Source organism: Ranitomeya variabilis, chromosome 5, assembly GCF_051348905.1.
Source record: "Ranitomeya variabilis isolate aRanVar5 chromosome 5, aRanVar5.hap1, whole genome shotgun sequence".
Classification (NCBI taxonomy): domain Eukaryota; kingdom Metazoa; phylum Chordata; class Amphibia; order Anura; family Dendrobatidae; genus Ranitomeya; species Ranitomeya variabilis.
In genome coordinates, this window is record NC_135236.1 from 649,097,404 (window position 1) to 649,153,702 (window position 56,299).

Below are 56,299 nucleotides of genomic sequence, written 5' to 3' on the forward strand. Positions count from 1 at the left end.
CGGCTCTGCGTTGTAAACTTCTGTGAAGCTCTTGGGGGTTGAACGTGCTCACCACACATCTAGATAAGTTCCTTGGAGGGTCTAGTTTCCAAAATGGGGTCACTTGTGGGGGGTTTCTACTGTTTAGGCACATCAGGGGCTCTGCAAACGTAACATGATGCCCGCAGACCATTCCATCAAAGTCTGCATTCCAAAACGTCATTACTTCCCTTCCGAGCCCCGGCATGTGCCCAAACAGTGGTTTACCCCCACATATGGGGTATCAGCGTACTCAGGAGAAACTGGACAACAACTTTTGAGGTCAAATTTCTCCTGTTACCATTGGGAAAATTAAAAAATTCTGGGCTAAAAAAATATTTTTGAGGAAAGGAAATACATTTATTATTTTCACGGCTCTGCGTTATAAACTTCTGTGAAACACTTGGGGGTTCAAAGTGCTCACCACACATCTAGATTAGTTCCATGGGAGGTCTAGTTTCCAAAATGGGGTCACTTGTGGGGAGTGCCTACTGTTTAGGCACATCAGGGGCTCTGCAAACGCAACCTGACGCCCGCAGAGCATTCCATAAAAGTCTGCATTTCAAAACGTCACTACTTCCCTTCTGAACCACGACGTGTGCCAAAACATTGGTTTACCCCCACATATGGGGTATCAGCGTACTCAGGAGAAACTGGACAACAACTTTTGGCATCCAATTTCTCCTGTTACCCTTGGGAAAATAAAAAATTGTGGGCTAAAAAATAATTTTTGAGAAAAGAAAAATTATTTTTTATTTTCATGGCTCTGCGTTATAAACTTCTGTGAAGCACTTGGGAGTTCAAAGTGCTCACCACACATCTAGATTAGTTCCTTGGGAGGTCTAGTTTCCAAAATGGGGTCACTTGTGGGGAAGCTCCAATGTTTATGCACACAAGGGCTCTCCAAACGCGACATGGTGTCCGCTAATGATTGGAGCTAATTTTCCATTCAAAAAGCCAAATGGCGTGCCTTCCCTTCCGAGCCCTGCCGTGCGCCCAAACAGTGGTTTACCCCCACATATGAGGTATCATCGTACTCAGGACAAACTGGACAACAACATTTGGGGTCCAATTTCTCCTATTACCCTTGGGAAAATAAAAAATTCTGGGCTAAAAATCATTTTTGAGGAAAGAAAAATTATTTTTTATTTTCACGGCTCTGCGTTATAAACTTCTGTGAAGCACCTGGGGGTTTTAAGTGCTCACTATGCATCTAGATAAGTTCCTTGGGGGTCTAGTTTCCAAAATGGGGTCACTTGTGGGGGAGCTCTAATGTTTAGGCACACAGGGGCTCTCCAAACGCGACATGGTGTCCGCTAACGATTGCAGCTAATTTTCCATTCAAAAAGTCAAATGGCGCGCCTTCGCTTCCGAGCCTTGCTGTGCACCCAAACAGTGGTTTACCCCCACATATGAGGTATCGGCGTACTCAGGAGAAATTGCCCAACAAATTTTAGGATCCATTTTATCCTGTTACCCATGTGAAAATGAAAAAATTGAGTCTAAAAGAAATTTTGTGTGACAAAAAAGTACTTTTTCATTTTTACGGATCAATTTGTGAAGCACCTGAGGGTTTAAAGTGCTCACTATGCTTCTAGATAAGTTCCTTGGGGGGTCTAGTTTCCAAAATGGGGTCACTTGTGGGGAAGCTCCAATGTTTAGGCACACAGGGGCTCTCCAAACGTGACATGGTGTCCGCTAAAGATTGGAGCCAATTTTTCATTCAAAAAGTCAAATGGCACTCCTTCCCTTCCGAGCCCTGCCGGGCGCCCAAACAGCGGTTTACCCCCACATATGAGGTATCAGCGTACTCAGGACAAATTGGACAACAACGTCCGTGGTCCAGTTTCTCCTTTTACCCTTGGGAAAATAAAAATATTGTTGCTAAAAGATAATTTTTGTGACTAAAAAGTTAAATGTTCATTTTTTCCTTCCATGTTGCTTCTGTTGCTGTGAAACACCTGAAGGGTTAATAAACTTCTTTAATGTGGTTTTGAGCACCTTGAGGGGTGCAGTTTTTAGAATGGTGTCACTTTTGGGTATTTTCAGCCATATAGAACCCTCAAACTGACTTCAAATGTGAGGTGATCCCTAAAAAAAATGGTTTTGTAAATTTTGTTGTAAAAATGAGAAATCACTGGTCAAATTTTAACCCTTAAAACTTCCTAGAAAAAAAAAAATTTGTTTCCAAAATTGTGCTGATGTAAAGTAAACATGTGGGTAACGCTATTTATTAACTATTTTGTGTCACATAACTCTCTGGTTTAACAGAATAAAAATTCAAAATGTGAAAATTGCGAAATTTTCAAAATTTTCGCCAAATTTCCGTTTTTTTTCACAAATAAACTCAGAAATTATCGACCTAAATTTACCACTAACATGAAGCCCAATATGTCACGAAAAAACAATCTCAGAATCGCTAGGATCCGTTGAAGCGTTCCTGAGTTATTACCTCATAAAGGGACACTGGTCAGAATTGCAAAAAACGGCAAGGTCATGAAGGCCAAAATAGGCTGGGTCATGAAGGGGTTAAACAGTGTACATTTATTTTTGCAGTGCAGGGGTTAATCTGCTTAGGGGAGAGCTCCTGAAAGCTTTCCTGCACTAAGGTTCTCAGCTGTTCACTATTAGCCACTCCCATCTCCTATATAATCTGGGTCCTGGCTAGCACTCATTGCCAGAGTTAGCTTATGCTGCATGGCTGGAGGTTGTTATTATTGGGGAAGGTGGATGGTGGATTTTTCTGTGACTGTTGCTAGGTTTTGAGTGTGTGATAATTCCCTTTTTTTCTCCCACTTTAGTTTTACCCCATCCTCCACTCCCCGGTGTTTACCTCTGTTGTTTGTGTATGTTTGGTATTTTCCTTTATCCCTGTTCGTATTACCTTGTTAGTTTGGTTGGTGTATTACGGTACACTGCTACTCCCCTCTTCCCTGAGAGGGGGAAGGGTACAGACTGAGGGCGAAGTCAGGAGCTAAGGCAAGGTTCGTGGCACTGGCGTCTTCACCATCAGATGTAAACTGGGGAAGAGAGTGAGCTAGGGCGCCCCTAGTGTTATGGACAGGGAAGGAGCCCCTGGTCTCGGGACACCAAACAACAGAGTCATGATACCGCTGATCGGCTACAGGGCATAACGATGTCACGAGATCCGGCGCTGTGCAGGTGAACATCCTTCATTGTTATCTTACAAGCAGGACTATGTCATTTAAAAAAGCGGTTGTCCAGGTAGTGAATAACCCCTATTATTTGTGTTGAAACCATCCCTTTAATAAGTAATGTGGAGGCTCGTGCCATTTTCATTCCTTCTGATATATTTCCCCTTATACAGACTATATTTCGCAAGGTCCCTATAGTATGGAAGCATATACATATCTATCTTTATATATCACAGCGCCACCATGTGGTCAGCAAACTCCATGACACTATAGCTTTATATAACGCTCTATCGCCACCTAGCGTAAGCAACTATTTATTGCAAGTCACCCGTCACCCGTCAGTAAAGTGACTTCGCACATAAAACCCCCTAGGACAGCCTTTTAATAAATAATACTCACAGAAAAGACATAAAGGTATAAATAAATGACTACATAAAGGCCTAAACGGGGGCACGGCTCTTCCTTGCAAACAAAAACAATAAAGTTTTCAAGGTACAAAAGGAAGAAAAAAAAAAAGAAATTATAATTCAGTTGTCACGGCAACGGTCAGCTGATCAGCGCCCTCACGTGACTGTAGTGTTGGCTGCTGGAGGTAATGATGAGGAGCTGACAGAGCGGAGGAGCAGGAAGTGTGTGAGGAGGACGCGGCTGGTGTCACTGCCGAGACCGCGGGGCCCTGAGCATGTGAGTGCTGGGGAGCGTGGGGTTAGCAGGCGGGTACGGCGGCCGGAGAGGGTCAGTGTGGTGTTACTAGGGCAGTATGGTCAGTACGGAGGCCGGAGAGGGTCAGTGTGGTGTTACTAGGGCAGTATTGTCAGGACGGCGGCCGGAGAGGGTCAGTGTGGTGTTACTAGGGCAGTATGGTCAGTACGGCGGCCGGAGAGGGTCAGTGTGGTGTTACTAGGGCTATATGGTCAGTACGGCGGCCGAAGAGGGTCAGTGCGGTGTTACTAGGGCAGTATGGTCAGTACGGCGGCCGGAGAGGGTCAGTGTGGTGTTACTAGGGCAGTATGGTCAGTACAGCGGCCGGAGAGGGTCAGTGCGGTGTTACTAGGGCAGTATGGTCAGTACAGCGGCCGGAGAGGGTCAGTGCGGTGTTACTAGGGCAGTATGGTCAGTGTGGTGTTACTAGGGCAGTATGGTCAGTATGGCGGCCGGAGAGGGTCAGTGTGGTGTTACTAGGGTAGTATGGTCAGTACAGCGGCCGGAGAGGGTCAGTGCGGTGTTACTAGGGTAGTATGGTCAGTACAGCGGCCGGAGAGGGTCAGTGCGGTGTTACTAGGGCAGTATGGTCAGTACGGTGGCCGGAGAGGGTCAGTGTGGTGTTACTAGGGCTATATGGTCAGTACGGCGGCCGAAGAGGGTCAGTGCGGTGTTACTAGGGTAGTATGGTCAGTACAGCGGCCGGAGAGGGTCAGTGCGGTGTTACTAGGGCAGTATGGTCAGTACGGTGGCCGGAGAGGGTCAGTGCGGTGTTACTAGGGCTATATGGTCAGTACGGCGGCCGGAGAGGGTCAGTGCGGTGTTACTAGGGCAGTATGGTCAGTACGGCGGCCGGAGAGGGTCAGTGTGGTGTTACTAGGGCTATATGGTCAGTACGGCGGCCGGAGAGGGTCAGTGCGGTGTTACTAGGGCAGTATGGTCAGTACGGCGGCCGAAGAGGGTCAGTGCGGTGTTACTAGGGCAGTATGGTCAGTACAGCGGCCGGAGAGGGTCAGTGCGGTGTTACTAGGGCAGTATGGTCAGTGTGGTGTTACTAGGGCAGTATGGTCAGTATGGCGGCCGGAGAGGGTCAGTGCAGTGTTACTAGGGCAGTATGGTCAGTACAGCGGCCGGAGAGGGTCAGTGCGGTGTTACTAGGGTAGTATGGTCAGTACAGCGGCCGGAGAGGGTCAGTGCGGTGTTACTAGGGCAGTATGGTCAGTACGGAGGCCGGAGAGGGTCAGTGTGGTGTTACTAGGGCAGTATTGTCAGGACGGCGGCCGGAGAGGGTCAGTGTGGTGTTACTAGGGCTATATGGTCAGTACGGCGGCCGGAGAGGGTCAGTGTGGTGTTACTAGGGCTATATGGTCAGTACGGCGGCCGGAGAGGGTCAGTGTGGTGTTACTAGGGCTATATGGTCAGTACGGCGGCCGGAGAGGGTCAGTGCGGTGTTACTAGGGCAGTATGGTCAGTACGGCAGCCGGAGAGGGTCAGTGCGGTGTTACTAGGGCAGTATGGTCAGTACGGCGGCCGGAGAGGGTCAGTGTGGTGTTACTAGGGCAGTATGGTCAGTACGGCGGCCGGAGAGGGTCAGTGTGGTGTTACTAGGGCTATATGGTCAGTACGGCGGCCGGAGAGGGTCAGTGCGGTGTTACTAGGGCAGTATGGTCAGTACAGCAGCCGGAGAGGGTCAGTGCAGTGTTACTAGGGCAGTATGGTCAGTACGGCGGCCGGAGAGGGTCAGTGTGGTGTTACTAGGGCAGTATGGTCAGTACGGCGGCCGGAGAGGGTCAGTGTGGTGTTACTAGGGCTATATGGTCAGTACGGAGGCCGGAGAGGGTCAGTGTGGTATTACTAGGGCTATATGGTCAGTACGGCGGCCGGAGAGGGTCAGTGTTTTTTTTTTTTTTTTTTTTTTTATTTATTTTTTTTTTATTTTAAATGGGGAAAAGGAGTAGAATATCATTAAAATATTTTTGGGAAAATCTAATATATGATCTAATGATTTGAATATTATGTATGATTGAAAAGATATACATTTTTATTACGCTACAAAAATATTTGTATATATGTATTTTAATGTAATATATATTAAACAATATAAATATATTAAAATATTATTTTTTATTATACTAAAGTATATAATAAATTATTCTGAAAATAAGTAAAGTATATAAAATGTGAGTCACCCCCTCTGTGCTGGCGTATAGCTCGCTGAGCTCCCGACTCTGCACTTTTTCTGTATCTCCGGTTTGTTTGTTCCCCATATTAATTTAGTGCAAAAGTCTCAGATTGTGCAATCTCCAGACCAGATGTGAGCAGCCTCCCTGATGAATGGAGAATCGCTGCTCGGACGCCAGAATATCAGCGTTTTATATGGGGCTAATGGGGGATCTGTTTTCTGCAGCAATTGACATGTAGTCCTGCCTGTCAGGACTGAAAACAGACGACCTCCCTACCTGTGATAATTGGAGAGATTCCTAGTGATATCAGCATAGTAACATAATGTCCTGCCGATAACTGGTAGTGCATGCTGGGAGTTGTAGTCATTCTGTTTTCAGACGACTGCTGTATATTTGTAGAATTTGGGCATAAGATCGCTGAATGCGCCGTTGGGTCCAGTCTTGCTCCCATCCCTTGCTGTTTCCCATCTTAAAGGTGTCGTCCCGTGATAGCCAGGTACGCTGGCGGTGTAGGTTCTTGGCCATAGCCGGGTACACTGGCGGTGTAGGTTCTCGGCCATAGCCGGGTACGCTGGCGGTGTAGGTTCTCGGTCATAGCTGGACACGCTGGCGATATAGGTTCTCAGTCATAGCCGGGTACACTGGCGGTATAGGTTCTCAGTCATAGCCGGACACACTGGCGGTGTGGGTTCTCAGTCATAGCCGGACACACTGGCGGTGTAGGTTCTCGGCCATAGCCGGACACGCTGGCGGTGTAGGTTCTCGGTCATAGCCGGGCATGCTGGCGGTATAGGTTCTCGGCCATAGCCGGACACGCTGGCGGTGTAGGTTCTCGGTCATAGCCGGGCATGCTGGCGGTATAGGTTCTCGGCCATAGCCGGACACGCTGGCGGTGTAGGTTCTCGGTCACAGCCGGGCATGCTGGCGGTATAGGTTCTCGGCCATAGCCGGACACGCTGGCGGTGTAGGTTCTCGGTCATAGCCGGGCATGCTGGCGGTATAGGTTCTTGGCCAATTGTCTGGTTTCCCATGAATATCGTTTTGGTCTGAGTTATTAGAATAGGACTTGTGCTTGATCCTCGCTTGGTTTTGGACGGCCTCTTTACCAGCCCATAGTGACGTGGCGTCTTATCGGCAACGATTTTTTTTTTAACAATTCATACAGAATCTGTTAAACTTTTACTTATATTCTTATTCTTGCTTCTTGTTATCTTAACGGCATAGAACTCCTTTTCAATGGATTTCAGAAAACCCCTTTTAACTGCGTTGTTCTTGATTTTGGAATACAGCAGTCATATGACTATTGTGCAATGTCCAATGCTGGACCAATCTACTTACTAAGACGAGCCAACCTCTTTAAAGGGAATCTGTCCGTACTCTCAACCCTTCTAAGCCGTCTATATTTTTTTCTTTGTTTCACTCTACATGCCTGAATTTATTTTGAAATCCACATTTAGACCTGCCGGCTTCACTGTTTTGCTCCTATAGATCCATTCAAGTGTTTCCCTTCTTTTCAGAAGACAGATTCTATCACCTCCCCTTCTTTGTACATGGACAGTATCTATGATTCTAAATTTGAGTTGCTTCTCCATATGCCTCATCTCTACGAAGGGTTTAGACACTGAAAGGTCCAACCTCTTCTTCCTTACGGTATATCGGTGATGATTTGTTCTAGTCTTATGGTCCCATTAGTCTCATCGACATACAATAAGGAACAATGACACTGCAAAATATAGAACACATATTCCAAATTACACGTAAGGTAATGCTCTATCTTATATCTTACAGTTGTTGTGGGGTGGATGAACATGGGACCCTTTTTTTTTTGTGTGTGTGTTTCCAGTAGGTTTTTCAGGTAATCTCATTTCAAATGTATTTATTACTTTGATCAGAACGTTCCTTTTCACTAACAATCCTTCGTACTCTCACAAATTGGCTGAATGATATTGATCTGATTGTTTTAATAGGATTCTAGCTATTATACATTAATATATCACTCCTATCTGTTGTTTTAGTGAACAACATTGTTCTTAATGTTCCAGCATTTTGCTTCACCATCGCATCTAAGAATTGTACTTGTTCCATTGATGAAACCAGTATGAATTTGCTGGTTGGATCCACTTCATTTAGATATTTATGGAAATTGTCCAACCACTCTTGTGTTCAAGTCCACAGAAGGAAGACGTCATCTATGTATCACCACCACTTCAGCACATGTCAAAAGTGGTGGGACACACAGTCAAAGTCCTCTTCCAGTGCACTCGTGATGATATTTGTGTGCGAGGGCGCCATGTTCGTACCCATGGCGGTCCCGCACAACTGCAAATAAAAATCATCCCCAAATAAATAAAAAAAATAATTCACTGTTAAAACGATGTATGGAAGGTCAATAATAAATTGTTTGCCTTCCCTAGATATGTCTTTTGTTGTTAGTTTCTCTTCCACCACTTTCATCCCTCTGTTATAATCAATTGACGTGTACAGTGAGGTAACATCGAAGGAGGCCAGAATAACTTTCTCCCAAATGTACATCCTTCAGCTTGTTCAAGAAATCTGTGGTGTCCTGTATATAGGAAATTGCTTGTCTTGTTTTGGCTATTGGATTTTAGATTTTATCTAAAACAAAATAAAAAAAAAAATGCTAATTTTACTAAAAGCTGAACCCATCCCTGACACTATGGGTCTTCCTGGAGGATTTTTTTTTAAAGATTTGTGTAACCAGAGTTCTTGGGTTCGCAACTAGTAAATAGTCCCATAGATCTTGTTTTCTTACCTTTGTTAGATACATTTCCTTGTCCATGATGACGACAGCCCCATCCTTATCAGCCAGTTTACTGTGTCACCATCATGAACAAGTTGAGATAATGCTTTGGTTTCAGCCGTGGAGAGATTAGGAGATCTGTGTTGTCTACTATTCTTGTTTCTCAGCTCTTCTATATCACGTGAGACTGCTGTTATGAAGTCCTCTATAGTTGTTATGAAGGGGGCATAAACTTGCTTTTAATTTTTAAGGGCATCCAATGATAAATTAAAGTCACCGGTCCTTTCTTTGGTGGTTGGAACCTGGTCACTAAACTATTCCGTCAATCTTAATGTTCCAAAGAGTTTTCTTAGGTCTATCTGCAACTGAAACCAATCCGTATGGTTGATCATGCTGACGGATTCCCTTTAAGTAGATGTGCTGACCTTTTCTTTACTCTTCTGTTGGTCTAGGAATCATGGCGACCACCAGACTGACAAGTGACGCGTACAATGACTACAGCTCCACAGAGGTCAGTCCCAGCGAGGAGTCTTCCCCTGGGATCATCAACCGCTTCGTACCCCGACCCAACCAGTACGAGAGGCTCGGAGAACATGACAGCAGCAGCACCACGTAAGTTCATAGCAGGACGGTTAACTACTTATTGTGATTTTTGTTCCATTCCCATAGAAATGAATGGAGAATGCACTGACAGCCAACACAATAATGACGTGGTTAGTGCGGCTGACGGTAGACCCGTCTGTCAAGTTCAACTGAGGGATTGGAAAAGGGCAATGGGGTTTAGGTACATCTATAATGCATTACCCAGGCTGCCCGAAAGAGCAAGATTCTCTCCTGGTTACATTTGCATATGCAAATTCTCTTCAAAGAGGAGGACTGTAAATCTAGTGCTGCCTCTAGGAAGTGGCAATTGTAATAGTCGACCCTTTAACAAGCCGTGCCATGTGACAAAAGTCAAACCATAATCTCTATTTGCAGACACGTGTTTCGGGGTGGTTACCTCTCCTCAGTGCAAAGTGTGCGATCTGGTTTGGCTGTATGAGAGGCTTCCGACTGGGGTCTCAGTGGTAATGTTTCTCCCTGTAAGGAGACTTATAGGCCATGCAATGCTCTTCTTGGCGTGTTACTCCACAAGGAGCGCCGATACTCCTTGTACATTTACATATGTATTTATCCTTTAAAAAACATCGAAGTCCTTCTTGAAATCATTATCATGACCTTTCTATGAAGCGGTGCCCAGAATGAACTTCCTAATCCAGATGAGGTCACGCCGGCGGTATTACATCCCTATAGATGCAGAAAACCAAAAGAGCCAGTACCTATGTTATACCGCCCTTAAAGGGGTTGTCCAGTTTTCAGGATAAACTGGCATCATCCTGATAACTCGTCCGTTGACGCTGCCTCCTCACATGTGACCTCCGCAGCCAATCACCGGCCTGCAATTATCTGTCCACAGCTGGAGCAGGGAATGGCTGCTCTGCAGCACAAACTGCTGCCTCAAGAAGTGCAAGACTGAGCATCAAATATTAACACTGTAAAGCCCAATATAATAAGTCTTCCCCGTACTCGTGTATATTAAATTGTGCCTACTGAATACGTTGTGATCCGCATCCTTCTCTTCGGTTTTCCTACAGATGGTTCCAGACTTTGATCCATTTACTAAAAGGGAACATTGGGACCGGACTCCTCGGACTGCCGTTGGCCGTGAAAAACGCCGGGATTGTGGTATGAGAAACATAAACTGCTCTTAAAGAACCCGGGGGGTGTACATAGAAATCGCAGAAAGTCTGAATTGCCTCCTTTCTACTCTCCCAAAAAGAAAAGTTCTTTTCTGTGGTCACCGGTTATAGTCAGTGACCTCCCAACTTTTAAAGACCAGGAGAGGGCCATGAATTGGTGACCCCCAATGAAGCCCTTAAGGGGGTTGGTAAGGGTCACTCCCTCCGATGCCCATTTCATGGTCTTTATACAGTGCTCAGTACAAACCCCACTCAGTAGAAAAGGCCGTATATATCGGAACACAATGCACGGACTGGCTGGCGGCTCTCCCTACCACTAAGTGTGACAGCTGCAGAGAAATGCATGGAGAGCCGCCAGCCAGTCCGCACACTGCCGATTTTATATGTCCTCGATCTATATTCTGCACAGCCCCTTTAATTTCCACTTCAGTTCCATCAGAGAACATTACGGCCAGCCTGTCCGCGCCCTAAAATGGGTGATAACAGAGAACAATAACTGACCATAAACAATCCCGCAGACAGAGCTGCTATGAGATCGTCTCCCTTCATCTCCCTTTGCTTTGTGTATGTTTCCTCTCCGCAGCGCACACATCACAGGACGCGGCGCTTAGTTATCAGCTTCTTATCCGGATGACTGGAGAGGCAGAAAGCTTTCTGGTTGTTTGTGCGTCACTCGGCTTTGATGACAGATGACTCTTTCATTATCAAAAAGATAAAAAAAAAGATGTTATTTCTGCAGCGGCGGCCGAGCCATCAGCTAATGGCACCGAGCTGGAGCCAGCGTTATGCATCAGGCCTGACCTAGCTGGAAGCTGCACTTAAAGGAATTGTCCACCTTTGGTCATCATTATTGACATGTATGGATTTGGAGCTGCACAGTTGTGTTTCACTGCAAATGTAGCATTTTTATGTTTTACTAACTTCGTTCCAGCTGTGGTCATAAATCTGCTGAAAGGAGCCTAGAAGAAGGCAGCCAGGCATTACAAGCTTTCAGTCTGCTGAGCTCACTGGTGGATATTCAGTTAACTCATTCTGCAGCAATAGATGGTGGAACCCAGAGGATATAGCATGCAAACGATGCAACATTTTAATTGCAGAAATGTATTTTTAGCCACAATTGCATGTATTTACATAAAAAAAAAAAAGTCCCCATAGGGGGACCTTGATGGTCACCTTTTTAAAGGGGTAGTCCACTATACAGCTAATGTGAAGTAATGGTGCAGATATATCAATTGATCATATATATCTTGTCTTTTTGACAAGTAAGGAGCTGCCCCTTCCCCTGTTTCGTCCAGTCTTCGGGTGTCGTCACTCTCATTTATAAGGTGGTCGCGACATCTAACCAAAGCCTCCTCCATAGTAAACTGCACACAGAAAACGATCATCATCATCCATCCGCTCATCCTCATCCTCAATGCATCCATCCTCATCAATCATCATCATCATCAATCCTTCCATCCATCATCATTCATCCATCATAATCATCATCATCATCCCCCATCACCCCACTGACCGTCTGGAGCGCTGGAGTCTCTTCTTGGGTCACGCGGCACAGCGCCTTACGTTTCATAGTGGCCGTCTCTGGTATTGCAGCTTCGTGTCATTGACAGATCTGAAGATCTTACTAAAAAAAAAAGACAACGATCAGATAGAGAAAGAAGGGCTTTATCATAAAACTTGTGGTTCAGCTCTGTTTCCTTCTCGCACAGGATGTGTTCACTAATCTACGGCTCATCGTATAAAGGAGCACGGAGCATCTTGTAATTTTTAGGGGGTTTTGCACCTAAAAAAAAATATATATATATATATATATATCTTCAGATGTTCTCAACATCAGTATAAACAATTTAATATGGTTTGGCTATTTATAATGGTGTGTTTCTCGTTAGCTACCATCAGTCCCCATCTATATCCGATATGTCACTATTGCTGTGTGTGAGGGGGGCTGGCTGACTAGCCAAGCCAGCCCCCTTCTCTGCCTAAGCTTTGGTCTAGTTTAGCTACTGAAATGAGAAGCCAGCCAATGTTTAAGAAATAACTTGGTTATCGCTGGTGTCTGACTGGTGGGACCGTCAGTGATCCCAAGAATCCATTCTAAAAGGAGCGAAGGTCGTGTCTGCACAGCGCTCTATGGGACGGCCGGAGATGGCCAGGGGCTGGATTCTGTCTCCAAGCCCCCCCAGACAATGTATGGATCTCTGAGATCTGTGGGGGGCCCAGGATTCAGTAAGGCGTTATATCTGTATAAGGTATTATTATATTTTCATTATTTTTTGTTTCCTCTTTTCTCTTGCAGTTGGGTCCCCTGAGTCTTGTTGTGATGGGAATCATTGCTGTTCACTGTATGGACCTCCTAGTAAAATGTGCCAATCACATCTGTCAGAGGTGAGGACTGAGCGCGCCACGGGGTGAGTGATCTAACCTGTGAGGAGCCGAAAATGTCTCCCCTGGAATTGCCCCATTCTTGCTGTGCCATAGATGTCCCTATTACGGCTCCCCCTGGTGGTAGCCTGCCGCTGTGTAATTTGGGGGAATTTCTGCTCTGATCCCATTTTTTTACCCCCCCAAGGAACCAGCGGCCGTTTGTGGATTACGGCGATGCGGTGATGTTGGGCATGGAGTCCTCTCCGAGTCCGTGGCTGAGAACACACGCCGTGTGGGGAAGGTATGGGATGAGCCGTTCTGATAGCAGGGAATCATGTGATGAGCCTCAATTACAAGCAACCAGACCCGCTCTTAGATTTACTGATCAAGTCATAATTCACAATTTGTCTACATTTTTTTTTTTTTTTTTTCATCCTAACATTCAAAGAGCTATTATTTATTTATTCTTATGTGTTTCCAATTTTTTTTTTATATCTGCGATGTCAGAAAGGGGTTAATGTGTCTGCCCTTAAAACCATTTTATTACACAAAAGGGTTAAGAAATATTATAATAAAGCCTACACAGTCCTCCATGCAGTATAATGGGCCACGCCTGGTCCTCCATGCAGTATAATGGGGGCCCCACCTGGTCCTCCATGCTGTATAATGGGCCCTACATGGTCCTCCGTGCAGTATAATGGGCCCCACCTGGTCCGTGCAGTATAATGGGCCCCACATGGTCCTCCGTGCAGTATAATGGGCCCCACCTGGTCCTCTGTGCAGTATAATGGGCCCCACCTGGTCCTGCGTGCAGTATAATGGGCCCCACCTGGTCCTGCGTGCAGTATAATGGGCCCCACCTGGTCCTGCGTGCAGTATAATGGGCCCCACCTGGTCCTGCGTGCAGTATAATGGGCCCCACCTGGTCCTCCGTGCAGTATAATGGGCCCCACCTGGTCCTCCGTGCAGTATAATGGGCCCCACATGGTCCTCCGTGCAGTATAATGGGCCCCACATGGTCCTCCGTGCAGTATAATGGGCCCCACATGGTCCTCCGTGCAGTATAATGGGCCCCACCTGGTCCTGCGTGCAGTATAATGGGCCCCACCTGGTCCTGCGTGCAGTATAATGGGCCCCACCTGGTCCTCCGTGCAGTATAATGGGCCCACCTGGTCCTCCGTGCAGTATAATGGGCCCCACCTGGTCCTCCGTGCAGTATAATGGGCCCCACATGGTCCTCCGTGCAGTATAATGGGCCCCACATGGTCCTCCGTGCAGTATAATGGGCCCCACCTGGTCCTGCGTGCAGTATAATGGGCCCCACCTGGTCCTGCGTGCAGTATAATGGGCCCCACCTGGTCCTGCGTGCAGTATAATGGGCCCCACCTGGTCCTGCGTGCAGTATAATGGGCCCCACCTGGTCCTGCGTGCAGTATAATGGGCCCCACCTGGTCCTGCGTGCAGTATAATGGGCCCCACCTGGTCCTGCGTGCAGTATAATGGGCCCCACCTGGTCCTGCGTGCAGTATAATGGGCCCCACCTGGTCCTGCGTGCAGTATAATGGGCCCCACATGGTCCTCCGTGCAGTATAATGGGCCCCACCTGGTCCTCCGTGCAGTATAATGGGCCCCACCTGGTCCTCCGTGCAGTATAATGGGCCCCACATGGTCCTCCGTGCAGTATAATGGGCCCCACATGGTCCTCCGTGCAGTATAATGGGCCCCACCTGGTCCTCCGTGCAGTATAATGGGCCCCACATGGTCCTCCGTGCAGTATAATGGGCCCCACATGGTCCTCCGTGCAGTATAATGGGCCCCACTTGGTCCTCCGTGCAGTATAATGGGCCCCACATGGTCCTCCGTGCAGTATAATGGGCCCCACATGGTCCTCCGTGCAGTATAATGGGCCCCACCTGGTCCTCCGTGCAGTATAATGGGCCCCACATGGTCCTCCGTGCAGTATAATGGGCCCCACATGGTCCTCCGTGCAGTATAATGGGCCCCACCTGGTCCTGCGTGCAGTATAATGGGCCCTACGTTAAATACTCACTTTCCTTGGTAGTCCTATCCCCTGAATGGAGCTGAGGTGCGAATGCTCAGCCCCGCTCCTTCCATTATAATGGATGATCCGTGGGATTGTCAGCAGTAACAGCGCTCTGCTCGGCTGTCTACAGCACTCCCACAGATAGGAGTAGAGCCGCGGTATGAACGTTCACTCTGTATAGTCTGCATCGATCCCAGAGCAGCGGACCCCCAGCGATCAGTAACGTATCTCACAGGTGACGGCGTTCAATCTTGGAAAATCGTTTTAAAATGATTAATGGGTTTCACCAAGGTCTCTAATTTAAGACAGCAGGATTCTATTTACTGATGTAAAGCCAAGGCAAGGACGATGTTGTGTAAAATGGTGAAAACGTATTTCTAATTTATTCCTGATGTCTTTCTTTGGTAGGAGGACTGTCGGTTTTTTCCTCATCCTCACTCAGCTGGGATTTTGCTGTGTGTACTTTGTGTTCCTGGCCGATAACATAAAGCAGGTATCAGTGCAATCCTTTATTATGACTTTATTATTCTTTTTTCAATCTTTCTCTATTGAAGCATGTAGTAAGCACAAGTGTCCACCAGATGGCGCTGGGAACACATTATTTGTGTTCCAGGCGCCACCTGGTGGACACCGGTGCTTAATACAAGCTTCAATGCAGAAATAGAATTATTATTTTTTTCACAATATTTGTCAGGTAGTATTTAAGACTAGGATCTTTTTATTTAAATATACCGATAAGCTGCGTTATCTAGCTTTCCACCGCCACAGACTTAGTGGGAACAACCAGTAAAACAGGCCTCTATTTCCGCCTGAAAAATTAGGTCCTTTACTTCCTGCCAAAATAATTTTGGTGTAGAAATGGGCAGTGCATCTTCTATTTTTTTTTTTTTTTTTTTTTAAAGCGATGGCTGTTTTCTGTCCTGGATCTGTTACTTACCACTCCCAATTTGTCTCCCTGAAGGTAGTAGAAGCCGCCAATGGCACAACCAATGACTGCAGCTCCAACGAGACTGTACTGCTAAGAGACAGCATGGATTCCCGGCTCTACATCCTTTCCTTCCTACCATTCCTCATCCTCCTGGTGTTTATCCGGAACCTGCGCTACCTGTCTGGCTTCTCGCTCCTCGCCAATGTGGCCATGCTGGGGAGTGTGGTTATGATCTACCAGTTTATTGGGCGGGTGAGTGGTGGGATTGTGTGTGTGTGTGTATATATATATATATATATATATATATATATATATATATATATATATATATATATATATATATATATATATATATATATATATATATATATATATATATATATATATATATATATATATATATATATAATCTTATTAGTTTTTAAGGAGTTGACCCCCCTACTTTAAAAGTTAACTTTTAAAGTAGTGGACAACTTCTTTCAGATGTCTTCACAGATGGATAGTGTTTGCAAAAACAAGCACTTTTCTAATTTACCTTCTCTTATAATTTGCATCCGTTTTTGAGATATTTACATTTTTCTTTTGTTTGCTACTTGTTGCCTAGGAGACCGACCGCCACTGCTGCTGTCTAGATTGTAAACCCTGCACTCATGCTGGCCTGGATTGGGAGGTAACAGCGCGCTCCAGCGATCCCGGCCAGCTTTAGAGCACGGCTTACATGCTCCAATAGGAAAGAAGCATGCTTGGCAAACCCCTGCAGCAGTGGTCGGTCACCTAGGCAACAAGCGGTAACTGAAACATTAGTGTTTATCTCGAGAACGGCTAAACACTCTAATAAGAAGTAAATTGCAAAAGTGTTTTACTAAGTGGGTTTTGCGGTGGATTTGGCATCGCAGCGATTATTACTGTTCTCCTTGGACGTACAGAACATTCCTGGATAGTAACACAACCCCCCCGGTCGCTCCACTCCCTTCCTACATGAATTATAAAAAATAATTATTGGCTTTGTGTAAAATCCAGAGTTTTCCGCATTTCCACCCGGGTGAGTGATCGGCGGCTAATGACGAGCCGCTTCCTTTTATGCTTCTGGCCCCTGGGAAAGTGTTTGGGGTTTTATGAGTCTGTGTGGAGTATTAACAAAATGCCCTTTTTTTTTTTTTTCTCGCTTTTAGGACATACCGGATCCGACGCACCTTTCCTACGCCGCCAGCTGGAGAACGTATCCGCTCTTTTTTGGGACGGCCATCTTTGCCTTTGAGGGCATTGGAGTGGTAAGCTGGCGGGTATAATGAGCGCAGCACGTATTACGGACTCGCCCCGGCCATTACCGTACACATCGGTGGGCCGCAACTACGGCTGTCTGTATAATGGTGGCATAGCATAAGCCCCCAGTAACTGATCAGTGGTGATTTGACTCCCCAAACCCCCCCCAGGCTGCTGCGGGTCTCCCATCAGATGACTAACCTCTCATCCCAGTAGTTTAACACCTTACACACAGGGCTCCTTTTTTCTGACCATTGGCACCTTGTTATGGGGCGCCAAGGGATTACAGAAGCAAAAGGGGGGCATAACAAAGGCCATAGCAGTGGTGTGACCTCATGGCATTCCTGCCCCAAAGTGAGGTGCAGGAATAAAAAGAAACCCCCTTTTTATCAAGCATAAACATGTTAATGGGGTTAATACAAAATTGGCCCCAAAATTACCTCCTGAAACCCTGACTGCCCTAGAGCCAACATCTGTCCGTCAGTTACGTGAACGTTGCGTTCACATACCCCAGCAATACGGTTCTGAGCATACGCAGGTCTGCGAGACTGCTGAAAGACGGCCACTAACTACCGGGAGCAGCCTAGAAGACCGGCCTGTCATGTAGCCGTCACAATTTGTCATGTCTAAAGTTGGCCGTACACATCAGACTTATAAACTTTACACAGGAGCGTGTAGTTAGGGAATTAGATGGCTGTCGGCTGAGCGAGCGCTCGTGTCCGGGGAGTTAGATGGCTGTCGGCTGAGCGAGCGCTCGTGTCCTGGGGAATTAGATGGCTGTCGGCTGAGCGAGAGCTCGTGTCCTGGGAATTAGATGGCTGTCGGCTGAGCGAGCGCTCGTGTCCTGGGGAATTAGATGGCTGTCGGCTGAGCGAGCGCTCGTGTCCTGGGGAATTAGATGGCTGTCGGCTGAGCGAGCGCTCGTGTCCTGGGGAATTAGATGGCTGTCGGCTGAGCGAGCGCTCGTGTCCTGGGGAATTAGATAGCTGTCGGCTGAGCGAGCGCTCGTGTCCTGGGGAATTAGATGGCTGTCGGCTGAGCGAGCGCTCGTGTCCTGGGAATTAGATAGCTGTCGGCTGAGCGAGCGCTCGTGTCCTGGGGAATTAGATGGCTGTTGGCTGAGCGAGCGCTCGTGTCTGGGGGAATTAGATGGCTGTTGGCTGAGCGAGCGCTCGTGTCCGGGGGAATTAGATGGCTGTTGGCTGAGCGAGCGCTCGTGTCCTGGGGAATTAGATGGCTGTTGGCTGAGCGAGCGCTCGTGTCCTGGGGAATTAGATGGCTGTTGGCTGAGCGAGCGCTCGTGTCTGGGGGAATTAGATGGCTGTTGGCTGAGCGAGCGCTCGTGTCCGGGGGAATTAGATGGCTGTTGGCTGAGCGAGCGCTCGTGTCCTGGGGAATTAGATGGCTGTTGGCTGAGCGAGCGCTCGTGTCCTGGGGAATTAGATGGCTGTTGGCTGAGCGAGCGCTCGTGTCCGGGGGAATTAGATGGCTGTTTGCTGAGCGAGCGCTCGTGTCCGGGGAATTAGATGGCTGTCGGCTGAGCGAGCGCTCGTGTCCGGGGAATTAGATGGCTGTCGGCTGAACGAGCGCTCGTGTCCTGGGAATTAGATGGCTGTTGGCTGAGCGAGCACTCGTGTCCGGGGGAATTAGATGGCTGTCGGCTGAACGAGCGCTCGTGTCCGGGGGATTAGATGGCTGTTGGCTGAGCGAGCGCTCGTGTCTGGGGAATTAAATGGCTGTCGCCTGAGCGATCACCCTTTATTATAGGAAAATATTCTGTAAATTAATTGAATACTGTTAATGGCCGCTCATTTTTTGTAATTTCCCCTCCTTTCTCTCTGTGACTGCCATGACAAGGCCGCTCCTTGGGACCCCCCATTGTAACGGCATCCAGCCATCCGCAGGTATAATACTGTAGGGCTGGAATTCCTACAATTCGTGCTTTCCGGACTGACTGACACTTCTCGTGTGTTCTGCGTCCGTTCTTGTCTCAGGATTTCAGTAAAACCTGTAGGTCGCCGGGATCGCAGCACTCGGGGGATTGAATTACCGCTCTTGGCCTGAGAGAGACGTTACACACAACATCAAAGCCGTCCTCCTCCTCCTCCTCCTCCTCCTCCTCCGGGGTCGCTAATTACTGATCACTCTCTCTGCGCTCTCATGTCGGGGGTCTCGCTGCCTGTGGCCACTGAATCCCCCTCCTCTCACCTGTGTGGCTCCATTTCTGGGAAGGTTTGTGCTGCTCCTCACAAAAGGCAAAAAGGAGCCTAATCCTATAAGATGTCTAATGTTATAATGCACAAATCTGTCTGTGTCTCTATTGCTCTGTGTGTAGATTAATGCATCCTGAGATGAAATGTACCGTATACATCTGTGTGCGTGTGTCTCATCTCGTGTGTATATATATGATATGTTGTAGGTGTGTGTGTATGTATAATGTGTGCGTATGTATGTATAATGTGCCTGTATATGAGTTTTATATGTGTGCACATATATACGCCTCTCTCGTGTATGTATATGCAGTGTTGGCACGCTTGAAATTGTTCCAGACAATGAAGTATTTCTCCCAGAAAGTGATTGCAATTACTCATGTTTTGTTATACATATGATTATTTCCTTTGTGTTTATTGGAACACGAAAAAAGAGAGGAGAAAAAATGGCAAAATGGACAAATTTCACACAAAACCGCCAAAATGGGCCGGACAAAATTGTTGGCACCCTTTACTTAATATTTGGTTGCACGCCCTTTGGAGTATATAACTGCAGTCAATCGCTTCCTAAAACCATCAACTAGCTTCTTCCACCTCTCAACTGGAAGTTTGGACCACTCTTCCTTTGCAAACTGCTCCATGTTTCATATGTGATGGCGCTCTCACCCAACAGGAATTTTAAGATCTCTCCACAAGTGATCAATGGGATTTAGATTCAGACTCAGTTCAGAACTCTCCAGCACTTTGTTTCCATCTATTTCTGGGTGCTTCTTGAATAATATTTGGGGTCATTGGCCTGCTGGAAGACCCATGACTTAGGACAGAAACCCAGCTTTCTGACACTGGGCACTACATTGTGACTCAATCTATTGGTAATCTTCAGATGTCATGATGCCTTGCACACAGTCAGAGGCAGCAAAACGACCCCAAAATATTTTTGAACCTCCACCATATTTGACTGTAGGTACTGTGTTCTTTTCTTTTAAAGGCCTCATTCTGTTTTTGGAAAACAGAAGTGTTTTTTTGGTAGTACTTTACAAAAATGTTCTCTTCTCCTCTTTGTTCTCCATGCTTAGTGTGGCACACACAGACACCTGATGCAAAGATTGAGTCAACTTCTCCCCTTTTTCTCTGGTTTCAGATGTGATTTTCATATTGCCCACACCTGTTACTTGCCACAGGTGAGTTTGAATAAGCATCACACGCTTGAAACAAAGTTGTTTATCCACAATTTTGGAAAGGCGCAAACCATTTTGTCTGACCCATATTTGAGGTTTTGTGTGAAATATCACAAAGGATGGGTAAAAAAAAAAAAAAAATGTATACTTAATAATTTTCACCACCGTAGTGGCGGAACAGAAAATATATAAGTTGTGTTCTTTAGTCATCCAGCCACAAAGGCCTGTGATTGGCTGCAGCAGTCAAGTGAATGTAAGGTGCTTCATTGGCCACGGGCCTCAGTAGTCTGAGTATTGACTGAAAATGAAGCCATCGCTTCCTGTCCCCCCCGAAGACCACCAGAGTGGCTTCTGCGGAAGCCACAGTGATAAACTGGGTGAGTATGCCTAGGCAGTAACTCTGCGCTCCAGTGATCTTGAAAATGAAAACAATGCTTACAACCTCAATAGAAAAAAAGCTTGTAGGCATTGCACATATTCTGCTGTCTATAAGCGGTGGTCGGTCTCCATGACAACGAGTTGTAAACAAAAGTGTTAACTCCAGAAAATTGATGAAAATTTTAATAAGCAGTAAATTGCTTGTATTGACAAGCTCTATCTGACAATATCCATTTTTGAAGCTGGGAATAACCCTTTAAGTGCCACAGTTCTGTATTTCTGATGGCTCAGGATGAGCACTACTCTATCTACCATACCAGTAAGGAAGCATTATTGCACATGCAGTTGCATCTGTCAGTGGGGAAATGAATGAATTTTTTTTAAAGGGTTATTTATCGGAGATATGACCATTCCTGTAACCGCCATATCACCGGCCAGGCTGCCTTACTCCCTTTGAAGGTCGCTGGCGGTAATTATGGTTTGGAAACGTTGACTTGCACCTAATTCCTTAATTGTCTGGATCTCGTTGTTGGCTAAACCCCATATTACAGGTAAAATAATCTCATTCTCTGCACCACGTACCCAACACCATGACCGAAATGTATTCTGTGACTGGCCGCACAACAAAGAGAAGCCTTGATGGAAAGCGATAGCTGAAGTGCATGTGTATTATACGTGGAGACAATGGGCAGCCCGACCAGGTGTTGGGTCCCGTCAGGCTAAGGACGTGGGAAATGCTGCACCGAATTGTACCTCCATGAATGTGTACGATCCCAGTTATTAATTTACTGCAGAAATTGGCATAAATTATAGCTGAAATCTACAATTGGAGATACGTTTGGGGAGAAGTGACCTAGGCGACAGCACTGTTTCTCACTGGCCCCCCAGCTTCTTACTGTGAAACCATTCGTAATCCGGGGACAGTGATGGAAGCAATGTGAGTGAAACCATTGTTTGAAGTCGGTGATGGAAGCTGTCGCTGGTGTCACTCACCCTGCCTTCATCACTGCCCCATTGATGACTTCTCCTTTCAAAGACTGTACAGCTGTCAGTTATGGAAGCAGAGTATCAGCCCCTCGGTCATTTCTCCCACAGCTTCTATCAACGCCATGGATCCAGGATGTCTTCAGAGGGTGACATTGAAGAAACTGTGATAAGTGAGTGCAGCGCTGTCTCATGCGACTTCCTATTTCAGTTGGGCTGATAGACGTTGCAGGGAAGTGAGTGCAGCCCCAGCCTCCTGATGACACTTCTTTTGAGACTGAAATTAAACTTCACAGAAAGTGAACTAAAAAGAAAAACAAATTTAGGGATTAGCAGGATTCCGAGAAGTGTAGGATATTTCATAATAAAGCAAATTACAGAAGCAAAGGACATTTTAGGTATTGGACAAAAACCACATTTCCTCTGAATTTAATCCCTGGAAAAACAGACCTACTTAGAGTCCAGCAAGTACCAGAACCATCTCCTAAAGCGGATTCTGCTATAGGGTTGGTCAGGAACAAAGCCAGCGAGTGTTGGTGCATCTGCACACACAATGACGTGAAGGTTTTTGGAGGTGGCCTGGTGTTACGAAGGGCAGCAAAGAATCCACTTCTGGCCAAGAAAACAAATCAAGGACTGACGGACATTCTGCAGGAATGGTCTATGGTCATCCTAACAGTAAAGCATCCTGAGACCATGTGGGGGGCTTCTCATCCATGGAGGGCACTCACTCTCAATTATGTCTATCAACACTGCCATGAATAAAAAATCGGCTCTAAACATCCTCCAACGATCCAGGAGCAATCTGGTGATGAGCAATGCTTTCTCCAATATAATGGAGGCCATGACACAAAGCAAAAGTGATATCGAATTAGCTCGGTGAACAAATTTTTGACATTTTGAGTTTAATGGCCTGGAGGCTCCCCAGATCTGAATCCCGAGAATCTGAGGACAAGCAACAAAAAGTGGGTGGACAAACAAAAATGCATAAAGCACTGATTTAGACCAGTGATAGGCGGTCATTAGTCAAGATTTGGACCAGAAGTTGATGTCCAGCTGCCAGGGTGAAGGACAGAGGTCTTGGAAAATAAGGGTCTACACTCTAAATATTGAGTCTCTGCATAAACTATTTGTCAGTCAAAGTGTAAACTTATAAAATGCTGATAATTGTACTTCAATAACCGTAGAAAAGTGTGACGAAAAGCTCGACAAACACTGAAAATTTGTGAAAACTAGCTTGTCTTCCAACTCTTGGCCACGACTGTGCTCCTGCCGCTAGCGGATGTAAATTTTAGTGTATCATCTTCAGATATATTTATACATTTGGCACCTCTTACACCAGATGACTTGCGCTCCAGGCCGACTTCACACGTCCAAGTACAGGCTACAATGTCTGAACTAGTTTCAGGTCTCCTGACCCAAACCCCACAGCCTCATAAATACCTATATATTCCCCAAGTTTGGGTCAGGAGACGTGGCCGATCGAGACCTCATGATCAGTAAATAGATGAGCGAGAATGGTGAAGTTGATGGCCTCCTCTTGAGGCATTTGGTTTTTGCCCTCACTTCTCTGGTAGTCTCGGACAGGAGAGCCATTCCCCACCACAGAGTGCAGCCATGTAGTCCATGCTACATTTAGAAAATGTGCAGATGTAATAAAGATCGATAATCCCTTCATGACCATCTTTTGTATTTTTTGGGCTTTGATGGATATTGCAAGGATGATGTGTCCACATCCTGAACTTTTGCCCTTCTAGATACCACCTTCAGCCATGAAGATCTGATCTCCAGGGCAGGTAGTAGACCTCTGCTCTTCGTCTTTTAGTTTCTCACGGTAATATCACTACTGCTGATCTCTGGACGGGACTAATAATTCGGGGTGAGATAGGTTAATGCTTAGATGATGAGGAGAACGTGCTACAATGAGGACTTCTCCCGAGGGTTATAGACAGGTCACCATTTCGGGCATTGCAAGCCTCAACGTATGCAGCCATTTAGTGATCTGTACAGCAATGCTAATTGCATGTTAATTATCCAGAATCCTAAAGTTGATGGGTCATTTGGCCCTGGGGCAGAGAGGTGATGGCCCTTTTAACAATTGCCTCAAGTTTTGCTGTATGAACGTTCTTGTATAATCTACGGTAAGTCCTGATGATCCTGGAAATTGGTCTTCAGTAATGTCTGATATTCCGAATAAGTCATTGCATTCTTTGACACACTGAGGTTCTGCAGCAGTTGAAGTATGTGCCTGCCTCATTAAGAGGAGGATCTCTATGTTAAGTAGATGTGAAGGGGGAATCCAATAAAAATGTCACCAGAGGAGTTGGTCACCACTGGTTTCCATGGTCCTGTGATCCCCCACCGAACCCTAATGGCAGAAGCAAATGTGTTTCCTCCAGTGTGGGCAAAGCCCGGGCGGAACCATATACTCTTCTATTGAGTCCATACATAACCCTGTTAATGCCCTTTTTGGGGCCACACCATACCAAAAGTTCTAAATTACCCTTTAATGTCGCTACTAGTAGAAATCTCTGAACAATACCAAAAGGGGTCTGAGCTCTCCGCAGCATTGTATGTCTGTCCCTTTCCCAAGTGGGGCTCTGTCGTTAATTTTTGGACCCTAGACACGCATCATAGGGCCAATTTACCATAAAGTCATTGCGCCCTGAGCTGCAGTACCAGAGAATGGCCACTATGTGGTGTATGGAGCCGTTATGTACACTGGGTACTCTCAGCAGCAGCGGGACCTGCTAACAGCTGATCTGTGGGGTGCAGGGTGTCCGATCCCACTGATCGGATAGTTCATGGACTATCCCAAGGGTTGGGTACAGCTACTTTAAGTACCCAGAGAAAACCATGCAAGCTTCATTCAGATGTTGTCCTGGGCTCCAAACCCAGGACCCCCGTGCCGCAGTACTGCTAACCATGGAGTGGCCTTACAGCTTTGTTTCCTCCTTTTGCCTTCTTCAGGTCTTGCCCTTGGAGAATAAGATGAAAATCCCTCATCAGTTTCCGGTCGTGTTGTACGTAGGCATGGGATTCGTAACACTTCTGTACATCAGTATGGGGACGCTTGGCTACTTACGGTTTGGCTCCGATATCCAGCCTAGCATAACATTGAATTTGCCCAACTGTTGGTAAGTCTTCTTGCCTCAATGCTACTCGAATTGGTCATTTTGATATCGGTCTTCAAGGCTTCTTCGATTTTAGAAAACCTATTTCCGTGTTCCCCATTAGGTAATTATGACTTAATAGAGAGGTGAACTCCTGTTCAGGATCCACATCTCTTGACCAAAGAGCGTCTCTCCCTCTGGAGGACCCAACTGTCCTGTATTCCATAGGCAGTCATTGTTTCACATGGACTCTGAGCAGTGCCTCATTTCACCCTGTGGTGGCGCTGCAGGGAAATTTGAACACTTAACCATCACGTTTTACCACCGTTTACAGCTGCTTGTTGGGAGAATCTATGATCAAACTGATTTGTCAAGGAACCTTTTCAATAGGTGTTGTCTAAAGCGGAGAACCCCTTTAAGATTTGTTATTTCACATACATTCTCACATTTGCATTAACAGACTACAAACAAATCCTGCGTAGTCTAATTGAATTGTCCATTTTCTTCTACGTAAGCCCACATTCACACATCTGTGTGTCACAGTCCAAGCTCTGATGGCCACGGGTCTCGAGTTCAGGTCTGGAGACGAGTGGCCTGTCAGTGAATCGCTATCTGAGTGTGACACACGGATGTGTGAATGTGACCGAAGAAGGGCAAAACATGGAAGGAAGAACCAAACCTCTGCACAGACTCAAAAGATCCACATATATGTCTTGGGATACTGCAACCTCTAAAATTCACATAGAGGATAGGAAATTAAAAAAAAAGGATATCTATATATCATGCTAGATGTTATGGAATATAATATGATGCATCAGTGTTTGAAAGATTAAACCTATAGCAGCATAACAAAGATCCTCCTAAATATACCTTGAGAATTCCTGCTCTATATGTGGGGTAATTAGCAACCTCGACACTCGTTTCACCGCTAAAGCTTCATCAGGAGGTAATAAAATGTAGAAAGGTTTTTTTTTTTTCTCATATATTTCATTCAGCAAAGTTTCTCCATTTTCCAAGATTTGGAGGCCAGACTTTTGGCCATGTTTTCAGCACGTCTTCCTTTAGTCCGTTCTTGCATTATTTCCCAAACTGCCACTCGTTTCTGAGGAGAGCGTGTCATGGGTCACTTGCTGGAGGAGAGAGAACCTCCTGCACATGCGCCAAAGTAGAGTGGCTAAAATAGACCATCGGACCTTTTTGCTCATGCGCTAAGGAGGCGTGGCTAGAGTAGATGATCAGTCCCTTTAGGGCATGTGCCAAGGGGGCGTGGCTAGAGTAAATGATCAGACCATTTAGCGCATGTGCCAAGGGGGCGTGGCTAGAGTAGATGATAAGACTCTTGCACATGCACAAGGAGGCATGGCTAGAGTAGATGATCGGACCCTTTTGCGCATGTGCTAAGGTTGAGTGGCTGGAGTAGATGATCAGACCCTTTTGCACATGTGCCAAGGAGGTGTGGCTAGAGTAGATGATCAGACCCTTTTGCACATGCACAAGGTGGCGTGGCTAGAGTAGATGATCAGACTCTTTGGTTCATGTGCTATAAGGTGGCGTCGTGGCTAGAGTAGATGATCAGACCTTTTTGTGCACACGCCAAGGTGGCCTGGCTAGAGTAGATGATCAGACCCTCTTGCACATGCACAAGGAGGCGTGGCTAGAGTAGATGATCAGACCATTTAGCGCATGTGCTAAGGTGACGTGGCTAGAGTAGATGATCAGACCCTTTTGCACATGCACAAGGTGGCGTGGCTAGAGTAGATGATCAGACTCTTTGGTTCATGTGCTATAAGGTGGCGTCGTGGCTAGAGTAGATCAGACCTTTTTGTGCACACGCCAAGGTGGCCTGGCTAGAGTAGATGATCAGACCCTCTTGCACATGCACAAGGTGGCGTGGCTAGAGTAGATGATCAGACTCTTTGGTTCATGTGCTATAAGGTGGCGTCGTGGCTAGAGTAGATGATCAGACTCTTTGGTTCATGTGCTATAAGGTGGCGTCGTGGCTAGAGTAGATGATCAGACTCTTTGGTTCATGTGCTATAAGGTGGCGTCGTGGCTAGAGTAGATGATCAGACCTTTTTGTGCACACGCCAAGGTGGCCTGGCTAGAGTAGATGATCAGACCCTCTTGCACATGCACAAGGAGGCGTGGCTAGAGTAGATGATCAGACCATTTAGCGCATGTGCTAAGGTTGAGTGGCTGGAGTAGATGATCAGACCCTTTTGCACATGCGCCAAGGTGACGTGGCTAGAGTAGATGATCAGACCCTTTTGCACATGCGCCAAGGAGGTGTGGCTAGAGTAGATGATCAGACCCTTTAGCGCATGTGCTAAGGTGACGTGGCTAGAGTAGATGATCAGACTTTTTTGTGCATACGCCAAGGTGGCATGGCTAGAGTAGATGATCAGACCCTTTTGCGCATGCGCCAACTTCTTAGAACGCAAGGTCCTTTGGGTCAATGTAACTGGCTGGGGGCTGATGAGACTAGAGATCATTTGCGTGACCTCCCTGATGAGGCAGGGACGAGCTAGTAGCCATCCAGGAGATCTGTGAGGTAATGAGACAGCGGTCGTTAGGTGGTGCTGGGTGGGTGTTGTGGGCAGGTAAGGAGATGGGTATTATAGGCAGAAGTTCGATGTGAAGCTGAGGAGCTGTTGCTAGTGGAAGGTTCTGCTTGTTGGGCAATGATATGTCCCATCTTATGACTCTACTCTCTTTCCTGCAGGTTATATCAGACTGTGAAGTTGCTGTACTCCTTGGGAATATTCATCTCCTTCGCGTTACAGTTTTATGTGGCCGCAGAAATTATCGTCCCTTCGGCCACTGCTCGAGTGGGTGAGCGCTGGGTGCTCGTGGTCGACCTCTCTGTGAGGGCAGCTCTAGTTTGTATCACATGTAAGTCTCTTTCAACAGAAAAATGAATAATGTGCTATGAAGTAATTTCAGAATCTAACCCCTTAGGAATATACTGCTGAAGGGCATGTATTATAAATGGGGAATGTGCCTGTCAGAACCGTCACTAAGGACCTCCATTTATGAACCAACAAGCCCATGACACTTGCTAACATGGATGGTCGCTCAAATGACGTAAAGCCACATGGGCAGCCCTCAAAACTTTGTGCTTTCAGAAAATATATCATTTATAGGTGGCTGAACTTTCACATGCAGCCATTCAATTTATATGGTCACGGTCATTTTAACAAACTTTGCAATTTTTTGTATTCAGTGAAATATCTTACTTTCTCCTCTTATGAGCCACTTCTTTTCTTTCACGTTAGTCCTAAACTCATCATTCACTTTTAAGCACCGCTGGTATTCGTCTTGGTCACCTGATAGTTTTGTTTTGACTGATGGATGGTATCGTTGTTCTTTAGGAAGTTTTTATCTCTCCTCCCAGTGCTGAATTCGCAGCTACACTGTTCAGTACTATTCTATAATGTAATCTATGCTGCTCCTATCTCTGTCTGTGTGCTACAAAGAGACAAGGGGTCCTTACATAGTGGTCCTGTGTTAAAGGATGAACATAGAACTTTTAGGCTGGGATGTCACACTTTAATATCTGCTTACAGCCGGAAGGTTGTAGCTCACAGTGGTCAATGGTGTCACCATTTTGAAGGTGATGTGTGAATCACGTGCAGCGTTTCCCACAAGCACTTTGCATCTTCTTTCGGCTCTCTGCTCCTGAAAACTTTCAGTTTTCACTCTAAACCTGGTAATAAGGCTGTTAGGAGAGGCAGCACTTTTATATACAGACAACATTGGATCTACCTTTTTACAGTAGGTGATGGGCACAGCTCACCTCCTCCCATCTCCCTGCGCAGTGACCTCTGCACAAACCACAGAGCATGCTCACAAACCTCCTCCTATAAAATTGATCAAACGGCTCCAGTCTATTGTTTCCTATGGTCCATGTAGCTGATGTGAAGCCGATCTCTGAATGCTGTTAGTCACTCTAGAAATGGAATGAAAAAACAATGTCAAATCAGAAAATAAAAGCAAATGGGGGTGGAATATTTATCTGTTAAGGCATAGAAGTTACTGCATCTTCTCAAGGGCGAAGTACAGTGGGTACGCAAAGTATTCAGACCCCTTTAAATTTTTCACTCTTTGTTTCATTGCAGCCATTTGGTAAATTCAAAAAAAATTCATTTTTTTCTCATTAATATACACTATTCACCCCATCTTGACTGAAAAAAACAGAAATGAGGAAACTTTTGCAAATTTATTAAAAAAGAAAAACTGAAATATCACCTGGTCATAAGTAGTCAGACCCTTTGCTCAGTATTGAGTAGAAGCACCTTTTGAGCTAGTGCAGCCATGAGTCTTCTTGGTAATGATGCAGCAAGTTTTTCACACCTGGATTTGGGGATCCTCTGCCATTCTTCCTTGCAGATCCTCTCCAGTTCCGTCAGGTTGGATGGTGAACGTTGGTGGACAGCCATTTACAGGTCTCTCCAGAGATGCTCAATTGGGTTTAGGTCAGGGCTCTGGCTGGGCCGGTCAGGAATGGTCACAGAGTTGTTCTGAATCCACTCCTTTGTTATTTTAGCTGTGTGCTTAGGGTCATTGTCTTGTTGGAAGGTGAACCTTCGGCTAAGTTTGAGGTCCAGAGCACTCTGGAAGAGGTTTTCATCCAGGATATCTCTGTACTTGGCCGCATTCATGTTTCCTTCAATGACAACCAGTCGTCCTGTCCCTGCAGCTGAAAAACACCCCCATAGCATGATGCTGCCACCACCATGTTTCACTGTTGGGATTGTATTGGGCAGGAGATGAGTAGTGCCTGGTTTTCTCCACACATACCGCTTAGAATTATCACCACAAATTTCTATCTTCGTCTCATCAGACCAGAGAATCTTATTTCTCATAGTCTGGGAGTCCTTCATGTGTTTTTTAGCAAACTATGCGGGCTTTCATATGTCTTGCACTGAGGAGAGGCTTCCGTCGGGCCACTCTGCCATAAAGGCCTAACTGGTGGAGGGCCGCAGTGATAGTTGACCTTGTGGAACTTTCTCCCATCTCCATCTCTGGAGCTCAGCCACAGTGATCTTGGGGTTCTTCTTTACCTCTCACCAAGGCTCTTCTCCCACAGTTGCTCAGTTTGGCTGGACAGCCAGGTCTAGGAAGACTTCTGGTGGTCCCAAACTTCTTCCCTTTAAGGATTATGGAGGTCACTGTGCTCTTAGGAACCTTGAGTACTGCAGACATTCTTTTGTAACCTTGGCCAGATCTGTGCCTTGTCACAATTCTGTCTCTGAGCTCCTTGGCCAGTTCCTTTGACCTCATGATTCTCATTTGGTCTGACATGCACTGTGAGCTGTGAGGTCTTATATAGGCAGGTGTGCGCCTTTCCAAATCAAGTCCTATCGGTTTAATTACACACAGCTGGACTCCAATGAAGGAGTAGCACCATCTCCAGGAGGATCACAAGGAAATGGACAGCATGTGACTTAAATATGAGTGTCTGAGCAAAGGGTCTGAATACTTATGACCATGTGATATTTCAGTTTTTCTCTTTTAATAAATTTGCAAACATTTCTACATTTCGGGTTTTTTCAGCCAAGTTGATGTGCAGAGTGTACATTAATGAGAGAAAAATGAAATTTTTTGAATTTACCAAATGGCTGCAATGAAACAGAGTGAAAAATGTAAAGAGTTCTGAATACTTCCCGTCCCCACTGTTACCCAAATGATCTTTCCCGAACCGCAGGGCGAAGATCAGGCTATGACGTGTCTCATGGCCCCACTAAATGGCACTACGGCGATGCTATTATTCTTCATGCGTCGTCCAGTATGGCTGTAGGAAGTCTGTAATGTTCTCTACTTTGCCCTTCATGCCCTGGACCAGAGGTACAAGGCATCACTTCCCTCTCATGTCTCTGACCTCACTCTTCCCGAGCTTTCTCCGACGTAAGAGCTCCAGGATTGCCATAATCTGCCTTTTGAGCTCTGAGTTTCATCCTAACCCTAAGAGCACCCACCAAAGCCGTCCGTGCAGAAAGAGTGATGTTATTTGACAGGTCAGCCCCTTTATAATGGAGAGGAGGTGGGGAACCTATGATTTTTTTTTATTTTTACGCATCCGGCGCTTTGTGTGAAATGCAAGAGAATGAGCAAATTACAGACATCTCCTATTGCCGCTGCTGTCAGTGTGGTCACCCTATGTTAGGAAATGTTAGCACGGCGCCCCCTTCACGATCACGGTCAGACCCCTTCGAGCATATTGCGACACATCCTCGTAACATGCCATCAATTTATGAGGCGGGAATAGCCCTTTAAGGGAATCTGTCAATAATTCAACTCCCCCACCCAAAAAAGAAAAAAAGAGCCCGCACATATGAGCATGCAGGTCTTTCAAATGTAAATCAATCCACACCTTTTATTAATTTTATCTGTTGCTGCATTCAAAAGAAATTTCAAATGAGATGTTAAGTGCTCTATGCGTGACAGAGGACTTCCTGAACCTCTGCCTCTTAAGGTTGTTTCCCCGTCCAGCGCCAGCCTCTTTAGCATGATCGATAACTCACAGATGTCAGACATTGAGCTATAAATCAAGCTCAAGAGACTGATGCTGTGTAATTGAAACAACCTCTGGAGACACAAGCTTGGGAAGTGCTCGGTCACACCCAACGCACTTAACATCAAATTTAAGTGTGAATTAAAACTCTTAATTTGTTGGGAAATGTAGCAACAGATAAAAGATATAAAGGAGTCGATAGATTTACATTTTAAAAACCTGCATGTCCCTATATACAGTTTAAGGAGTTGGTCTTACTGACAGATTCATTTTAACACTTATCTACTGCTATGTCTGTTGTCATCTCTGCTTCTTGTCTTCAGGAATACAATGCAGTACCCTGGTGTACCTGAACGTCACAATCTGGGTGTACGGAGAGGGCTCGGAAGCAGGTGCCAGCTGTGGTTATGCAGCTGGCATCTGCCTGTAATAGCAGCAATCGGGGCAAGCTCCGATCACTGCTGTTTTACCACTTAGATGCCACTGCTGACTATCAATCACTGATGGTGGCATGTGCAGTATCTTGTTGAGGCCATCTCCACGGCAGCAGGATCCTGCTGAAATTCTGTCCCTAGGCTTCATGGGAGAACAGCAATTTCACTATGTACTAATTGATCAAACAATCGCAGGTTCAAGTCCACTAAAAAAAATAAATTGAAATTAATTAAAGTTTAAAAAATATGCAAGTGTAAATCCCCTCTTTTCCCAATTCCATAATAAATAAATAAAAGATACACATTCGATATTGTCGTATGTTTAACCGTACTCATTAAAACTGCGGCAGCTAAAGGGCCTTCGGGAATAAGGTAATAGCGCCCGCCAGAGTTTTAAAATCTCCAGGGTCTCAGCTAGACCCTGGAAAACACGATCAGGGCCGGGTTTTTATCCAATCCCCAATCACATGATCACTATTATACAACAAATAACGGCGATAACGTAAATCAAAAAGTGAGATCGGGTGTAAAAAATAATTTTTGTCTCCTCTGACATGTTATGTCCTCAAGCCCCCTTGGTACCTTTGTACTGGATCCATGGTCCCCTGGCCCTCCTCCTTTTCCTGAAGCAAAATGGCAGGTGCATTCTCAGTGCGCCCACTAAGATCTGCCTACCTACGCCCGACAGTCGCATATTGGTTGCTGACTTTTGATCACTGCGATGGGATCAAGCCCAATAATTAGTAAATACTTGGGCTGTACCTTGCTGTGAACCTTTTTGATAATCCCTCATTTCCCTGTGTCATTTCCTCCCTTAATCAAGATTACATTTTTGTATTTTTTAATTTGTCTTTCATTCTCTGCCGTTGGGCTTGGGGTTATAGTTAGGGTTGGAGTTGGTCTTGGGGTTATACTTGGGGTTGGGGTTATAGTTAGGGTTGGGGTTGGTCTTGGGGTTATAGTTAGGGTTGGGTTGGTCTTGGTGTTATGGTTGGGGTTATAGTTAGGGTTGGGGTTGGGGTTATAGTTAGGGTTGGGGTTGGTCTTGGTGTTATAGTTAGGGTTGGTCTTGGTGTTATAGTTGGGGTTGGAGTTATAGTTAGGGTTGGGGTTATAGTTAGGGTTGGTCTTGGTGTTATAGTTAGGGTTGGGGTTGGTCTTGGGGTTATAGTTGGGGTTGGTCTTGGTGTTATAGTTGGGGTTATACTTAGGATTGGGGTTGGTCTTGGTGTTCTAGTTGGGGATGGGGTTATAGTTAGGGTTGGGGTTGGTCTTGGGGTTATAGTTGGGGTTGGGGTTGGTCTTGGAGTTATAGTTAGGGTTGGGGTTGGTGTTATGGTTGAGGTTATAGTTAGGGTTGGGGTTGGTCTTGGTGTTATAGTTGGGGTTATAGTTAGGGTTGGGGTTAGGGTTAGGCTTGGGGTTAGGGTTGGACTTAGGGTTAAGGTAGAGATTTTCTCAAAAGTTACAAAAAACAATGATGTTGATATGATGACATATTCATTATGACGACCTAATGTTATCAAATTATGTGCAGTACATAGGGGTTCAAAATGCTCACTGTTCCCCTGGATAAAATCCTTGACTGGTGTTTCCAAAATCAGGTCAGTTGTGGTGGGTTTCTGCTGTTTAGGCACCCTGTGGGCCCCGCCAATGTGACATGGTGCCCGACGTCTCTTTGAGACAAATTTGTGTTCCAAAATGAAAATTTTGCTCCTTTCCCTTCTGGGCCCTGCCGTTTGTCCAAACAGAACTTTGTCACTACATTTTGGGTGTCGCTGTGCTTGTAAGAAAGTGGGTAAGGCTACGTTCACATTTGCGGTGTGCGCCGCAGCGTCGGGCGCCGCAGCGTCGCCGCATGCGTCATGCACCCCTATATTTAACATGGGGGCGCATGGGCATGCGCCGCACTTGCGTTTTGCGCCGCATGCGTCCCTGCGGCGCCCGCGTCCGGGCGCAGAGGACGCAGCAAGTTGCATTTTTGCTGCGTCCAAAATCAATGAAAAAAAGGACGCATGCGGCGCAAAACGCAGTGTTGTGCATGCGTTTTGCTGCGTTTTTGTTTGCGTTGTGCGTTGCGGCGCCGACGCTGCGGCGCACAACGCAAATGTGAACGTAGCCTAAGAAAATGTGGGTCCACATTTTTGGTGTTACCGCTTGCAAAAGTGAAAAAAAAATGGAGCTAAAGCAACATTTTAGATGTAAGATTTAATTTTTTTTTTTAATTTTTTTTTAAACGTCATTACTTTTTTAGGGAGTTTCCAATATATAGGCCCAGCAAAGTCCATGGAAATCTGAATTGGTCCCTATAGAAACAAGTTTTGTAAACTTGTTGAAAAAATGAAAAATTGCTGCGAAACTCTTAACCCTTCTAACATCCTAACAAAATTTAAGATGATGTTTAAAAATGACGCAGGTGTAAAGTAGACGTATGGGAAATGTTATTTGTTAATTTGTACAGAATGACTAACTGGTTTAAGGATATAAAGACTGAAAGTGTGAAAATTGTGTGGGTTTTTTTTTTTTTCAAAATTTTTTATTTCTTTACCATGATCCTAAATTGTTCAAGTTTTGATATCGCCGTAATTTTACTGACCATTTTTACGGCACATTGAAGACGTAAAAAGGAAACCCAAAAAGAAGAATGTTAGAATTGTTGTTTTGTTTTTTTTTTGTTTCTTTTTAAATCATTTCAGATTTAGTTTTCTTTGTTTTTCAGAACATTTATATGGAAAAGTGAATAGTGTCATTCAAAACTACTCCAATTTGTCATGGGAATTAAAAAACAAGCCCTCATACGGCTTTATAGACTGGATAATAAATATTAAAAAAAAAAGTTGTGGTTCTTGGAAGATAGATGAGAAGGGAAAAAAATAGAGGCCAAAACGAAAAATGGCCCATTGGGGGGAGTCTGACCCCCACCAATCACAAGAACCGGGGTCCCACGTTCGCTCATCACTGGTGCTGAAGTGTGTGAATGGGGTAATGGCCATGGATGTGGACTCTAGCTCTCATTATTTAGGTGGTCTCGGTGGTGTAATTCGCGGATAGCCCCTTTAAACACTGACCTTTGTCACCTTTGTATAGCTCACACCTTCTACAATGTGAGAATATTCCTGGGTACTCGGTGGGTTAACATAACCTAAAATCTGCAGCTTTTCCCTGTGGCCCTTCAGGGCTTGGACTGTCCGTAGAGCGACAAGTCCTATGTTTAGATAATGGAGGAGACAACGTATGGAAAGCTTTTCTAATTATTGACGCACTGGGGCTGGCAATTCCCATCGGAGTTTTTGTGGAATTAATGGAAATCTGCTTCACTGTGGAGGGGGCACCCGTGTACCACTTTACTCTTCCCTGTTTCCTTGTCCTTGGGGCACAGGTTGTGGCTGCACCTTTCAGTCCATTGTACTCATTGTTCAACCGGTCCATAGGAGGAAAAAGTATTCAGTTCAGATTTTGGCACTCCTTGAGAGATGAGCTAAAGCTAGAGATCCCTTTAAAAATTAGATCCCTTTAAAATTGGATTTAAAAAAATGCTTCTGATCTGAACAAGATATCCAAAAAAAAAAAAAAAAAAAAAAAAAAAAGCTTGTCTGTAAAGATAATGAGGCTGCTGTAAAGTCTTCTGTGAAGAACTGGAAGTATGAGCATAAAATAACCCTAGTGGCCAGTGTGAAAATTGCAAGATTACGGTTTATTTAATATTAAAAAAAAAAAAAAAAAAATTGGCAAATTGTTAAAAAAATAAGAATAAACCAAAAACCTGATTAATTTTCTGATGGCTTCCCTTTACTGAAAACGCTGCCGATTTTCAGTGATAAACATACTTGAGAAGCCGCTGGGTCGGAAAGGCAGGTCCTCAGTGTATTCTCCCCACCTGCTCACCTTAAGTGACAGGTTTCTCCCTGCATGCATGTATTGGGAGAGACCTGTCAGTCACTGGCAGCACTTGGGGAGAAGCCTCTGGGGACCCACCTGTCTGACTAGTCCCCAGCAGCCCTTGACGTATGTTTTTCTCTGACACGCCGCAGCATTTAAGAGTCAAACATACACACCAGTGTCTATCAGCTGTCAGGTTCCCTTTAAAGGGCCGTCATTTTAATTTTTATCTCCTAAATCAATAATACACACGAACATAAGACACGACGTAATACGTCTTATCGAAGAAATCGGCTTCTTTCTCAAAATTCTGAATTCACGAGTAAAATCACAGTTGGTGCCGGCGAGATTCTATGTAGAGGGGAGGAGCTCTGTCACTAGCTCCTCCCTCTTCCTTCCTCTTTGAGAATGAAGCCGATAAGATACATTAGAGTTCCTTATTTTTACGTGTATTATTGACTTCTAACATAAAAAGTAAAACCGCGGTTACTCTTTAAATTAGTTTTTAGCAGAGTTTGCTATCCAATCTGTGAAAATAATTCCGCCTTGGTTACTAGGAGGACTCGGATGCACTTTCCTTATGTGCCGATGTTTTCTAGACGTTATGCAGCGTCCTTCAGGATTTTTCTTAAGGGGAAATTTTCATTTGATGCACTCTGAATTATTGCATTGGCAATGGAGAGCGATTTGCAGAATCTCGCCGACCTCTGTTTCCTCCCTCACATTTTGGTGTCAGAACTTCACTTAATCCCATTATGTGGCTGTCAGAGTTGATGTGGATATTAGATGCGGGTTGGTCTCCTTGCCACATAGCGAGTCTTCCATTACGGTATTGATTAATGCCTGTCTCTACTTTTTCCCTGTCCATGTTTGCTTTGGACAAGTTCTTTATTTCATCTGGGGCCTCCACAGGAATCTCGTCATTGCCGATCAAAGTAGACATTTTCCTAGGATAAATGCATAAATCTGCACTTGTAGATGGTGAATTGCTTCTCTCTGTGCTTTCCGAGAACCCATCTAACAGTATACAATAGTGAGTGTCAGCATTGTACCACCTTGCTGTATTTATCGCTACAAAGCTCCAAATACCCAGCTCTTCCTTCACAAAGCCTTAGGCTATGTTCACACGGTGCTTTTTTTTCCGCAGCCAAATCTTGGCAGTAAAAAAGCTTCAGACAAAAAGCATATGTTGCTGCTTTTTTGCTGCATTTTTCAGGATCCCAAAGTGCAGGACGTAAGTGGAGCCATGAAACGATTTTTTTTTTTGGGTGGGGAGGGCAATTTATTTAGTGGAAGAAGATTTTTTAAGTATGAAAAAATGACTATTCTGAACAAAAAAGTTCATAAAAAATACACAGTTACAAATGTAAAAAAACGCTGAGGATGGAGGTGTTGAATTGGTCAAGCATAGATTACCTAAGTCATTAGCAGCATTGAGTTGGTCGGGCACTGTTTACACACATTGGTAGGGCATTGAGTTGGTCAGGCATTGTTCAATGTCACACATTGGTCAGACATTGTTTACGTTCACACATTGGTAGAGCATTGAGTTGGTCAGGCATTGTTCAGTGTCACACATTGGTCAGACATTTTTGCGTCACACATTGGTAGAGCATTGAGTTGGTCAGGCATTGTTCAATGTCACACATTGGTCAGACATTGTTTGCGTCACACATTGGTAGGGCATTGAGTTGGTCAGGCATTGTTCAAGCACACACATTGGTCAGACATTGTGTACGTTCACACATTGGTAGAGCATTGAGTTGGTCAGGCATTGTTCAATCACACACATTGGTCAGACATTGTTTGCGTCACACATTGGTAGGGCATTGAGTTGGTCAGGCATTGTTCAATGTCACACATTGGTCAGGCAATATTTACTTTAACACACATCACTAATTTACGGTAATTAAACTGTACTAATCCTAGCTGCCAGGTTCAGGCGAGGACATTTTGATTGAAACGTGGGGAAAAATCACAAATAAATGGATTCACATCCTGCTGTACCTGTTTTTTTTTTTTTTTTTAACTAAAAAAGTTGCAAAAAATGATGGCGGCGTTTTGTGCTGCTTTTTTTTGCAGTTTTTCTATTGGTAATAAAAAACGATATTCAAGGGAGCGACATGCTACAGTTTTTTTTTTTTTTTTTTAAAAAGCAACAGTTTTCCAAATAAGTCAGGAAGGAAAAAAACAATCGTGTGAATGAGATTTCTGAAATCTTATAGCTTTTTCTGGTACTGTAAAACAGCTTTTGATTTGCATTAAAAAAAATGCAGCTAAGACGCAATGTGTGAACATGGCCTTAGTGGAATTATCGGTGCTTAGGCTCTTAATTCTGTTTTTCCGTTCCATTCTCACAGATTCATGTTGAACATAAATGGAACCCAATAACCCTAATTGGGTTTCCATCATAGTGTCTATTTTTTATTTCACTGTCAAAAAAAAAATGTAGCATGCTTTCCTTCTCGCTACAATAAGACGACGTCACAGTAATCCGTAGATGTGACCTGTAATGCCGGAGGTCCCCATACCTCGCAGATGGCGCTCAGTGTGGTCTTAGTCTCTCTACACTAACTGACTGCAGGAAGCATCGCTTGATTAAAGAGCTTCTTCTCAGATTGAACAGTCTTCTATGACCCGGCAGTGACCACGGCGCCCTTTATCCATTAGGTACTGACGGCTCTTCCTTCCCGGTAATCCACTTCACTCGATTACTTGCTGACTCCCGATGGAGCTGTTAGATTATGAGGCCAAAGACCTTGTTTTCATTCATCCTCTCTTTTTGTGTCATGCGTGGTTTTTTTAACTTTTTTTTTTAATCAAAATTGATACCTATGGTAATTATACACAGGACATGCTGGAGGTTTTTGTTTCTAAATTTATATGAACATTTTAAAGAAATATTGAGTAAGATGTAGCCAACCTTTTCGGAGTGTCTGTAAGTTTTATAGAAGCGTTTTCAACAGTCTCATTATCATCACAGGTAAGATTTCAATGAAATGTTTATCTACAGGTCCCAAGATACAATTTGAGAAAACCCTTTTATTTGCTCAAGTCTTACTCTTCGCATTGTTAGAATATTTCCCTGCCAGCAATAGCAGATTTAATTGTTTTTCCCAGACTGAATTTTCATGCAATATTCTTAAGCCATAGCCCCCTGGACTAAGGCCTCTCGGCAAGCTTGTTGCGTCTTTGAACCTGTACTATAAAAGCAATAAGATTTAGGGAACCAGCAGGTATAACGTTGTTGGGCATACACCTTTAGGGTGTATCCGTGTGAGACTGAAACACCAAAGATTTGGTAAAGTCCACAGTGGATCACCGTAGCAGGCAGGTGGATGAGAGGCCTCCTAACATCCTTGCCTGAATTGGGCGGAGCAATGCATTAATTATCCTCTATCCTATTGAGCTCTCCTGTTCTTCCCCCACCTGGCTGTGATTGGCTGCAGCGGTCATGCAACTGCAACGGGAGACCTGACCACTGCGGTCAGTCACAGACCTCAGCGGTCATGTGTCAACACGTGCCAGTTTTTCTAATCCAATGCGTCATTTTATATGGTAATAACCCTGGAATGTTCCTACATATCCCAACAATTTAAATTTGTGTTTTTGTGACACATTGTACTTTGTTACTGGTACAATTAGGCCGATCTAAATTTACATGAAAATTTGCAGAAATGTTTTTTGAAAAAATTAACATGTTTTAAACATTGAATGTTTCTACCCTTAAACCAGATGCATACTGCAAGAAAATGTTTAATAAATGACATCTCCCGCACGACTACGTTCCATCAGCATGTGCAGCATCCTTTTATTTTCTTAGGGTGTTAAAATTTAGTTAGGATGTTTAAACAAAAAAGTTTAGCCGCAATTTTTTTTTTTATTCAAGGAAATTTACGAAACTTTGTTTTTTATGGACCTATGTAGGTTTAAACAAACTTTTAACAGTGTATATATTGTAAAAACCCCCCAAAGTGATAGCATCTTAAAAACCGCACCCCTGAAAGTTTTCAAAACTTCCAAACAGGAAGTTAAACCCTCCAGGTGCCTCGCCAGACGCAAAAGCTGTTACTTGCCAGGGCAACCATCGGGCCCCCACGATCAAGCTTGCAGTGTACCAATGGTGTTGGAGAGGAAACCCACTCGCCATTATCAGTTTAGTTGCTGCTGTTTTTATTGACAGCAGCATGTAGGTGGATAATCAGTCGATCCATATTTAAATTGATTGTGGCCAGTTCTGTAGGTTGTCAGCTGTAGTGTACAGTTGACACTGGCTGCATGTTCACCCATTAGGTTGGGAAAAAAGTGACGCTATTTGTTTTTTCTCTTATCCCCCGGTCACAGGTTACAGACCTGGCAGATGGACCAGAGTCCTGCAAATAGATTTTCTCATCTGTACACACATTTCACAAATTCAAGTACACAAATGCGAGCACACACATGCACCCTTCCTGTATACCTACGTGCACCCTTGCTGCGTACCTACGTGCACCCTTGCTGCGTACCTACGTGCACCCTTGCTGTGTACCTACGTGCACCCTTGCTGTGTACCTACGTGCACCCTTGCTGCGTACCTACGTGCACCCTTGCTGCGTACCTACGTGCGCGCTTGCTGTATATATACGTGCGCGCTTGCTGTATACCTACGTGCGCCCTTGCTGTATACCTACGTGCGCGCTTGCTGCGTACCTACGTGCACGCTTGCTGGGTACCTACGTGCACGCTTGCTGCGTACCTACGTGCGCACTTGATGGATATAAATGTGGGTTAACAGTTTTTTCGGAAAATTTGTACAAATTATGAAAAGGGCATTAATTAGTTCTCGTTATCACCAACCACTCGGTTTCCACTCATCATTTACGTGACCAAATCAACCAGTCGCTGGCCTTGGCGGTCACGTGCCGTGCTAGTAACGAGGCCTGATAATACAACACACACCGGCATTCATATGGCAGGGAGAGTGCTGGCCAAGCGCCATGATAGTAATAAGAGTAATGCCGTGTTGTTAGTCCAGACATGTATAAAACCTTTTTCTTTACTTTTTTGTTTTTAACCCTCAGGTGTCTTGGCAATCCTCATTCCTCGCCTGGACATGGTCATCTCCCTGGTGGGATCCGTCAGCAGCAGTGCACTGGCTCTAATCATTCCTCCTCTTCTGGAAATAACCACGTACTACTCAGAAGGTCTCAGCCGTTGGGTCATAGCCAAAGACGCCATCATCAGTCTTGTGGGCTTCCTGGGGTTTGTTTTGGGGACATACGTGACCCTGTGGGAGCTGATTGCCCCTGATTCCAGTGCAGGTCATGTCAACGCCACCCTGTACGCGGTGCAGTGAGGGTGCAGAGCTCCACGTCCCGGGGCCTAGGGGTGAAGAATGTCCTGTTAGTGGCAGCCATCTTCGTATTTATGCTCTTATGACATCTTTTTGTGACGACGAATGTATTTATTTTACCTGATCGCTGCCAAATGTGCTACTTTTGTGGTAAAACAACAACAACACTTTGCTTGTTGTGCTTTCACGTTGCAAATACTGCCAATTCTATTCCTTGACACAAAGGGATATTTATTAGTACACCTTTTCAACTTTTTGTTTGTTTTTTTTTTTGTTCTCGTAGTATCTGCTAATACTACACCTAGGAGTACGGCATTCTGTAGCTTGGCTGCTGTAACTGTAAAGAAGCCTTTCTTCTATTGCTATACAGATCTATAGAATACATTTTGTAGGGATATTTTCCTCTAGCGTAGGATAACTTATAAGGGGTTCTGAACTTTGTAAGTTGCCTAGTTGTTGAAAGGACCCTCTTGCCAAATTCTGAGAATGTCTCGGCAATCAGCTGTAATCCATCGGAAAACCTTGCGGAAAAGGGGGAACGGAGTATTGTCCAGTATCCTTTCGCATCAATCAGAACGAGACGTGCTCCTTGTAACCAAGAGATGAGAATCCTGAGGATCTCCCCCCTCCAAAGATAAGGTTTGCTAAAATACCATTTAAAGGGTTTGTCCCAGAAACTACACGGTTATAAATGTATGACTGGTGGGATTTCCATGATCACATGAATGGGGGTCCCAAAGTTCCCGGTGATGGGATCCACTTCTCCATTCCCTGTCTATAAGAGTGGTGGTCGCACATGCTCTCTTAAATGCCAAACTTCTAGGTGACTTTTGGGCTCCCTGTTTTTGTGATCGGTGATCGTGGCAGTCTCGCCCAACAATAATATATTTATCATCATCCTATGGTTAGGTAAAAAAAATATATATTTTTTTATAGGACACCTTTTAACCTAATCCCTTGAGCTTTTGAGGGTCTGGCTCCTCAAAACCCCTCATGGTTAGCAAGGGAAGATCCAGACCGACCATGCAATTCCCTCGCGGCTGCTATATAGTGTTATATGGTACCCATCCCATGGTGCCACGTTTACCAGTCTTCATTTTGACGACAAGATGGAGGTTCCCCAGATGAGATCTTCCCATTTTAAGCCTTCATGCTATAGAAGGATCAGGAGTAAGATGGCAAAGAAGGTACAGTAACAAAAGGCGCATGGGAATGGCTCATGTCACTGAGGACTTCATTAAAGTTTGGACTCGGGACTCCTTTATTTGAGAGGTGGTCTACTGCTCACCTGCGACCCCTTTCGAAGTATATGGGAATGACTTGAGAAGTGAAGCAGTGCACCCATCCCCGACGGCTGCTCCATTCATACACAGTGCGAGGAATCGGTGACTGGGGTTCCTGTTCTAGAGGATAGTGAGGGTCCGAGCGATTTTACATTGATCCCGGTTGTGGTCATGCTAGGAAGACCAAGGTCCCATCACCAGTCTTGGGCAGCCCAGTCATTCAAGGGGTGTCTACATTCTAGTAAAGTAAAACTAGATCTCTCCCTTTTTTTTAAAGGAATGTATGAGATTTAAGAAAAAAATCTCTTTTCCCCTCCATATGGTCCGGGGCTTAGTTGCAATACCATGCACAGACCATGGACAAGGGTGGCGCTGTCTCTGGTAGAAACTTGCCATTATTGACGAATCTCAGCCCCCTTTAACATGCGAAACGATGACTTCTTATCACAGATAAACCCTTAATATTATGGAGATTCTCCATGGCAGATTGTTGCCAAATTTACAGTAAATAGAATTTAGCTTTTTTTGAGATTTTGTTAATTCTTTGTTAGTAGTGTGTTTAATCTGTGGTGAACTGGAAATTATAGTTGATTAATAGTTCTAGAATTTATAGTTTTAAGATGTTCAAGATGTCGGCACCGTTCACGTCACCGGGTTATGGCAGCTGAATCCCATGGATGTGAATGGGGTGTAGTTGCAGTACCAAGCACAGACTAAGGACAAGGGTGACGCCTTTTGAGACTAAAAGATTGATATAATGCTCCAGTTGTCACGCAGACTCCTGAGCCAAAAGCTTTTTTGTTTAATGTATTTTTTTTAGTCAATTTTTACTTGAATGTAAGCTTGTTTGCACCTATGATTCTGTCCCAAAACTGGGATCACTTTTTTTTCTCCCCTTTTCGTCAAGCACAGACTAAAATTACAACTGTGTGAACAAGTCCTAAACATTGCAGCAGACTCGCAGTTGGTTCTTAGCATTTCAGACGCTGCCTCGCGGCGTCATCCCCTGTCTATATACGCACAAATTTCAAAGTTTGGATCTCGGTCCATTTAAAGCAGATCTACAGAATTTCCAGTGCAAAATGTGTATATTGTTAATTACACCTCTTAAACCTGATGAGGCTGGTGTACTTGCTTTAAAAAAGGATTTTTAGTGTCCATTTTACATGGACTTTCAAAGGAACCTCCCTTACATTAATATTGGCCATTGAGTCCAGCTCAAGTTAATTGCTCATTCTAATATCAAAGAAATATACCTCCATTCTGATATGGTTTTTACAGTAAGTACACCTGCCCTATCAGGCTGAATTTAATAATATATGTAGTTTATGTGAAATCTGGTGACAGATTCAATTTAAAGGGAATCTTAACAGCTGTTAAATGCTGCCCGGACCACTAACTTCTCCCTGTCAGGGACCTGCCTTTCTGACTGGTCTGTGGCGGCTTTTAAAGTATGTTTTCCAATGAAACGCCGCAGCCATTACAGCATACCTGGCTGAAGTCATTCAGTGAGAGACAGATACATGCTGCCAATGGATCGGGCAGGATCTGTCAGCTGTGAGGATCCCTTTAAGCTATGAGAAAAGTCTGTGTTCTCAGCCCACTTTGTACAAAAATATTTTTGGTGCTTATTAGGGTAGACTTGAATTGGCTTCGCGTTTTGGGCAATGTGGAATGTTGCATGCATATGGGGCCTCTGTCAGCATTGTGCAACCTAACATACCCCTTGGCATTCGATATGAAGCCATTTGGTGCCTCAATTTTTCTTTGAGGGAGAGACTACTACTGTACCATAAGGCCGGTTCACATGTACGAATGGTTACCACAATATCTGGAAGCAGCCTCGGGTCTCTGTACCTAAAGGATCTGTCACTTTCCAAAAACAATTCCGTTAAACACCTTGTAAAAATCCCTGCACTCTTCTGATTCTGCCGCTCTTTTCCGTTTTGCTCTGCGTCGCTCTGATGTAGAGAGATTCACATTTGTTTCTTCTGTAGCGCAGCATGTGAAATCTTTGCTCGTATTTCAACTGGGCGTTTCTTCAGAGGCTTCTCTGGGGGGGGGTGCTTTCATCCCTCCCAGATGCAGCCAATTGTAGTTCATTAGTGTCTGAGAATGCTTTATCAGTCTCAATCAGCTGCCCAGTTATGATTGGCAGCATCTGGGAGTGATGGAAGCACACGTCCCCAAGGAAGACTCTAAAGAAACGCCCAGTTGGACTGTGAACAGAGATGTCGCATACTGCTCTCCAGAAGGAGCAAATCTGAATATTTCTGCGATAGAGTGACGCAGAGCGAAACGGAAAAAAGCGGCATAAACGGGGAAGCTTGGGCATTTTTACGAAGTATTTAACTCAGTGTTTTTGAGCAAGTGGTCGGTCCTCATAAATGGTCATAATAATCATATTTTAGTTTGTTGAATTTAGGTCAGGAGACCCTCCTCTGGTCCAGACATCGAGGTCCATACTCAGACTGAATGTCTGACATAGCTATATTTTTAATTTTTTAGGCTGAGACACTATTTAAGGCCAGCAACACCAAATCCAACACTACTGGAAACATGTATTGCAGTTGTGTGTTGTAGACGTGGTAGGACGCAGGTCGCGATGCAGCGTCGTAGGAAATCGTTAGATGCAATTGATTGCGCTCTGCAGGTGGTGGGATCCTCGTGCTTCTATTGTAACGCAGGTCTTCTTAATTTCATGGTGGAGCCCATTGACTTGTATCTTGGTCAGTGAAGGATCATCCTAGAATGTAATCTTCATATCGACTGTAAAGTTACTGTAGAGTACGAACAGCGATGAAGTGGTCGGACATCTACCGAAACATCAGTTTATCACCTCCATCTCCATGGGGTATACTAAGAGCTGGCAATGCAGAGCCAAGGATTTGGAGACTCCTACTCCCAGAACAATGGCTTCATGTAGCTTAGATGCTTAAAGGGGTTTACAGAATTGGAGATATATGGATACTTTCATCCAGACAAGCCCATGAATTGTATTAATCCTATAGAGAACAAGGAGTGTACCCTCAAACATAATTAACCGTAAAGATAGTAATAAAATGAGAAATCCAAAGATGGTAGATAAAGCATGTAAAACGTATATCTTTTATGCCATAAGCTCACTTACATAGAAAAGCAACAATAAATACATACGGGCATCAAGCCCAAAATACAAATACCTGACACAGTGCAATAGGGGGGATTAAACCAATGGCGTCAATGAATGTCAGGGAACCCTTCTAGTGGTGTAATTTGTAGCAGGTGATCATTAATGAATTCAGCGCAAAAGAGAATGCATGTGCAGTTCTCCATAGGGGAAGGGATGCACATGCTAGCTATACCCCAAGAGAAACACTTACCGTACTCATTACATCAAAAAATTGATCAACTTGCTTACCCATGTGGGAAAATAAGGGTGCCCGGCAGACAAAGAGCGACACTAGCCCCGACGCGCGTTTGGCCTAGTTGGCTCTGAATTCATTAATGATCACCTGCTACAAATTACACCACTAGAAGGGTTCCCTGACATTCATTGACGCCATTGGTTTAATCCCCCCTATTGCACTTTGTCAGGCATTTGTATTTTGGGCTTGATGCCCGTATGTATTTATTGTTGTTTTTCTATATAAGTGAGCTTATGGAATAAAAGATATACATTTTACATGCTTTATCTACCATCTTTGGATGTCTCACTTTATTACTATCTTTACGGTTAATTATGTTTGAGGGTACACTCCTTGTTCTCTATAGGATTAATATATTTCAGTGGAGTTGCTGTTGCGCTCTCATCTAGGTCCTTATATTGGGATCATTACCCTTTTATGTGTTTCCGAAATGTCAGTATTTGTTAATCAAGCCCATGAATTGTGTCTGGTGTATTGCTGCTCGTCTCCAGTGAGGCAACTATGGACAGAGCACGTTTTTTGATTGAACTCCCTTTTAAATGTACGTTCTATACTACCCTCAAGCAGATGCCAATTATCTTGTTACCATATTATGATAAACTCCCCAAAAATTGTGCCCCTCGCCACTTCACATTAAAATATTACTTTTATTGCAGTTTCATGAACGGAGATCGCGGAGACAATTATGGCTGACCGATGTTTCGGCCAAAAGTTGCGCTTCTTCTGAGGCTCCCCACTTTGCACCAGGAAGTAACAGGTTTCACTGACATAATTGGCCCAAACCCAAGGGGGTTCTGCAGGGGAGGAGCGGTATTTTCAGGGGCAGAACTTTTCCAAATTTCTCATTTATATCCTGCCAGTTGTAAAATTGGGTAACAAGTGTCACAGGAACCCCACTTTTGTTATAAATTGGGGTCCCAGCAATCAGATTCCTACCATTTAGCATGGCCCTATGGTCCTGTACCTGTACGAGGAGTCCTGCCCTACATATGTGACTTTTTTTCCCTTTCCGTACTGAGGTTTGAGGGCGCTGCCTTTTCTATAGGTCACCAATTTACTTCCCGCATCCAGTCTAGTCTTTTGCACTAAATGTGATGTTTACAGTCTCCTAAACTTGAAAAGCGTGTACATATCATAACCCGGCGCAAAAGAGAACATTGGTGCATAGATGTACTGTACTGCACATACTGAACACCCAGTACTGCCCATGTGTAGTAGTGGAGCTGACATGTATGTATACTCTTAAATGGACACTTGTGGTTTACTGCTAACTAATAATCTAGAAACTCTGTTAATGACCTCGAAGTTGTTCCTGCACCCATACTGGTGTTCATACACCTACTCAGACAGGAAGATGTATGATCCCTTATATTGCACTTTATTTGGTGCCAGACATTGTCCTGTTCTATCAGGAAAGCCTACCTGATCCTATAGTATATTTTATATCCTCAAAATACACTCCGACTGTATGGAAGTGCTTTGAGCCTTCTACTCCTACTCTGTGGTCATTTTCAGACTAGCTCATTGCTGGAGTCTCTTTCAGGTTCCTCTGGTTGCACCATTGGACTGAGAGACACCATGCGGCTGCTATGGGCCACCTTACCCAGCTATAATTAGTCCCAATTTCATTTTTCTATTGGGCGTTAGGTACGTATGCATGAGTCTCCTCCCCCGAGGAACTACCTTATTTGGTGGGCAGTGAACCCAAGGATCATTTGAATTGCTTGAGAACAGAGGAGTAAGACTCCTGTGTCCTAGGTAGCCAAACCCTGAACTATTAACAGCTGTGAATTACCGTCACTGCGGGTTCTTAAGCTATCTAAGCAGGAGTCTCCTTCCCCGAGGAACTGCTGCACTAGTAAAAGGGTGAGGAGTTGATCCAAGGGTCATTGTAAAGGCTTAGGAATAGAGAAGGTAGGAGCCTTCTTAAGGCCCTTCTGTCCTACGTGGCTAAACCCAGAACAATAACTGAGTGGTGACTTACCGCCACTGCATGTTCATAAACTATCTATGCCGGAGTCTCCTCCCCTGAGGAACTGCTTTACTAGCAAAAGGGTTTGGAGTTGACCCAAGGGTCATTTTAAAGGCTCAGGCATAGAGGAGGTAGGAGCCTTTTTAAGCCCTTGTTTCCTAGGTGGCTAAACCCAGAACTGTAACTGAGATTTGACTTGCCGCCACTGCATATTCACAAGCCTCCATGTGACTGTGCATCGGCATATTCAAACAGCATTTAATGAGGTAATAAAGGGATCATACATGTAGTTCAGCTACTAACTGACTAACTTACCCCCAAAAGGATTCAGGGGAGCAATGTTGGAATTTGATGGGAAGGATGGACCAAACCAACGTTTCCTCGTGTAATCCAATATGGACATTTCATAGATTTCTCAGACCTAAACTAAGAACGTTCAGTATTCTATATTTGCCAGGATTACATCCTATGACCAATACTTCGTGCATATATTCTGCCATTTTACCTTAAAGGGATTTTGTAGAAGTGACATGGCTCCATGCATTGATATGACCACTTGAGGTACTGCAGGCGCTCTCCTATGTAGGTCGGTTTCACATGTCCGTATAACACCGTTCACAAGAGGAGACCGGTGAGGACTCCCAACAGTCCGGCGGACCCCTTCAATCAGCTGATCGGTGGGAAAGAGACCTGAATCGGACGGCCACTAATCTGATTTTTCATAACCTCGTCTCTGTTTTAGTAAATATTCAGAATGTTATGTTCTGCCCTTCCTCTGTTATCCCTCTTGTATAGAAATAAATTGACAACTGGGCGTCCATATTCCTGTTGGGTGCGTCCATATTCCTGTTGGGTGCGTCCCTACACAATGAAATAGTCCTATCTGTGCCGACTACGTCAGACCCACCCAAAGGACAAGGCGATGGTAATAATGCACAGTGGTCACTTTACTCCCACATTTCCAGGAGGAATCACAGAGGGACAAGTATTACACTTGTGAAATCTGCTTTACAGACTGACTGCTTACCCTTTATATATGTTTCGTACTAGACTTTTGGACGTGTATGCTGTCGGATCGACGCCATGTAGTCATACAGTCTTTGTAATCCGGATTTCTCTGTATTGATGTTTTACGGAATAAACGATCTGCTGATTCTGGTTTCGCACTTCGCTGCCTTTTGCTTTTTTGATCCCGTTGGAAAGTATTTTAGAGACTATTGATCACCTTTAGCAATGTCACAGTCTATTGGATTTCAGGCAGGGATGTATATCGCATTATCTACGGATCAGCGCCATTCCACCCCAAATCCAGGCCAAAAGTGGAACATCAGAGGTGAGTGCCATGACTGGGGGGCAGAATAAGATTTATTACTAATACCTTTATTTTATGCGCATCGATTAAAGAATTCCTTCATCTTGTTATCTGAAATATTGGGACCAAGCAGTAAGTGTTTTGTTTCCTTGTAGTACCAGTTTTCCAACCTTGACAGCCCTAATTCTGGTACCTCTGTGTAAAGTAACGGGAGCCGAACGATCTGCTCTGCTCTCTTCTGTGCTAAACCATGCACAAAGAGAATAATTTAAAGAGAATCTGTCACCAGGCACTTGTGAGCCGCATAATCTAGTGGCAGAGCCCCTGATTCCAGCAATGTATCACTTAAAGGGCTGCTTTAAAGCAGTTTTCTTCGAAGCCCTGTTTTATTGGTTTCAGATCGAGCAGTTCTCTAACTGCTGAGCTCTGTATAACCCCGCCCACACTACTGATTGGCTGCTTTCTGTGTGCATAGGCAGAAATCTGCCAATCAGTGTTGGGGGGTGGGGTTATAGAGAGCTCATGAATATGGAGGACTACATGGCAGCAGGTTTACTAGTCCTGTAGTGATGGAATCACTTTTTTATTGAAATTTTACCATTTTTACAGGAAAATAAAAAATTGCCATTTTTAGAATTTTTCTCAATTGTTTTATAGGTTAACAACCAATCTTATACTATAGTAATATTTAAGCATTTTAAGAGTAAAATCTTACAAACACACAGACTCCGACAAAAGGAAAGGGGGAGGAATGATGTGGAATGTTATGACCTAGTTATATCCATCTCATCGAGGTCATATATTTAACATGGACCTAAAGGAATCCCATGGAGACCAAATAAGGTTAAATCTCTCTACAGTATTGTCATTAAGGGCCGCCCGGTTTTCAAAGTTCCTGATATCCTTGACGAGAAAATAAAGATCTAGTTGGGAAGACGGAGAGGTTTTCTTCCAATGGTAGGCAATCAAGATATGTAAAAGCAGTCTAATGGATCTCTTGGCTATGGATTCAGGGAAAATATTTAATAGACACATTGGGAGATCCACTCCAAAAACTTACTTAATGAGGAGTTGGACTAACACCCAGGACGGTTTAATCAGTGGACAATCCCAAAAAAATGTGAAATATAGAACCTCCAGACAGGACGCAACGCCAGCAAAGGGAAGGAATAGATGGGTCCATTTTATGTAAAAATTCAGGCGTATGGTACCAGAGATGAAGGATATTGTACTGGCTTTCTTTGTATGAAATACAAGATGCAGTCTTGGAGGAGGAGATCATCGGCAAAAAGGGATAATTTAAATTATTTGCCTTTTATACTGGACTCCTTTAATGATGTCTAATAGCAGCCAAAGGCTCAATGCAAAGGACGAAAAGTAGAGGGGAAAGCGGGCAACCCTGACTGGTGCCGTTAGTTTTAACAGCAGGAGATTATCATAATTACAATAAGCAGTCCAGTAAGTGACACATCGCTGAAATCCGGGACTATATCTCTACATCATGCTGCTCTCAGATTAGCTAGAAAAAGCCTGATGACCAATTTGAAGAATTGATCCCGTAAACACGCAGGATAGGAGATAAATGCCTGATTACTTGTGATCTATGGAGTTCCCAGTGATTGGACTCCAAGAACAGTGGTCCTAAAGTCCCCTGAGTAATTGCAGTGCTAGTGAGCATGTGCAACCATGTGGTGTTTGCACATGCTCACTAGGACTCCATTCACACAAGGGGATGTGGGCGCCATGTTCTAATGAACAGCGGGGGTCTTCGCAGCTGGACACCCACAGATCATATATTTATCCTTTAAGGGTCCTATAAACAATGTTTAACTGTAAGACAACAATTTACACCACACATTTTATTTTATTTTTTTTCATCCTGCACTACTATTTCCAGCATGGTAGAAAAATATGCGGAATAACTTGCCTACCCCCATAAGAAAACAATGCCGTCTATTTTTTATTTATTTTTTTTTGCCCAAAAACAACCTGAGTGGCGCTGATTTGAGAAAAATCCTATCCTTTTTGTGCCATTTCTATAGTCCCATTTTTATATTCTCGCTGAAGCTGTGTGTCGGTGATCGTCCTGAGCAGTCTGTTATTCTATAGATCCAGTGATTGGATCACGTCCTACGCTGAGCTCTGGCCTAAACTATCTTCTAATTACCGTCCCCAATTAAATGAGTAATTGCAGCGATTGATTTCTTATCCCTAAGTGACCTGCTCCTTACTTCAGTCAGAACGATATCAATAATTGTGAATGCCTTGGAGGAGGGTTCGCGCTGTTTAGGAGCTTATCCTTCTGTTCTCCACAAATTTTTAATATATGTTTGCTGCAAAAAAATAGTGACTCTTCCATGGAATATCTACCTGCAGTGGCGTAATTGGAAGATCATGGTTCCCAATGCAAAATCTCCAACAGGACCCCCAGCTATTGCAAATCTTTAATATTCATAGTTGGTGATGAGCGAGCATGTTATTTGAGCATGTTCGGGTGCTAACGGAGTGTCTTCGGCGTGCTTGAAAAATATGTTCGACTCCCCGCCGCTGCATGTCTCGCGGCTGTTGAACAGCGCAAACACATGCAGGGGTTTCCTGTTTGTTAGGCAATCCCTGTATGTGTTGCTGCTGTCAAACAGCTGTGAGACATGCAGCCTCGGGGGCGCTAACATATTTTTCGAGCACGCCGAAGACACTCGGTTAGCACCCGAGCATGATCAGATAACACCATATCCGAGCACATTCGCTCATCACTAATAGTCTTTTCACATGGGTCAAATGGACCTCTTGGGCCACTTAGGCTCCAGGGTCAAGGTGTAATTGAAACCCCTGCACCTATTATAGATATGCTTCTGTCCACCGGTAGTGTAATTTATTTATAGGAGTGTCGCACCTTCTCCTTATAGCCTTAGTCTTCTAAGTAGAGCTGTGCCTAAGAACCTCAGGGGAGGTGCTTTGCTAATGGGAAACTCCGCCCTAGAGGTTCCTTGCAAAAAGTGTGGCACTGTTTTGGGAAGAAAGAAACCATGGTTTTTTTTTCTAAAACTGGGTAAAACCTTTAATTGGATGTTTTTAGATATCAGTACATGTTAATTTAATTTATATGTTATGGAATAAAATAGGAAATCTCATGAAATAATACATTTTTAGGCTTAAGCCAACTGGAAAATGTTTAGCAAAATTCTCCTATATTCTCTCCGGAAATTCTTATTCAAGGCGCCGTAAACCACAGCATTGAGGCAGCTATTGAAATAAGCCATGAAGTAGCTGGCAACAAAGAGCCAACGTGGGATTGACTCTCCTATTTGTGGGTTCAAGCCCACCAGGAACCCGATGATATTCAGGGGGCCCCAGCATACAGCAAAAAGCACAAAAACTATGAACATGGTGATGAAACTGTGCTTGTTGTTCGGCCATGCTTGGACTTGAACCTGTCTTGGTTGCCTGACCCGATGCCGACTTTGGAGAACTAATATCCAGATCTGGAGATAGCAGAAGCTGACCACGCCAGTGGGTAAAAAGAAATGGAAAATCACTGTGGCAATCGTATACAATGGGCTGACTGACTGAGAAAACGTGCAGGAGAAGACTCTTGGGTCGTATTGCAAGGATCCCAGGAATAGGTTCGGTAGAATGGCTGCCAGAGCCAATGTCCACACCAGTCCCACGTACAGCGCAGTGCTCGTGTTGGAGAACAGGCGAGCGTAGCAGCTGGGATGACAGACGAAGACGTATCGATTGATGGCAATGCCTGTTATATTGAAGACTGAGCTCATCACGCTGAGTCCCATAAAGAGACCACTCAGTAGGCAATGAGTGTGACCCATGTTCCAGCCACGGTTGAAGATCGCAAGAAGAACCAAAGGGTAAGGGTAACATGCCACCAGAAGGTCCGCCACAGCAAGACTGACCACGAAAGCATTCCCTGGAGGAGATACAAGCAATATCGTTACTACTAGCATATTGCATAGGCCAGAATATAACATTTTTACATTGATTTTTCAGATAAATTATACAAACGAGTCCGTACAGGAGCAATTTAGTGTGCCAAATCCAGGTGACAAGTTTCTTTGAAAGTCAGCACAGACTAAGTTCAAACAAAGTACCGGCGCTCGGTGCATCATGGCGGCCAATTATTATTATTATATACACCTTCCCACCTGCTTGTTTTCCCTCCATCTTCTCCCTTCCCTGGCTCTATGAAGCCAGAGCTGTCAATCAAATAAGGGGGTGTCGGGAAGGTGTATTTAAATAGTTGGCCCCACCATAAATCACATAAGATAAGCGAGTCTGATTCCAGCGATGTGTCATTTATTAAGCTGTGTGCTGTAGATTCAATACAATCAGTGTTTTATCAGCAGGAGATTATCACTTCCTGACTATGTCTTAAGTGCAGGCCCATCAGGCTAATCTGTGTAACCGCGCCCCCACCACTGATTGGCAGCTTGCTGACATTGGGAGCTTCCTGTGTACAATCAGTGATGTGGGCGGGGTTATACACAGCTCAGCATTCCGAGCACTGGTAAATCTACAACAGAGAAAACAAGGATTCCATCAAAACTGCACCAATCAGTGGAGTAAGTGACACATCGCTGGTATCAGACTTTAATGCCTTGTATTATGCTGCTTTCAGATTAAATAGCAAAACCCTGCTGACAGATTCACTTTAATAAACCAAAACTCGAAAATGATGTTTCTGGTTTCTAACGACTTTCATCACTTTTTGGACCTTATTGTCACACCTCTTATTTATTTAATATTTTTCTGAAAAGTTCAGACAAGTGTAAATCTTTAAAAATCGCAATATTCACCTAACCAATCCTCCATTCATCCCCTTCCCTTGATTTCCAGCTCCATGCAAGCCAATAGGTGGTTGTTTTACTGGCCTCTTTGTACAGCCTGACGAACAATGTGCATCTATTGTTAAAGGGGTTGTCTGGCCTTGGGATACAAGTCTGCAATCACTCTGTGACTGAAGACTTGTGAATCCTCACATCACCCGAACTGTGCGCTGTGAGGATTCTCCGATGCCCGCACTTGGAGTGGTGGGCACATGTCCGCAAGTACTGTATATGATTTGCATATATGCGGTCACATGCTGACTAGTTGGGAGCTGTCTCGCTCAATGCAAGTATATTAAATGAAGTCGGACACGTCTAGTTGGAATGTGGCCGGAAATATACAGTGTACTGCAATTGCAGTGTGCGTGATATGAGGATTACCAAGTATGCAGTCACAAAAGTGACTGCAGACTTGTAGCCTAAGGCCGAACAACAACCCCTTTTCATACGATCGTACTGTGCCCGTAGTATATAATGTTATCTGCAGCACATGCCTTGATTACACAGGGAGAATTGCTGCCGATTTAAAGATTATTTTTAAGCCTGCTCAAAAATTATCGCCCCAGACAAACAAGTGTTTTTCCTTTTCATCGGGTGATTGCCAACCTGCTTAGACTTGAACATTCGCGAGCTGATTATTGGCTCATGGTCCTTAAGGTTTGCCCGCCTTTGAAGAAGTAAGTTCTGGGGAGTCTACTGAGGATGTGCTGAGAGACCGAGGAAGGATAGGAGAACGAAGCAGTTATCTCATACCCATAAGAGGGTGGATGAGGACCAGTAACGGCAGTGGAGAATGGTTTGCCCTGGAGGCCTATATTGTGGCCTGTGCTGGGGACCTATTGGACTAACAAGGGCCTGCAACAGATAAATGTAAGCAATATTCTTGCAACCAGGCAAACGTCTGACTGAACAGGTGGTATGAAGAAGGGATCAGTAGATGAAGTTCTATCGAGACCGAGGCTAGGAGTTGCAGTGACTCTACTTGTTGTCTGTGTACAGAAATGTTATGTTGGTGCTCACCTCACATTTACGGGAGTCCAGTTGAGTGGACAATGTGAAGATAACCCGGTCTAGTGGTCCGTGTGAAGTTAGCAATGACCTTACATGAACTGGGTTCGAGAAAGTTCAAGTGTTGCAACCACCAAGCGCATCGTCCCTTTTGAAGCGTAACCATTACATTTGTTCTACCACTGTCATGTGAAAGAGAGAAGTAAAGATGATGACCTGGAAGCTCTGCGATCTGTTCCATCAACCACTGGAATAGTGTGTCGCAAATATGATTATTGAATTTCAGTACTCGAGAGAGACGTTAGACCCATTTTACCTCCAGAAAACCAGAATAGATTTATAAGACCCCCACGAATGACTAATGTTCTGATCTCTGCTTTCCAGCAGAAGTCAGACCTCTTAGTGTAATCGTGAAATCAAACATTGAACTGGAGAAAATCCCATTCTTTGAAGCTTATCTGTGACAGTAGTGAAATGTGACTGGCTGCGCTCCCTCCGTGACAGCTTCCTTAATGTAATTGCCGTGTAATCGATGACATGGATTTCTGCTGCTAATATGTCGTAATCTGGTGTGTCCGCATGTCATGCTGGTTTAGGAAGTCACTCGTCATGTGCCTTGTGTAACACTGAAGACTCCTTGGCCACCATTGCACTTATTGCCTAGTCATTGGCACCTTTGCTGGTTTGATGCTTTGTCCTCTGCTCATTTTTTCCACCTGGCTGAGCAAGAAACCATAGCTGCCCCTATTTGAATAGGGTCTCCATTAATTGTGTTGATTCTGGAGCTCCTGCCGTCAAACCCCCATTAAGATGTATTCCGATCTCTGCCATTTATGACATCCAAGGGATATAGATAAAGGCTGTTCACACCTCTGTACCAACATTACCTAGAGAGCGGGATCACTCTTCTGCCGCTTTAAAGAGATGTTCAAACAACGAGCGGATCTCCCGATTTACTGTAGAAGTCCTCAAGCATGGTGGAAGTGTATACAGAGGGAAGTGCGTCCACAAACACTTCTCCAATAATGGTGACATAAGAAGGGGGCCCTGTTCTTAAGATAGTTGTGGGTGCATCTACCAGACATTAATGACATCTGGATATCAGAGATGGGACTACCTCTTTAGTGATAGGTTATCAATGTATAAGATCTCCCATAATCTATAGGGTTTGCAAACTTTATCTAAAGTACATTTTTCCCAACTAGTCTGTGTTCCGGACTTCAGGCTACAACCAACCCTGTAAGTAGTCTCATTGTTAAAAGGGAACTCTACTTTCGACAAACTTTGCATAGATCAA

At 44.6% G+C, this 56,299-nt stretch overlaps 2 protein-coding genes across 4 annotated transcripts in view; one reads left to right on the forward strand and one right to left on the reverse strand.

Annotated features, from left to right (window-relative positions):
* The first annotated feature begins 3,705 nt into the window (after positions 1–3,705).
* LOC143776698 (proton-coupled amino acid transporter 1-like) lies at positions 3,706–42,996 on the forward strand. Of its 3 annotated transcripts, none has more exons than XM_077266368.1 (11): positions 3,706–3,857; positions 9,272–9,431; positions 10,454–10,544; positions 12,855–12,943; positions 13,128–13,223; positions 15,375–15,459; positions 15,928–16,146; positions 17,067–17,165; positions 24,878–25,044; positions 27,743–27,912; positions 40,908–42,996. In XM_077266368.1, the coding sequence occupies exons 2-11, from the start codon at positions 9,277–9,279 to the stop codon at positions 41,180–41,182; spliced, it is 1,446 nt and encodes a 481-aa protein (XP_077122483.1). In that variant the 5' UTR covers positions 3,706–3,857; positions 9,272–9,276; the 3' UTR covers positions 41,183–42,996. The 3 variants fall into 3 exon arrangements, with proteins under 3 accessions (XP_077122483.1, XP_077122484.1, XP_077122482.1); XM_077266369.1 differs by lacking the exon at positions 3,706–3,857 and adding an exon at positions 5,589–5,642 and having other exon boundaries at positions 40,908–41,323; XM_077266367.1 differs by lacking the exon at positions 3,706–3,857 and adding an exon at positions 5,595–5,664 and having other exon boundaries at positions 40,908–41,323.
* A 9,251-nt stretch (positions 42,997–52,247) lies between these two features.
* Positions 52,248–56,299, reverse strand: part of LOC143773997 (melatonin receptor type 1A-like) — an 8,901-nt gene continuing 4,849 nt past the window's right edge. Inside the window, exon 2 of the mRNA XM_077261293.1 lies at positions 52,248–53,078. Coding sequence (XP_077117408.1) covers positions 52,306–53,078 — 773 coding nt within the window. The 3' untranslated portion in view covers positions 52,248–52,305. The remainder of the gene's footprint in view (positions 53,079–56,299) is intronic.

Excerpts from the sequence above, each read along its gene's own strand:
- LOC143776698 (XM_077266367.1), top strand. The coding sequence starts at position 5,640 with ATGGTCAGTACGGCGGCCGGAGAGG. Across the intron at positions 5,665-9,271 it reads CAGTACGGCGGCCGGAGAGG|GAATCATGGCGACCACCAGA; the intron begins GTCAGTGTGGTG and ends CTGTTGGTCTAG. Across the intron at positions 12,944-13,127 it reads GCCAATCACATCTGTCAGAG|GAACCAGCGGCCGTTTGTGG; the intron begins GTGAGGACTGAG and ends TACCCCCCCAAG.